Source organism: Heterodontus francisci, unplaced genomic scaffold, assembly GCF_036365525.1.
Source record: "Heterodontus francisci isolate sHetFra1 unplaced genomic scaffold, sHetFra1.hap1 HAP1_SCAFFOLD_398, whole genome shotgun sequence".
NCBI lineage: Eukaryota > Metazoa > Chordata > Chondrichthyes > Heterodontiformes > Heterodontidae > Heterodontus > Heterodontus francisci.
Window position 1 is genome coordinate 1,288,711 of NW_027140825.1, and position 68,790 is coordinate 1,357,500.

Genomic DNA, 68,790 nt, shown 5'->3' on the forward strand with positions numbered 1-68,790 from the left:
ATCACTGATGAGCCCATTTTCTTCCAGATGGGAATAGATCCTATCCCTCAGTATCTTCTCCAGCAGCTTCCCTACCACTGACGTCAGGCTCACCGGTCTATAATTACCTGGATTATCCCTGCTACCCTTCTTAAACAAGGGGACAACATTAGCAATTCTCCAGTCCTCCGGGACCTCACCCGTGTTTAACGATGCTGCAAAGATATCTGTTAAGGCCCCAACTATTTCCTCTCTGGCTTCCCACAGTAACCTGGGATAGATCCCATCCGGACCTGGGGACTTGTCCACCTTAATGCCTTTCAGAATACCCAACACTTCCTACCTCCTTATGCCGACTTGACCTAGAGTAATCAAACATTTGTCCCTAACCTCAACATCCCTCATGTCCCTCTCCTCGGTGAATACCGATGCAAAGTACTCGTTTCGAATCTCACCCATTTTCTCTGAGTCCAAGCATAACTTTCCTCCTTTGTCCTTGAGTGGGCCAATCCTTTCTCTAGTTACCCTCTTGCTCCTTATATATGAATAAAAGGCTTTGGGATTTTCCTTAACCCTGTTTGCTAAAGCTATTTCATGACCCCTTTCAGCCCTCTTAATTCCTCGTTTCAGATTGTGCCTACAATCCCGATATTCTTTCAAAGCTTCGGCTTTCTTCAGCCGCCTAGACCTTATGTGTGCTTCCTTTTTCCTCTTAGCTAGTCTCACAATTTCACCAAGATCCCACAATTTCATTTCACCCTCAAATTCAGGGCACTGCCCAAAACACCATCATTACTCCGGAATTGTACTGGCTTCAAGCTCAGGACTTTAATTCCAGGCCTTCAGATAATGCAAATATGCAGATAATCTGTTTTTAGTGCACAGCAAGATCCCAGCAATGTTGACACTTCAATATTCAGTGTACCAAGCTTTTGAGTGTGGATTTCTCTCTCTCTCGCCCTCTCTCTGTCTTTCTCCATCTTTCTCTGCCTTCCCTCCCTCACCCACACTCTGCCTGTCTCTCTCTCTCTCTGTTTAACCTGCCACCTCCAGCTGTTTCTCACTCTCTCTCTTTTTCTCTCCATCTGTTTCTGCCTCAGTGTTGGATGCAGGAATTGATTCAGGGAATGTATGCACAGCAGGATCCCACAATGTGATCATAGCCAAATATCCCATCACAGTCCTCAGAAAATGCTAAACTCCATCGTTAAACTAATGCCAAGTCTTTATACAGCTTCACGTTCAGCTCTTGCAATTATTGTAAAATTCTTCTAAAAACACAGATAAATCCACACTCAGACCCTCAGGAAGCTGAATTTGAAACTGTTGTCATGGAAGAAATGCTGCAGGCCACTAGATGCACAGCACGATCCCACAAGCAGCAATGTGATAATAGCCAGATTTCAGTCCCCAGAAAGAGCGAATCCCTCCTGAAACTGGGAACAAGCTGCTGATTCCGTCTCACTATTTCAAATCACGACAAATCGCATTGCTGTGTGTGGCATGTTTTTTTATTTGTTAAAGCTTTAAATGGAGAAGGCGAGTGTGAAACAGAGTCAGAGAAGAGAAAACATGGCGGGAGATAGAGACACAGGGAAAGAATGTGGAGACAGAGAGAAAGCTAACTTCAGAACTACAGTAAAATGAATTAAAATGGGCATCGTGCATCTTTTTTCTCTAAGTTCACGAAGCATTGCCCAAAACATCAGCAAACCTCACAGACAGGGCTGGATGGAACAAGTGCAAATGGGACCCTCAGGGTTTTTTTGTGTGCTGAAACCTTTTTCAGTGTCCAGTCCCTTCAACTTTTAATAAAATCTGTTGAACACAAATAAATGTAAGGTTTCTCCTACAAGCTGTTTTGTCCTCCTTCTTCCACTGTCACTTACCGTCACTCCCTATCTCTCTCTGTGTCTCTCACAGGACTGGGCAGACACAGGGGATTGTTACAGAGGTTCTGTTGGCCATTGTTAGTGTCATCAGTGTGGATTGTAAAATTTGTGTGTGTGTGTGTGTGTGTGTCTGTCAGTCTCTGTGTGTGTCTGTGTGTGTCTACATGTTTGTGTGTGTGAGAGAGAGAATCTCAGGGTCACCTCTCTGCATCTCTATCTCTCCTTCTCTCTCCGTTTCTCCTTCTCTCTCGATCTCTCCCTCTCTCAGTCTGCCCTTCTCATAGAAACATAGAAAATAGGAGCAGGAGCAGGCCATTCGGCCCCTCGGGTCTGCTCTGCCATTCAATAAAGATCATGACCAATGGGCTAATTCAGTACCCTGTTCCTACTTTCTCCCCATAGCCCTTGATCCCTTTGACACTAAGAAATATATCTCTTCCCTCCTTGAATATCTTTAATGACTTGGCCTCCACTGCCTTCTGCGGCAGAGAATTCCACAGGTTCACCACCCCCTTCCCCATCTCTCTCTCCCCCTCTATCTCCCTCTCCCCCTCTATCTCCCTCGCCCCCCTCTATCGCCCTCTCCCCTCTATCTCCCTCTCCCTCTTGATCTCCCTCTCCCCCTTGATCTCCCTCTCTCCCCTCAATCTCCCTCTCCCCCCTCGATTTCCCTCTCCCCCCTCGATCTCCCTCTCCCCCCTCGATCTCCCTCGGCCCATCCATCTCACTCTCCCCCTCTATCTCCCTCTCCCGCTCTCTCTGCCTCTCCCCCTCTATCTACCCCTCTATCTCCCTCTCCCCCTCTAACTCTTTCTCCCCACTCTCTCTCCCTCTCCCCCTCTTTCTCCCTCCCCCTCTCTCTCCCTCCCCCTCTCTCTCCCTCCCCCTCTCTCTCCAACTCCCCCCTCTCTCTCCCCTTTCTCTCTCTCTCCCCATTTCTCCCTCTCCCCCCTCTATCTACCCCACTATCTCCCTCTCCCCCTCTAGCTCTTTCTCCCCACTCTCTCTCCCTCTCCCCTCTTTCTCCCTCCCCCTCTCTCCCTCCCCCTCTCTCTCCCACTCCCCCCTCTCTCTCCCCTTTCTCTCTCTCTCCCCCTTTCTCTCTCTCTCCCCTTTCTCTCCCTCGCCCCCTCTCCCGCCCTCTCCCCCTCTCTCGCCCTCTCCCCCTCTCTCGCCCTCTCCCCCTCTCACCCCTTCTCACCCCTCTCTCACCCCCTCTCACTCCCTCTCACCCCCTCTCTCTCCCTCTCCCCTCTCTTTCATCCCCTCCCCCTCTCTCTCTCCCCTCTCTCTCTCCCCCTCTCTCTCTCCCCCCTCTCTCTCTCCCCCATCACTCTCTTCCCCCTCTATCTCTCTCTGCCCCCTCTATATCTCTCTTCCCCCTCTATCTCTCTCTCTTCCCCTACAACTCTTTCTCCCCATCTCTCTCTGTCGTTGTCTTTCGCTATCACTGTCTCTGTCTCTCTCTCTCACTGACGCTCCCTTTCTCTCTGTTTCTTTCTGTGTCTCTATCTCTCTCTTTCTGTCTTTCTCTCTCTCTCTGACTCTCTCTCTCTCTCTCTCTTTCATTCTCTGTTACTCTTTCGCTCTTTGCTTCTGTCCATGACTCTATTTGTGTCTCTCTCGCACCATCTCTGCCATTCTCTCTCTGTATCTCTCTCTCTCACTGTCTCTGTATCTTCCTCTCAGTATCTCTGTCTCCCTCTCTATTTCTACCGCTTCCTCTCAGTCTCTCTCTCTCTGTCCCTCCATCTGTCTTTCCCTCCCTGTCACTCCATCTCTCTCCTTCTCTCTCTGTCCCTCCATCTGTCTTTCCCTCCCTGTCACTCCCTTTCCTTCTGTTTCTGTCTCTCCCTCTCTCTCTGTCTCTCCCTCTCTCCCTCTCTTTCACTGCCTCTGTCCATAACTCTGTCTGTGTCTCTATGACACCATTTCTCCCTTTCTGTTTCCCCGTCTCTCTTTCTTTTCATCTCTCCCTTCCTCCCTCGCTCCCAATAGAGCAATGGTTTCAACCATATTTCCTTCTTTCTTTACCCCTCCCTCTCTGTCCCTCTCTCTCCTTCTATCTCTGCCTCTGCCTCTCTCTCTGTATCCCTCAGTCCCTCCATCTGTCTTTACCTCTCTGTCACTCCCATCTCTCCTTCTATCTCTGCCTCACTCTCTTTCTATCCCTCCATCTGCCCTTCCATTCCTGTCAATCCCCCTCACTCCTTCTCTCTCTGACTCTCTCTCTCTGTCCCTCCATCTGTCCTTCCCTCCCTGTCACTCCGTCTCTCTCCTTCTATCTCTGTCTCTCTCTCTGTCCCTCCATCTGTCTTTCCCTCCCTGACACTCCCTCTCTCTCCTTCTATCTCTGTCTCTCTCTGTCCCTCCATCTGTCTTTCCCTCCCTGACACTCCCTCTCTCTCTTTCTATCTCTGCCTCTCTCTGTCCCTCCATCTGTCTTTCACTCTCTGTCTCTCCCACTCTCTCCTTCTATCTATCGCTCTCTCTCTGTCCCTCCATCTGTCTTTCCCTCTCTGTCTCACCCCCTCTCTCCTTCTATCTCTCCCTCTCTCTCTGTCCCGCCATCTGTCCTTCCCTCCCTGACACTCCATTTCTCTCCTTCTATCTCTGTCTCTCACTCTATCCCTCCATCTGCCTTTCCCTCCCTGTCACTCCATCTCTCTCCTTGTCTCTCTATCTCGCACTCTATCCCTCCATCTGTCCTTCTCTCCCTGTCACTCCATCTCTCTCCTTCTATCTCTGTGTCTCTCTCTCTCTGTCCCTCCATCTATCTTTCCCTCTCCATCTCTCCCTCTCTCTCCTTCTCTCTCTGTCTCTCTCTCTGTCTCACCATCTGTCTTCCCATCCCCGTCACTCACTCTCTCTCCTATCTATATCTCTGTCTCTCTCTCTTTCCCTCCATCTGTCTTTCTCTCCCTGATACTCCCTCTCTCTCCTTCCCTCTCTGTCTTTCTTTATGTCGCTCCATTTGTCTTTCCCTGCCAGTCACTCCCTCTCTCTCATTCTATCTCATCTCTCTCACTGACGCTCCCTTTCTGTCTGTTTCTTTCTGTGTCTCTATCTCTCTCTTTCTGTCTGTCTCTCTCTCTCTCTGACTCTCTCTCTCTCTCTCTGTTACTCTCTCTCTCTCTGTGCTTCTGTCCATGACTCTATTTGTGTCTCTCTCACACCATCTCTGCCTTTCTCTCTCTCTATCTCACTCTCTCACTGTCTCTTTATCTTCCTCTCCATATCTCTGTCTCCCTTTCTATTTCTACCTCTTCCTCTCTGTTTCTCTCTGTCCCTCCATCTGTCTTTCGCTCCCTGTCACTCCATCTCTCTCCTTCTCTCTCTGCCCCTCCATCTGTCTTTCCCTCCCCGTCACTCCCTCTCTCTCCTTCTATCTCTGTCTCTCCCTCTTTCTCTCTCTCTGTCTCTCCCTCTCTCCCTCTCTTTCACTGCCTCTGTCCATAACTCTGTCTGTGTCTCTATGACACCATTTCTCCCTTTCTGTTTCCCCGTCTCTCTTTCTTTTCATCTCTCCCTTCCTCCCTCGCTCCCAATACAGCAATGGTTTCAACCATATTTCCTTCTTTCTTGATCCCTCCCTCTATGTCCCTCTCTCTCCTTCTATCTCTGTCTCTTCCTCTCTCTCTGTATCCCTCAGTCCCTCCATCTATCTTTACCTCTCTGTCACTCCCTCTCTCTCCTTCTATCTCTGCCTCTCTCTCTTTCTATCCCTCCATCTGCCCTTCCATTCCTGTCAATCTCCCTCACTCCTTCTCTCTCTGTCTCTCTCTCTCTGTCCCTCCATCTGTCCTTCCCTCCCTGTCACTCCGTCTCTCTCCTTCTATCTCTGTCTCTCTCTGTCCCTCCATCTGTCTTTCCCTCTCTGTCTCTCCCACTCTCTCCTTCTATCTATCGCTCTCTCTCTGTCCCTCCATCTGTATTTCCCTCTCTGTCTCACCCCCTCTCTCCTTCTATCTATCGCTCTCTCTCTGTCCCTCCATCTGTATTTCCCTCTCTGTCTCACCCCCTCTCTCATTCCATCTCTGCCTCTCACTCTCGGTCTCTCCATCTGTCTTTCCATCTCTGTCTCTCCATCTCTCTCCTTCTCTCTCTCTCTGTCTCTTCATCTGTCTCCCCCCCCACATCGTCACTCCCTCTTTCTCCTTCTAACTCTGTCTCTGCCTCGCTCTCTGTCTCTCTCTCTATCCCTCCATCTGTCCTTCCCTCCCTGTCACTCCATCTCTCTCCTTCTCTCTCTGTCTCTCTCTCTGTCCCTCCATCTGTCTTTCCCTCCCTGACACTCCCTCTCTCTCTCCTTCTATCTCTGTCTCTCTCTATCCCTCCATCTGTCTTTCCCTCTCTGTCTCTCCCTCTCTCTCCTTCTATCTCTCCCTCTCTCTCTGTCCCGCCATCTGTCTTTCCCTCCCTGACACTCCCTCTCTCTCCCTTTTTTCTCTGTCTCTCTCTCTCTGTCCCTGCATCTGTCTTTCCCTCCCTGACACTCCCTCTCTCTTCTTCTCTCTCTGTCTCTCTCTCTGTCCCTCCATCTGTCTTTCCCTCCCTGACACTCCCTCTCTCTCCTTCTATCTCTGTCTCTCTCTATCCCTCCATCTGTCTTTCCCTCTCTGTCTCTCCCTCTCTCTCCTTCTATCTCTCCCTCTCTCTCTGTCCCGCCATCTGTCTTTCCCTCCCTGACACTCCCTCTCTCTCCCTTTTTTCTCTGTCTCTCTCTCTGTCTGTCCATCTGTCTTTCCCTACCTGTGACTCCCTCACTGCTTGCATCTCTGCCTCTCTCTCTCTTTCTCTCCATCTGTCTTTCACTCTGTCTCTCCCACTCTCTCCTTCTCTCTCTGTCACTCCATCAGTCTCGCCGCTCCCGCCCCCACCATCACCCGATCTCTCTCCTTCTCTCTCTGCCTCTCTCTCTGTCCCTCCATCTGTCCTTCCCTCCCTGTCACTCCATCTCTCTCCTTCTCTCTCTGCCTCTCTCTCTGTCCCTCCATCTGTCTTTCCCTCCCTGACACTCCCTCTCTCTCCTTCTATCTCTGTCTCTCTCTATCCCTCCAACAGTCTTCCCCTCTCTGTGACTCCCTCTCTCTCCTTCCATGTGTCTTTCTCTCTCTCTCTGTCTCTCCACCTGCCTTTCCCTCCCTGACACTACCTCTCTCCCCTTCTATCTCTCTCTCTCTCTCTCTATCCCTCCATCAGTCCTTCCCTCCCTGTCACTCCATCTCTCTCCTTCTCGCTCTGTCTCCCACTCTGTCGCTCCATCTGCCTTTCCCTTCCTGACACACCACCTCTCTCCTTCTCTCTCTGTCTCTCACTCTGTCCCTCCATCTGTCTTTCCCACCCAGACACACCCTCTCTCTCATCTATCTCTGTCTCTCACTCCATCCCTCCATCTGTCCTTCCCTCCCTGTTACTCCATCTCTCTCCTTCTATCGCTGTCTCTCTCTCTCTCTGTCCCTCCATCTGTCCTTCCCTCCCTGTCACTCCATCTCTCTCCTTCTATCTATCTCTCTCTCTCTCTCTGTCCCTCCATCTGTCTTTCCCTTTCAGTCCCTCCCTCTCTCTCCTTCTATCTCTGTATCTCTCTCTCTCTGCCCCTCCATCTGTCCTTCCCTCCCTGTCACTCCATCTCTCTCCTTCTCTCCGTCTCTCTCACTCTGTCCCTACATCTGTCTTTCTCTCCCTGACACTCCCTCTCTCTCCTTCCATCTCTGCCTCTCACTCTCTGTCCCTCCAACAGTCTTTCCCTCTCTGTGACTCCCTCTCTCTCCTTCTCTCTCTGTCTTTCTATCTGTCGCTCCATCTATCTTTCCCTGCCTGTCACTCCCTCTCTCTCATTTCATCTCTGCCTCTCACTCTCTGTCCCTCCATCTGTCCTTCCCTCCCAGTCACTCCATCTCTCTCCTTCTCTCTCTGTCTCTCACTCTGTCCCTCCATCTGTCCTTTCCTTCCTGGCAATCCCTCTCTTTCCTTCTATCTCTGTCTCTGCCACTCTCTCTGTCTCTCTCTCTCTGTCCCTCCATCTGTCTTTCCCTCTCTGTCTCTCCGTCTCTCTATCCCACCATCTGTCCTTCCCTCCCTGTCACTCCCCCTCTCTCCTTCTCTCTCTGTCTCTCTCTCTCTGTCTCTCCATCTGTCTTCCCCTCCCCGTCACACCCTCTCTCTCCTTCTATCTCTATCTCTGTCTCTCTCTCTGTCCCTCCACTTCTCTTTCCCGCCCTGTCACTCCCACTGTCTGCTTCTATCTCTGTCTCTCTCTCTCAATCCCTCCATCTGCCCTTCCCTCCCTGTCACACCCTCTCTGTCCTTCTCTCTCTGTCTTTCTCTCTGTCTCTCCATCTGTCTTTCCCTGCCTGTAACTCCATCTCTCACCTTCCATCACTGCCTCTCACTCTCTGTCTCTCCATATCTCTCCTTCTATCTCTGTCTCTCTCTCTCTGTCCCTCCATCTGTCTTCTCCCCCCCTCCGTCACGCCATCTCTCTGCTTCTATCTCTGTCTCTCTCCCTCTGTCCCTCCATCTGTCCTTCCCTCATTGTCACTACATCTCTCTCCTTCTATCTCTCTCACTCCCTCTCTTACCCTCCATCTGTCTTTCCCTCTCTGTCCCTCCCTCTCTCTCCTTCTATCACTGTCTCTATCTCTCTGTCTCTCCATCTGCCCTTCCCTCTTTGACACTCCCTCTCTCTCCTTCTCTCTCTGTCTTTCTATCTGTCGCTCCATCTGTCCTTCCCTCCCAGTCACTCCATCTCTCTCCTTCTCTCCGTCTCTCTCTCTCTGTCTCTCCATCTGTCTTCCCCACCCCCTGTCACTCACTCTCACTCCTTTTATCTCTATCTCTGTCTCTCTCTCTGTCCCTCCATCTATATTACCCTCTCTGTCACTCCCACCCTCTCCTTCTATCTCTCTCCCTCACACTCTGTCCCTCCATCTGTCTTTCTCTCCCTGACACTCCCTCTCTCTCCTTCCATCTCTGCCTCTCACTCTCTGTCTCTCCATCTGTCTTTCCCTCTCTGTCTCTCCATCTCTCTCCTTCTCTCTCTCTCTGTCTCTTCATCTGTCTCCCCCCCCACCCCGTCACTCCCTCTTTCTCTTTCTAACTCTGTCTCTGCCTCGCTCTCTGTCTCTCTCTCTATCCCTCCATCTGTCCTTCCCTCCCTGTCACTCCATCTCTCTCCTTCTCTCTCTGCCTCTCACTCTATCCCTCCATCTGTCTTCCCCTCCGCGTCACACCCTCTCTCTCCTTCTATCTCTATCCCTGTCTATCTCTCTGTCCCTCCACTTCTCTTTCCCTCCCTGTCACACCCACTCTCTGCTTCTATCTCTGTCTCTCTCTCTCAATCCCTCCATCTATCCTTCCCTCCCTGTCACACCCTCTCACTCCTTCTCGCTCTGTCTCTCTCTCTGGCTCTCCATCTGTCTTTCCCTGCCTGTCACTCCCTCTCTCACCTTCCATCACGGCCTCTCACTCTCTGTCTCTCCAACTCTCTTTCCCTCTCTATCTCTGCATATCTTTCCTTCTATCTCTGTCTCTCTCCCTCTGTCCCTCCATCTGTCCTTCCCTCATTGTCACTCCATCTCTCTCCTTCTATCTCTCTCTCTTTCCCTCCATCTGTCTTTCCCTCTCTGTCCCTCCCTCTCTCTCCTTCTATCTCTGTCTCTCTCTCTATCCCTCCATCTGCCATTCCCTCCCTGAAACTCCCTCTCTTTCCTTGCCTCTCTGTCTCTCACTCTATCCCTCCATCGTCCTTCCCACACTGTCACTCCATCTCTCTCCTTCTATCGCTGTCTCTCTCTCTCTCTCTCTGTCCCTCCATCTGTCCTTCCTTCCCTGTCACTCCATCTCTCTCCTTCTATCTATCTATCTCTCTCTCTCTCTGTCCCTCCATCTGTCTTCCCTCTCAGTCCCACCCTCTCTCTCCTTCTATCTCTGTATCTCTCTCTCTGCCCCTCCATCTGTCCTTCCCTCCCTCTCACTCCATCTCTCTCCTTCTCTCCGTCTCTCTCACTCTGTCCCTACATCTGTCTTTCCCTCCCTGACACTCCCTCTCTCTCCTTCCATCTCTGCCTCTCACTCTCTGTCCCTCCATCTGTCCTTCCCTCCCCCTCACTCCATCTCTCTCCTTCTCTCCGTCTCTCTCTCTCTGTCTCTCCATCTGTCTTCCCCACCCCCTGTCACTCACTCTCACTCCTTTTATCTCTATCTCTGTCTCTCTCTCTGTCCCTCCATCTATATTACCCTCTCTGTCACTCCCACCCTCTTCTTCTATCTCTCTCCCTCACACTCTGTCCCTCCATCTGTCTTTCTCTCCCTGACACTCCCTCTCTCTCCTTCCATCTCTGCCTCTCACTCTCTGTCTCTCCATCTGTCTTTCCCTCTCTGTCTCTCCATCTCTCTCCTTCTCTCTCTCTCTGTCTCTTCATCTGTCTCCCCCCCACCCCGTCACCCCCTCTTTCTCTTTCTAACTCTGTCTCTGCCTCGCTCTCTGTCTCTCTCTCTATCCCTCCATCTGTCCTTCCCTCCCTGTCACATCATCTCTCTCCTTCTCTCTCTGCCTCTCACTCTATCCCTCCATCTGTCTTCCCCTCCGCGTCACACCCTCTCTCTCCTTCTATCTCTATCCCTGTCTATCTCTCTGTCCCTCCACTTCTCTTTCCCTCCCTGTCACACCCACTCTCTGCTTCTATCTCTGTCTCTCTCTCTCAATCCCTCCATCTATCCTTCCCTCCCTGTCACACCCTCTCTCTCCTTCTCGCTCTGTCTCTCTCTCTGGCTCTCCATCTGTCTTTCCCTGCCTGTCACTCCCTCTCTCACCTTCCATCACGGCCTCTCACTCTCTGTCTCTCCAACTCTCTTTCCCTCTCTATCTCTGCATATCTTTCCTTCTATCTCTGTCTCTCTCCCTCTGTCCCTCCATCTGTCCTTCCCTCATTGTCACTCCATCTCTCTCCTTCTATCTCTCTCTCTTTCCCTCCATCTGTCTTTCCCTCTCTGTCCCTCCCTCTCTCTCCTTCTATCTCTGTCTCTCTCTCTATCCCTCCATCTGCCATTCCCTCCCTGAAACTCCCTCTCTTTCCTTGCCTCTCTGTCTCTCACTCTATCCTTCCATCGTCCTTCCCACACTGTCACTCCATCTCTCTCCTTCTATCGCTGTCTCTCTCTCTCTCTCTCTGTCCCTCCATCTGTCCTTCCTTCCCTGTCACTCCATCTCTCTCCTTCTATCTATCTATCTCTCTCTCTCTCTGTCCCTCCATCTGTCTTCCCTCTCAGTCCCACCCTCTCTCTCCTTCTATCTCTGTATCTCTCTCTCTGCCCCTCCATCTGTCCTTCCCTCCCTCTCACTCCATCTCTCTCCTTCTCTCCGTCTCTCTCACTCTGTCCCTACATCTGTCTTTCTCTCCCTGACACTCCCTCTCTCTCCTTCCATCTCTGCCTCTCACTCTCTGTCCCTCCATCTGTCCTTCCCTCCCCCTCACTCCATCTCTCTCCTTCTCTCCGTCTCTCTCTCTCTGTCTCTCCATCTGTCTTTCCCACCCCCTGTCACTCACTCTCTCTCCTTTTATCTCTATCTCTGTCTCTCTCTCTGTCCCTCCATCTGTATTACCCTCTCTGTCACTCCCACCCTCTCCTTCTATCTCTCTCCCTCACACACTGGCCCTCCATCTGTCTTTCTCTCCCTGACACTCCCTCTCTGTACTTCTCTCTCTGTCTTTCTCTCTGTCTCTCCATCTGTATTTCCCTCTCTGTCTCTCCATCTCTCTCCTTCTCTCTCTCTCACTGTCTCACCATCTGTCTCCCCCCCCACCTCGTCACTCCCTCTTTCTCCTTCTAACTCTGTCTCTGTCTCTCTCTCTCTATCCCTCCATCTGTCCTTCCCTCCCTGTCACACCCTCTCTGTCCTTCTCTCTCTGTCTTTCTCTCTGTCTCTCCATCTGTCTTTCCCTGCCTGTCACTGCATCTCTCACCTTCCATCACGGCCTCTCACTCTCTGTCTCTCCATCTCTCTTTCCCTCTCTGTCTCTCCATATCTCTCCTTCTGTCTCTGTCTCTCTCTCTCTCTGTCCCTCCATCTGTCTTCTCCCCCCCCCCCTCCGTCACTCCATCTCTCTCCTTCTATCTCTGTCTCTCTCCCTCTGTCCCTCCATCTGTCCTTCCCTCATTGTCACTCCATCTCTCTCCTTCTATTTCTCTCACTCTCTCTCTTACCCTCCATCTGTCTTTCCCTCTCTGTCCCTCCCTCTCTCTCCTTCCATCACTGTCTCTATCTCTCTGTCTCTCCATCTGCCCTTCCCTCTTTGACACTCCCTCTCTCTCCTTGTCTCTCTGTCTCTCACTCTATCCCTCCATATGTCCTTCCCTCCCTGACACTCCCTCTCTCTCCTTCTCTCTCTGTCTTTCTATCTGTCGCTCCATCTATCTTTCCCTGCCAGTCACTCCATCTCTCTCCATCTCTCCGTCTCTCTCTCTCTGTCTCTCCATCTGTCTTTCCCACCCCCTGTCACTCACTCTCACTCCTTTTATCTCTATATCTGTCTCTCTCTCTGTCCCTCCATCTGTATTACCCTCTGTGTCACTCCCACCCTCTCCTTCTATCTCTCTCCCTCACATTCTGTCCCTCCATCTGTCTTTCTCTCCCTGACACTCCCTCTCTCTCCTTCTCTCTCTGTCTTCCTCTCTGTCTCTCCATCTGTCTTTCCCTGCCTGTCACGCCATCTCTCTCCTTCCATCTCTGCCTCTCATTCTCTGTCTCTCCATCTGTCTTTGCCTCCCTGTCTCTCCATCTCTCTCCTTCTCTCTCTCTCTGTCTCTTCATCTGTCTCCCTCCACCACCCCGTCACTCCCTCTGTCTCCTTCTAACTCTGTCTCTGTCTCGCTCTCTGTCTCTCTCTCTATCCCTCCATCTGTCCTTCCCTCCCTGTCACTCCATCTCTCTCCTTCTCTCTCTGTCTCTCACTCTGTCTCTCCATCTGTCCTTTCCTTCCTGGCAATCCCTCTCTTTCCTTCTATTTCTGTCTCTGCCACTCTCTCTGTCTCTCTCTCTGTCCCTCCATCTGTCTTTCCCTCTCTGTCTCTCCGTCTCTCTATCCCTCCATCTATCCTTCCCTCCCTGTCACTCCATCTCTCTCCTTCTCTCTCTGTCTCTCTCTCTGTCCCTCAATTTGTCTTTCCCTTCCTGATACTCGCTCGCTCTCCTTCTATCTTTGTCTCTGCCACTCTCTCTGTCTCTCTGTATGGCCCTCCATCTGTCATTCCCTTTCTGTCTTTCCGTCTCTCTCCTGCTATCTCTGTCTCTGCCTCTCTCTCTGTGTCTCTCTCTGTCCCTCCAGCTATCATTCCCTCTCTGTCACTCCCTCTCTCCTTCTCTTTGTCTGTCCCTCTCTCTCCTTCTCTCTCTCCTTCTCTCTCTCTCTTTACCCCCCTATCACTCCTTGCCCTATCTCTCTGTCGCTGAGACTCTCTATATCTCTCCCCCTCTATCTCTCTCTGTCCCTCGTTCTCTCTGTCTTTATTTCAGTTCCTTCAGGTATATGGATGTATTGGAGAGCTTGGGTTATTCTCCATCGGTCCTTCCGATCCACTCAATCTGGGCCCATCATCATTTTACACACCTCCATTAAATCTCCCCTCAGCCTCCTCTGTTTCAAAGAAAACAACACCAGCCTGTCCAATCTTTCCTCATAGCTAAAATTCTCCATTCCTGACAACATCCCTTGTAAATCTACTCTGTACCCTCGCTAGTGTGATCACATCCTTCCTGTAATGTGCTGACCCGAACTGTACACAGTTCTCTAGCTGTGGTCTAACTAGTGTTTTATGCAGTTCCAGCATAACCTCCCTGCCCTTATATTCTATACATCAGCCAAAATAAAGGAAATTACAATCGAAAATCCTGTGAGAAAAACAATCCATATCATTAAAAAATATATATCAGCAATTGCGGACGACACAAAGGTTGGTGGAGTTGCGGATAATAATGAGGATTGTCAAAGGATACAGCAGGACATAGATCGGTTGCAGACATGGGTGGAGAAATAGCAGATGGAGTTTAATCCGGACAAATGTGAGGTAATGTATTTTGGAAGGTCTAATGCAGGTGGGAGGTATACAGTAAATGGCAGAACCCTTTGGAGTATTGACAGGCAGAGAGATCTGGGCGTACAGGTCCACAGGTCACTGAAAGTGGCAACGCCGGTGGATAAGGTAGTCAAGAAGGCAGACGGCATGCTTGCCTTCATCAGTCAGGGCATAGAGTATAAAAATTGGCAAGTCATGTTGCAGCTGTATAGAACCTTAGTTAGGCCACACTGAGAATACTAAATGAAATTCTGGTCGCCACACTACCAGAAGGACTTGGAGGCTTTGGAGAAGGTACAGAGAAGGTTTACCAGGATGTTGCCTGGTCTGGAGGGCATTAGCTAGAGGACAGGTTGGAAAAACTCGGATTATTTTCACTGGAACGATGGAGGTGGAGGGGCGACATGATAGAGGTTTACAAAGTTATGAGCGGCATGGACAGAGTGGATAGTCAGAAGCTTTTTCCCAGGGTGGAAGAGTCAGTTACTAGGGGACATAGGTTTAAGGTGCGAGGGGCAAAGTTTAGAGGGGATGTGCGAGGCAAATTTTTTGCAGAGGGTGGTGAGTGCCTGGAACTTGCTGCCAGGGGAGGTGGTGGAAGCAGATACGATAGTGACATTTAAGAGAAATCTTGACAAATATATGAATAGGAAGGGAATAGAGGGATATGGGCCCCGGAAGTGCAGAAGATGTTAGTTTCGGCAGGCATCTAGTTCGGCGCAGGCTTGGAGGGCCGAATGGCCTGTTCCTGTGCTGTACTGTTCTTTGTTCTTTGTTCTTTATTTGTTCTTTGCAACACAAGTGTGATTTATTAAACTTTAACACAACAATGTTTGTTACTCAGTCGTGTAAAGTGCATTGCACTGTTACTGACCTTTACTCCAATCCCTCAATCCCACTTCATCTCGGGGAGATTGTTATAAGATTCACCCCATCCTTACAAACATAAATATTACCCACATCAAACCAGTGCAATTAGAAATTGTACACAGCTGCTGATAGGTAGTAACAAGACCGAAGGGAATGTTCAGTCTTCCATCTCTAACCCAGGCAAATATATGTCTTCATTTATACTGATATCTGTCTGTCTGTCTGAATGGAATCAGATAGAGGCCAGACCTCTCCAATAACAACATTGTTTGACCATTTCACTTTTTATGGCAGACAGAAAGTTTTCATCTACCTTGTCTCTATTATTCTGCAGTGATGTCCTGGAACTGAGATGATTGACCTCCAACAACCACAACCATCTTCCTTTGTGCTCAGTATAATTCCAACCAGCAGATTCCCACTGACTTCAGTTTTACTCGGTCTCCTCGCTGTCACACTCGGTCAAACGCGGCATTGATGTTAAGGTCAGTCTCTCTTTCCCGTAGCAGACAGGAGTGAATCGTTCCCTTTGACCCGTTGAGTCCTGAACATGCTCTGCTTCTTCACAGCCAGATAAAGGACTGTACACGGCCGATTAATGTAGCCCCTCAAACACTCCGAGTGCAGGTTCAGCTTAGGAACAGAGTACAGTTCCTTCTAAATTCTCTCTCTGTCTTCCTCTCTCCGTCTCTTCCTCCTGCTCTCTCTGACACTAGGAGTGAGACAGAGGGAGAGAGGGTTAGATATGCAGACAGAGAGCGGGCAGTAGAGAGGGACAGGGTTGGAGAGAGAGAGAGAGATTGTTGGGGTGGATTGAAAGGGAGAATGTAAGATATATGAATTTGATGTAATCCTTCACTGCTGTGTGCACAAACATATAGGAGATAGGTATGGAGATGGAAACATCAGGAGAGATCCAGAGGCAATAGCCTCTATTTTAAACATCCATCAAGCTATTCCTTTCTCTTTCACTTTCTCCATCACTTTCTCCATCAGCTATCACTTTCTCCATCAGCCTGCCATGGGGAACCTTATCAAACGCCTTACTGAAGTCCATGTATATGTCATCGACAGCCCTTCCCTCATCAATCAACTTTGTCACTTCCTCAAAGAATTCTATTAAGTTGGTAAGACATGACCTTCCCTGCACAAAACCATGTTGCCTATCACTGATGAGCCCATTTTCTTCCAAATGGGAATAGATCCTATCCCTCAGTATCTTCTCCAGCATCTTCCCTACCACTGACGTCAGGCTCACCGGTCTATAATTACCTGGATTATCCCTGCTACCCTTCTTAAACAAGGGGACAATATTAACAATTCTCCAGTCCTCCGGGACCTCACCCGTGTTTAAGGATGCTGCAAAGATATCTGTTAAGGCCCCAGCTATTTCCTCTCTCGCTTCCCTCAGTAACCTGGGATAGATCCCATCCGGACCTGGGGACTTGTCCACCTTAATGCCCTTTAGAATACCCAACACTTCCTCCCTCCTTATGCCGACTTGACCTAGAGTAATCAAACATCTGTTCCTAACCTCAACATCCGTCATGTCCCTCTCCTCGGTGAATACCGATGCAAAGTACTCGTTTAGAATCTCACCCATTTTCTCTGAGTCCAAGCATAACATTCCTCCTTTGTCCTTTAGTGGGCCAATCCTTTCTCTAGTTACCCTCTTTCTCCTTATATATGAATAAAAGGCTTTGGGATTTTCCTTAACCCTGTTTGCTAAAGATATTTCATGACCCCTTTTAGCCCTCTTAATTCCTCGTTTCAGATTGGTCCTACATTCCCGATATTCTTTCAAAGCTTCGTCTTTCATCAGCCGCCGAGACCTTATGTATGCTTCCTTTTTCCTCTTAGCTAGTCTCACAATTTCACCTGTCATCCATGGTTCCCTAATCTTGCCATTTCTGTCCCTCATTTTCACAGGAACATGTCTCTCCTGCACGCTAATCAACCTCTCTTTAAAAGCCTCCCACATATCACATGTGGATTTACCTTCAAACAGCTGCTCCCAATCTACATTTCCCAGCTCCTGCCGAATTTTGGTATAGTTGGCCTTCCCCCAATTTAGCACTCTTCCTTTAGGACCATTCTCGTCTTTGTCCATGAGTATTTTAAAGCTTACGGAATTGTGATCACTATTCCCAAAGTAGTCCCCTACTGAAACTTCAACAACCTGGCCGGGCTCATTCCCCAACACCAGGTCCAGTATGGCCCCTTCCCGAGTTGGACTATTTACATACTGCTCTAGAAAACCCTCCTGGATGCTCCTTACAAATTCTGCTCCATCTGGACCTCTAACACTAAGTGAATCCCAGTCAATGTTGGGAAAATTAAAATCTCCTATCACCACCACCCTGTTGCTCCTACATCTTTCCATAATCTGTTTACATATTTGTACCTCTATCTCACGCTCGCTGTTGGGAGGCCTGTAGTACAGCCCCAACATTGTTACCGCACCCTTCCTATTTCTGAGTTCTGTCCATATTGCCTCACTGCTCGAGTCCTCCATAGTGCCCTCCTTCAGCACAGCTGTGATATCCTCTTTGACCAGTAATGCAACTCCTCCACCCCTTTTACCTCCCTCTCTATCCCGCCTGAAGCATCGATATCCTGGGATATTTAGTTGCCAATCATGCCCTTCCCTCAACCAAGTCTCAGTAATAGCAATAACTTCATACTCCCAGGTACTAATCCAAGCCCTAAGTTCATCTGCCTTACCTACTACACTTCTTGCATTAAAACAAATGCACCTCAGACCACCAGTCCCTTTATATTCATCATCTGCTCCCTGCCTGCTCTTCCCCTTAGTCACACTGACTTCATTATCTAGTTCCTTACAGGCTTTTGTTACTACCTCCTTACTGTCAACTGACCTCAATTGGTTCCCATCCCCCTGCCACATTAGTTTAAACCCTCCCCAACAGCGTTAGCAAAAGCACCTCCAAGGACATTGGTTCCAGTCCGGCCCAGGTGTAGACCGTCCAATTTGTAATAGTCCCACCTCCCCCAGAACTGGTCCCAATGTCCCAAAAATCTGAACCCCTCCTTCCTGCACCATCTCTCAAGCCATGCATTCATCCTGACTATTCTTTCATTTTTACTCTGACGATCACGTGGCACTGGTAGTAATCCTGAGATTACTACCTCTGAGGTCCTACTTTTTAACTTGGCTCCTAACTCCCTAAACTCTGCTTGTAGGACCTCATCCCGTTTTTTACCTATATCATTAGTGCCTATGTGCACAATGACAACTGGCTGTTCACCCTCCCCCTTTAGAATGTTCTGCAGCCGATCTGAGACGTCCCTGACCCGTGCACCTGGGAGGCAACATACCATTCGGGAGCCTCGTTTTCGACCACAGAACCGCCTATCTACTCCCCTTACAATCGAATCCCCTACGACTATAGCCCTTCCACTCTTTTTCCCGCCCTTCTGAACAGCAGAGCCAGCCACGGTGCCATGGACCTGGCTACTGCTGCCTTCCCCTGGTGAGCCATCTCCCTCAACAGTATCCAAAACGGTATACTTGTTTTGGAGGGAGATGACCGCAGGGGACTCCTGAGCTGCCTTCCTGCTCTTTCTCTGCCTTTTGGTCACCCATTCCCTTTCTCCCTCAGCAATCCTAATCTGCGGTGTGACCAATTCACTAAACGTGCTATCCACGACCTCCTCAGCATCGCGCATGCTCCAAAGTGAGTCCATCCGCAGCTCGAGAGCCGTCATGCGGTCTAACAAGAGCTGCAGCTGGACACACTTCCTGCACGTGAAGGAGTCAGGGTCATCAGCCATGTCCCTGAGCTCCCACATTGAGCAAGAGGAGCATGATACGGGTCTGAGATCTCCTGCCATTTTTAATCTTAAGTTTAAACTTAGTTAAATGAAAAAGGAACGAAAAGTTTTTACCAATCACAATAAAACCAGAGAAATCGAAAAAGCCTTACCTTATAAACACCCCACCGAGTCCTTTTTTTTTGGTTAGAGGAGGAGGGCGGGTGGGAGACACTACAAGTGTGGTATCTCGGGTTCAGAAACCGCCCAAATATATAGTGTTTTACTTACCCAGCAGCCCCCTGGCCTCCGCGGAAAAACAAAAGGAAATTAAATTTACTTTCAAACTGACTTTCCCAGCTGCTCACTCGCTCACACTCTGCTCCCGAAAAAGCTGCTGCACTGAAAGGAAAGTTATTTTAAACCGCCCAAATATATAGTGTTTTACTTACCCAGCAGCCCCCGGCCTCCGCCGAAAAACAAAAGGATTTTAAATTTACTTTCAAACTGACTTTCCCAGCTGCTCACTCGCTCACACTCTGCTCCCGAAAAAGCTGCTACACTGAAAGGAAAGTTATTTTAAACCGCCCAAATATATAGTGTTTTACTTACCCAGCAGCCCCCTGGCCTCCGCCGAAAAACAAAAGGATTTTAAATTTACTTTCAAACTGACTTTCCCAGCTGCTCACTCGCTCACACTCTGCTCCCGAAAAAGCTGCTGCACTGAAAGGAAAGTTATTTTAAACCGCCCAATTATATAGTGTTTTACTTACCCAGCAGCCCCCTGGCCTCCGCCGAAAAACAAAAGGAAATTAAATTTACTTTCAAACTGACTTTCCCAGCTGCTCACTCGCTCACACTCTGCTCCCGAAAAAGCTGCTGCACTGAAAGGAAAGTTATTTTAAACCGCCCAAATATATAGTGTTTTACTTACCCAGCAGCCCCTGGCCTCCGCCGAAAAACAAAAGGATTTTAAATTTACTTTCAAACTGACTTTCCCAGCTGCTCACTCGCTCACACTCTGCTCCCGAAAAAGCTGCTGCACTGAAAGGAAAGTTATTTTAAACCGCCCAAATATATAGTGTTTTACTTACCCAGCAGCCCCCGGCCTCCGCCGAAAAACAAAAGGAAATTAAATTTACTTTCAAACTGACTTTCCCAGCTGCTCACTCGCTCACACTCTGCTCCCGAAAAAGCTGCTGCACTGAAAGGAAAGTTATTTTCAGTACTGAGGGAGTGCTGCACTGTTGGAAGGTCAGTACTGAGGGAATGTTACATTGTCGGAGCGTCAGTACTGAGGGAGCGCTGCACTTTCAGAGGGGCAGTACTGAGGGAGTGCTGCACTGTCAGAGGGTCTGTACTGAGTGAGTGCTGCACTGTCAGGATGCCCTCTTTCAGATGTCACATTAAACAGAGACTCCATCCTCTTACTCCCGTGGATATAAACGATCCCATTGGACTATTTTGAAGAACAGCAGGGGAGTTCTCCTTGGTGTCCTGGCCAATAATTATCCCTCCATCAACGTCATTAAAATAGATTACCTGGTCATTCTCACATTGCTGTTTGTGGGAGCTTGCTGTGCACAAATCAGCTGCCATGATTCTTACATTACAACAGTGACTACACTGCAGCAAAACAAGCATTTCATTGGCTGTGACGCACTTTGGCAGGTGGTCGTGAGGGACGATATAAAATAGCCTGTCAATAACTCCCTCTTTCTATTTGATATTGAAAGTCCAAGTGAATCGCTGTTTCACCTGGAAGGAGAGTTTGGGGTCCTGGACGGTTGCTGACATATTGAAGCACTTTATCGTGAGAATGATCTGTCTGGGACACTCAGTGTCCATTTATGTTCTAATATACACAGCCTATTGCTCAAAACTGACACATTACTGATATGGGAGGTATTTATCCTGTGAATATTTTCTGTCGGATACTCAGTGTCCATTAATCTGAGAGGATACAGAGCACATTGCCACAATATGACCCAGTACTGATGTCGTGCCAGTCAGATGAGTCTCACAGACTGAGGACAATGGACTGTTTAGATCAGAGGCACAGATAGGATCTCCCGAAAAGGCACCGGTACATATTCAGGTACATAGGCAAACAAGAGTGAAGACAGCCAGAGAGGGAGAGAGAGAGAGAGGGAGAGAGCAGTGAGAGTCGCTGTGTAACCAGGAAATGTGACATTGTGAAGCCTCTGCCCAGCTATCAATGGACCAGAGACTGACTGCTGGTCACACCCTAACATTGGGACAATGATGGGACTGCGATGGGCTCTGTATTTAAATTTCAAGTCAAACATTGCCAAGGGTGTATTTCTCGAAGCATTAATCTGTATATCTGAGGGAGTTATTGATAGGCTATTGTCAAATACTGACCCATTACTGATATGGCTGGGATTAATATCAGAACCATAGCTAGGGGCTGATGGATTCAAACATGGAATTCTGGGAAAGCTGGGCACAGCTTGTTCCAGGATTTCGGAGAGGAAAGGGAGGTTGGAGATGGGTCAGTATTTTGTAAGGACAGAGGAGTCAAGGGTTGCTTCTTTTGAAGGAGTCATCGAGTCATTTACGGCACTGAAGAAGGCCATTCGGAACATCGGGTCCATGCTGGCTCTCCACGGTGCTGTGCAATCAGTGCACTCCCCTGGCTCGATCCCTGTAGCCCTGTAAGTCTATTTCTCTCAGGTGGCTATCCGACTATCTCTTGAAGTCATTGATCATCTTCGCTTCCACCATCCTGTGGGCAGTGAGTTCCAGGTCATTAACACCCTTAGTGCAAATAAAATTCTTCCTTATATTCCCTGCATCTCTAACCCAAACCTTCAACCTCCTTATTGTACCATTAGTTAATGGGAACCAGTTTTCCTTGTCTGAGTTATCTGTACCCAATGCCTTTATTTATGAAGCCCAAGATCCCACATGCTTTCCTAACCAAGCTCTCACTATGTCCTGCCATTTTCAAAGATGTGTGCACATACACCCCCAGGTCCCTCTGTCCCTGCACACTCTTTACAACTGTGCCATTAAGTATATATTGTCTCTCCCTATTCCTTCTGCTAAAATGCATCACCTCACACTTGTCAGAATGAAATTCCATTGGTCACCTTTCTGCCCATTCTGCTCGTCTATCTATGACCTGATCCAGGCAGTTCATATCATCTTCACTGTTTGCTGCACCTCCAGGTTTGGTGTGGAGAGCAAATTTTGAGATTCTGCTCTGTATTTCAAGATCCAAGTCATTTATATGTTGCAGAAAAAGCAGTGGTCCCAGCACTGACCCATGGGGGAACACCAGTGACTACCATCCCTCAGTCAAAAAAGCAACCATTTACTACGATTCGCTGTTTCCTGTCCTGACGGCACTTTTTCACCCAAATGAACACTGACCCTCTCATCCATGAGCCTCAGTTGTGTTAACCAGCATTTTATGGGGTACCTTGTCAAACGCTTTCTTAAAATCCACATAAACAACATCCACCACATTCACTCCATCGACCTTCTCTGTTGCTTCATCAAAGAATTCAATTAGATTAGTCAATAATGTTCAGCCTTTTGAAAATCCATGCTGGCTACCCTTAATTAAACTCGAACCTCTCCAACCGTCTATTGATTTTTCTCTGATTATTGTTTCTAGAACCAAACCCATCACTGATGTTAAACTAAGTGGCCTGTAGTTGCTCGGACTGTCCTTACACCCTTTCTTCAATAAGGGTTTGCCACTCTGTCGTCTCTGGCACCTCCCCCATAACCAGGGAAGATTTGAAGATGACGGCAAGCCCTTCTTCTATCTCTACCCTCCACTTCCTTTCACAACCTGTGATGCAAGTTATCTGAACCAGGTGACTTATCCACCCAAAGCATAGCCAGCCCTTTTAGTACCAGCTCTCAATTGTTATCCTATCCATTGCCTCTACTCTCTCTGCTTCTATAGATAATTTTCAGCCTCCAGTTCCTTCGGGAACACTGATACAAAGTTCTCATTAAGTATATTAGCTTTGCCCTGTGCCTCAAAGCACATATTACTCTCTCCGTCCTTACTTGACCCCTCTTTACCTCTTACTACTCACTTACTATTTACGTGCTGGTAGAAGATCTTTGAGCCCCTTTTATGAATCTCCCTCTCCCCTTTCCACATTGAGGCTGAAATGGGCTTTGTTTGCAACAATTACATCATCCAGGTCTGATCAGATACTCGGAGCTTTTGTGAACGAATTCCCATCAACCTCAACAAGTTGTGCAATTTCCCCATTTGTCAGTGTTTTACCCCCTTCTGATGTTGTTCAATTTGTTAGTGTTTTTCCCCTGCTGAAGTTGTTGCTGTATTTGTTGTTTTTTTCACTGAAGTTGTTGTTGAACCTGTTGGTGTCTTTGCCCAGCTGAAGTTGCTGCTGCATTGCTTGATGTACTTCCCTAAAGTTGTTGGTGAAGTTGTAGGTGTTTCCCCTGCTGACGTTGTGAGAATAGTAGTTGTTTTTTTCCTCCCCGCTTCCCCTAATGTTGCTGGATTTGTTGGTGATTGCTTCCTGAAGTTGTTGTTGGATTTGTTGGTGTAATCTTCCTGTTGAAGTTGTTGTGATGTTTGTTTTTAATTCTCCTGAAGAAGTTGTTGAATTTGTTGGTGTCGTTCTGCTCCTGACGTTGTTGTATTTGTTGTTCTTTTCCCCCATCCTGAAGTAGTTGTTGAATTCCCCTGTTCCTCCTGAACATGTTACACTCACCACCCCTCATGACTCAGCTTACACTGTAACTGTATCCCTGAGTGAAATCTCTCTAATGTGCAGGTAATATCTGCTTCCAGCGTCTCCCTGGGACCCTGTTCCACAGAGCGACCTCCTGCTCATTGAAATAACCTTTCTGCAGGTTCGTTTCCAGGTCAAATAATTAAAACATTAAGTAACTATTACAACAAAGAGTATTGTCCCTTTTCCCTCAAGGGGGCTGGAATAGAAAGCGCTGGATGTTGTGTTACTGTTGTATGCAGCTCGGATTAGACCCCTTCTGGAGAAACCATGTTCAGTTCTGTGCATCAAAACTCAGGAAGGATGTCTCAGCCTTGGAGGTAATGACACCAGGTCTAAAAGGGTTAAATTAGCTTCACAGTTTGCATGGCCTAATGTTATATTCTCTTAAGTGTAGGAGATTAAAGGGTGATCTCATTGAAATATTTAGGATGATTAAAGGATTCGATGGTGTTAATGGACAGAAACAATTTCCTCTGCTGGGGGAGTCCAGGGCAAGGTGGGGTGGGGCTGTTCAGGAGTGATGTCAGGAAACGCTGGTTCACACAGCTGGTAGTGGAAATCTGGAATTTTCTCCCTCAAAAGCTCGACAGATGGGGGTGTGAGGGGGGTTAATCAGACATTACAAAGCAGAGCTTGCTAGATTGATGTTAGGTGAGGGTATTAAATGATATGGAACCCAGATGGGCAAATGGAAATAAGTTGTAGATGATCCATGATCTCCCTGAATGGCGGAACAAGCTTGAATGGGCCGAATGGCCCATTCCTGCTGCCAGGATTTCTCATTTTCCTCTGTCAGGATTTGAGTGAGCTGGATTATCCAGGGTGGAAGCACTGACCAGAAAAGAATGGAGCAGCACGAGGTTTGGGGAATGCTGGGCAGACCCACCATGCACAGTCACATCCCTTCTGATACCATCCCTCAGCAATCATTTAAGAGTGAGTGTTCCCTCCCAGAACAAAAACACTGGATTTCCATGATCAGATGGGAAAGTCATTCCAGCAAAATCAAAACCTTCTTGAGACGGTCATACTCAGCGTTCATAGATGTGTTGAGCAGACAGAGACTGCAATAAAACTTTAAAGACACAGTTTACAATCAGATTTACAATCACACCGGGTGGTCAGGGAGTCAAACACGTTAAAAACACGTTAAACACGGAAAAACACCAAAACATTCAGCAACAACCTCAACAGGAAAAACACCAACAAATTCAACAATAACTTCAGGAGAAAAACAACAACATCGAGAAAAAACACCAATAGATTCAACATCAAATTTAGCAGGAGACAAACAGGAAAAAATACAAAAACAACTGCACCAGAAAAATAACCCACGAACAAGCTCAGCAATAACTTTAACAGGAGAAAAATAAAGTACGAATAAAATCAACAACAACTTCAACAGGAGAAAAACACCAACAAAGTCAACAACAACTTTAGCAGGAGAAAAACACCAACAAATTCAACAACAACCTCAAGAGGAAAAGCACCAACAAATTCAACAACAAGAAAAACACCAACAAATTCAACAATAACTTCAGCAGGAGAAAACAACAACAAATTCAAAACAACAACCTCAACAGGGAAAACACCATCAAATTCAACAACAACTTCAACAGGAAAAACATCAACAAATTCAACAACAACTTCAGCAGGAGAAAAACACCAACAATTTCAATAACAACCTCAACAGGAAAAACACCAAAAAATTCAACAACAACCTCAACAGGAAAAAAAGCAACAAATGCAACAACAACTTCAACAGGAAAAACACCAACAAAGTCAACAACAACTTCAGCTGGAGAAAAAAACAACAAATTCAACAACAACCTCAGCAGGCTCTGCACGTTGTCTGTTCGTGGGATCTTGCCTTGTAGAAACTGGCTGCCACACTTCCTGCATTACAGCAGTGGCTGTACTTCGAAACAGTCGCAAAGAATATGGGAATAGCAAAACATATGAGATTAGCAAAACTGTGAGATCTTGGGCTTCATAAATAGCGGCAGAGCCTACAAAATATGGGAAGTTATGCTGAATCTTTATAAAGCTCTAGTTAGGCCACAACTGGACAATTGCATCCAGTTCTGGTCACCACACTTTAGGAAGGAGGTGAGTTTCCTTGAGAGGGTGCAGAGGAGATTTACCAGAATGGTTCCAGGGATGGGGGATTTTAGTTACAAGGTTAGGTTGGAAAACCTGGAGAAAATGAGATTGAGTGGAGACCTGATAGAGGTGTGCAAGATTGTGACAGGTTTAGATGAGGATCACAAAGAAAAGCTGCTCCTCACCCAGGAGTCAGTTCCCCAGCTCCACTGACTAGTCCCACAGTGTTGGTGTTCCTGCTCCTCGCTCCAGCTGCAGGGAATTTACAGCACAGAAACAGACCATTCGGCCAGACACGTCCATGTAGGCCTTTTTGGTCCACACGAACATCGTTCCACGCCCTCTTCATCTCGCCCCCAGCCGCATCTCCTTCTGTTCCTCTCTCCCTCATGTCCGATGCAGCTTCCCCATCCCCCCAAGCTTAAATACATCTTGCCTATTCCTCTCAGCCTGTGGTAATGAGTTCCACATTCTCCCCACTCTCTGGGTGAAGATGTTTCTCCCGAATTCCAAATTGGATTTATTGGTGACTGTCTTATATTGATGACCCCTCCCCCTTTTTCTGGTCTCACCTGCAAATGGAAAAAATCTTCTCCACAATAATGTGATCAAAACCCGTTTCATAATCTTAAAGAGCTCTATCAGGTCACTCCTCAGCCTTCTCTTTTCTGGAGAAAAGAGCCCCAGTCTATTCAGTCTTTTCCTGATCATTATAACCTCTCAGTTCTGATATCATCCTTGAACATCTTTCTGTGTCTTCTTCATGTCGAAGACATGTTCACACTGCAGTAGATAAACCCAACAGGATACAGAGCTGCAGGCTTTTATCTGAAACAGGTGTTTCTGTTGGTGTTTTTGTTGAACTGCTCCATCTCTCTGAGTCACTGTGCAGACTCCAGGCACAGAAATACAGCGCCGAGCGATTCTCCTGCAGGCTGGAGGACTCCAGGTTGAACTGGGAACCAGTCGGTCGTTTGGCAGTGAAACCCTCCACCGTCCCTTCTGAGTTCACACTTGGTGTAACTGCGGAGTAAAACATCAGCCGCAGCTCCTTCCCCAGGTCCTGTCTGTACCAGAACATGTAACCGCTACTCTGGCCCTCCACACGGCACTCCAGTCCCACTCCCTCCCCAGGAAATCTGGAGACGGCGGTGGGAGTCTGGCGGACCCTCGCTGAGATCGCGCCTGAAGGAAGAGACCGGGAGAGAAGAAGGTCAGTGAACAGGGACAATCTGGGATGTGAAGAATGAAGGAAGGAGAGAAAGATAGAGAGAAAGAAAATAAGAAAGAGAGCTGTTAACACAAACAATGGGGGTGTGGGGTGGAGGTGAGAAAGATCCCTTACTTTGAAATAAGACCATGAGACTCAGTAACAGATACATCTTCCACTGGAAGCTTATCCTGCAATTGGGAAATCAGTGGAAAGAAGAGAGTTGAGTCTTGTGAGAAGCCACATGAAGACTCAAGCAAGTGATTCAGGTTTGTCCAACACCTTCCTACCTTCCTACCACGCCCCGCTCTCTACCATTGGCTGCCAGTAGTTGCTGTTGCATTTGTTGGTATAGATCTGCTGCTGAAGTTGTTGTTGTATTTGTTGTTGTATTTGCTGGTGCTTTTCTCCGACTGAGGTTGTTGAATTTGTTAGTGCTTGAATCTTCTGCTGATCTGTTGTTGAATTTGTTGGTGTTTGAATCTCCTGCTGATATGTTGTTGAATTTGTTGGCGTTGTTTTCCTTTTGAGGTCGTTGTTGTGTTTGTTGGTGTTTTCCCTGCTGAGGTTTTTGTTGTACTTGTTTCCTTCCCTGCTTCAGTTGTTGTTCAATTTGGTTTTTCATGTTGTTGTATTTTTTGGAGTTTTTTCCCCCCTGCTGAGGTTATTTTCTCTTTTTTAATTCATTCATGAGATTTTGGTTGTGGTCAGCATTTATTGTCCATCCCTAATCGTCTAATTGAGAAGGTGGTGCTGAGCTGCCTTCTTGAACCACTGCAGTCATGTAGGGTCGGTAAACCCACAGTGCTGTTAGGAAGGGAGTTTCAGGATTTTGACCCAGTGACAGTGAAGAATTTTCACAATGACTGGAGTTCAGTGCGGTGAAGAACTTAACCCTATAACTCCCGTTTAGCAGAAGGGGGTGAAATAAAACTGTCTTGGCCCCGAAACAAGGCAGCAGGCTGACGGGTCTTATTGGGTCATCGTATCATGCAGGTCAAATCCAGGCCATTCAGCCCATCGATCCTGGCCTGGCAGCTCGAAAGAGCGACTTCCTCCCATCTTTCTTCATCTTACCCTATCAACAGATTCTTCTATTCCTTTCTCACTCATGTATTTATTCAGCTCCCCTTTAACTGCATCGTCTCTATTCGACCTCAACCCATTCCATTTGGTCTGTAATTCCACATTCTCTCCGCTCCCTGGGTTAAAGAACCTCCTCCTGAATTCCCAATTGGATTTATTAAGGACTACCTTACATTTATGATCCCTTATTTTCATCTTCCCTGTCCAATTGCTCCCACTCCCTGTTCTTTCTGAATAACCCTGCACTTGATCTTGCAGCTTGTCTGCCTCCTTCCTACCATTACAACAGTGACTGCACGTCAAAATGTATTTGACTGGTTGAGGCTTGAGTGAAGCAGAGAACTGTCGGGCCGAATGGCGCGGATCTTTGCATTAACTTCCATCTAGTTCTGTGCCACAAGCGCCAACACGAGTCGAGTAGGAGAATATAACTAATGACTGAAACAGGTTCAGTATCTGACAATGAAACGCCTGCAGAATCAGTGCTTGCAGTTGCACCTGGAGCCACTAGGTGCCAGTGTTACTCCACTGTAGCCGCTGCCCAGAACATGCTCAGACAGAGTGAGCTTTACCCACAGCAGCTCCACAGGTCAACTTGGCTGCTTCTGAAATGTTTCACTTCTCAACTATTTCACAGACACACAAAAAAAAAAACGCAGTTGGACTTCATCATGTTTGGTCTTTAATAGTGACCAGAGCACCCCGGATTCGCCTGAGGCCTCCTTAGCTCAGCCCATGAAATGACCTGTCAACATGTCAACATGTGGGAGCCAATGAACCATCAGGAATTTGCACCCCCTCCCTCCCCCCAATGGGAACATGAAACAGTGGGGAGGAGGAGACAGTAAATGTCACTCAGAACATTGAGATTTTCTGCAATAAACCAGCTCAGTGATTTCACACAATGAACACATGGATCTGTCTCCCTCCAGAGATGACTGTGTCTCACCTCTGCGTTGTGTTGCTGGTGTTAAGGGGTAAGGTGGACCTCGACTGGGAGATGTCAGTCATCTTCACTGCTCTTTCCCTGTGTGACCCCATTGGGAGTTTACCCCCTTACAAGGCACCGTCACTGTGATTATTAATTTAGCTGCTCTCTTTCTCTTTTTGTATCCCTTTCTCTATCTCTCTTTCTCTCTGTCTAACAATAAATGTTCCTCTATGTCTGTCCCTCCCAGTCTCCCTGTCTCTCTGTCTCTCTTACTCTCTCTCCCTGTCCTCTTAGCTCCTTCATGTCTGTTGCCGATGTCTAGAATGTTGCTGTTTTTCTCTCTCTGTCTGTGCTTCCCTCTCTCTCTCTCTCTCTGTCTCTGCTTCTCTCCTTTTCTCTCACTCTTTTTCACTCTATGTCTCTCTCTCTCTTTGCAGCTCCCCGTCTCCCACCTCTCCCTTCTTACGAAGAAACACGGGACATTTAGGGCACACAGCAGGTCATTCAGCCCATCGTGCCTCTCCCCTCTTCGTGGCCGATGTCAATTTAAACATTGTCCCTGGGTTTATCTCTCTCTCTCTCTCTCTCTGTTTTACAGATGTGGGGGCCGTGTTGATGCAACAGATTCCCGCTTCCATATCCTATTCCCCAGGCTCTCCAGTCAGTATCCAGTGTATTTACACAAAGGCAGATGCTGGCTCCGATATCCACTGGTACCCGTGGCATCCGGACCGTGAGCCCGAGAACCTTTTCTATTCCACCTCTGCCGGAACAGTCATTCCCTCCAGAGAGGTTGGCGGTTTCACCGCCAGGAGACCCAGCAACACCCATTTTTCCCTGGAGTCCACCAGCCTGTGGGTGAATCAATCAGCCGTGTATTACTGTGCCTGGAGTCTGCACAGTGACTCAGAAAGGTGCCAGATTTCAGCAAAAACTCTAAAGGGGGAGGAAAGCACTTGTGGGAGATGAACCCGTCTGTCTATCTCAGTGTCTTTCTGTCTCTCTGACTATCTGCAGGTTTCTGTGTCGCTTTGTGCGTCTCTGCATCCATCTATCTATCTATCTATCTATCTATCTATCTATCTATCTATCTATCTATCTATCTATCTATCTATCTATCTATCTAACTATCTATCTAACTATCTATCTATCTATCTATCTATCTATCTATCTATCTATCTATCTATTTATCTATCTATCTATCTGTCTATCTGTCTATCTGTCTATCTATCTCGCTGTCCATTTTTGGTTATTTGCACTATTTATCTATCTATTTACCTTGATTATATATATATTTGTCATCGATTTATCTCTCCGTCTCTCACCTCTCTAAATATGCATCCACCATACATCTGACGTTTATCATCTATCTAACACCATTATTTACACCATACCAGTTTAATTATTGATGCATCATGATTTGTATTTTACTGATAGTTTCACCTTCTTGCTCTCCTTCGACTCAGAGTACATCAATACATTATGAATTATTAAAAATGCTGCAGCAATGTGCTCAGATCCTTCTCGTTCAGGCAGCCTCTACCTGTAAAGAACAGATTCCGAGGTGGGGTAAATGGGTTTATGGTCCTGTTGAATGAGCTGTCGGTGGTATGTGACAAGAGTTACACATAGCTCCCTATTGTACATGTCCACGATGATTCATACAATGCAAAAGTGAGACACCTCCCCAGAGAGGTCTCTCACTGGAAGACCTGCCTCCTGACGGCGGTTTGAGCATCTGTTCAAAACAGTTAACCCACTTCTTCATGACACTGTCGCTTTTCAAAGTATCTAAGATTTCACCCCAATGTAAAACATAACCCTTGAATTGTCGTTTAGCACAGGGAAAAGAGCTACCCAATGCAACACCAATCAGACACAAGCAACGAGAGCCAGATACAGACGGGAAGCATTTCCTTATTCAAGCTCCTTCCGACCAGTGGGTGTTATTATTCTGTCATACCCAGAAGTGAGGGGTCAGAAGGAAACCCTGCTTCCAGTGCTGTCATTTCCACTCTCTGCTTTATCTTCAGCCGCCTGATATTGGTTCATGAACAGATTCAGCCCTCAGTCTGCAGGATGCAGTTAGTCAAACTCTTCCTAATCGTCTGTTCTCTTCTTCCATGTAGGTATTCATCGTTCATAAAGATACCTGTGCTAAAATACATGCTGTGTTTTCATTCACTACTAACTTCTATCAAACTAGATTGATAAAACATCATTGCAGTCGATTTTCTGTCATTTCTTAAACTACTTACTTTACTTTCACTGTCAATAATATTTACTTAATGAAATTTATGACTGAATAAAAATTACTTATATATTCGTGACGCTACTATACCTATCTTTAACCGATAAGTTTTCCCTAATTCTGGATTAATTTGTCTGTCTCATATCACTTGCTACATTATTTTACAATCTCTATATCTATCTGTGTATTATCTATATATCTACAAATATATCATTTAACGATATATTGTCTGCCTATATAGTTATCTAGTATTATCTACTTATCTATTTGGATAGTTATAGTTGGTTATCATATGTCACAATATGTTCTAAACTTTTTAAACTATTCTCCTTATTTCTCAAGGCAAAACTCTAGCAGAGGTGATACACCAGTGGCCAACTCTGGTGGTGGGGAAGAGAGGTGAACCAGCAGAATTAAACTGTTACCAGAATGACAGTAGTAAGAGCGTTATGCTGTGGTATCGGCAGTATGCCGGGCAGGGGCTCACCCTAATGGGTCATTTTATTAATGGAATCCCAGTCACATACGAAGGAAAATTTGAGGAGGAGGTGAAGATTTTAAGGCCCAAGGAGAGACGATGCAGCCTGAGGGTCCTCAAGGTTAAGGCTGCGGATGCGGCAGTGTATTACTGTGCAGCCAGTGAGCACAGCGCTGCAGACTGCCTTAGTGCCAGTGCAAAAACCAACAGGGTGAACAACACAACTGACTGACAGACAGGAGCAGTGACAATGGTTCCCTGCCACACCAGCCATTTTCCAAGCTGGTGATTCCCGGATTCCTGAACCTTCATCAAGGGCTGAATGACAGGGAATAGCAGAAGGTACGAGGAAGAGAGAGAAGGAAAGAAAGAGATGTGCCTCAGATCCCCTGCAAAATTTCAAAGTCCTCGTCTACACTGTTTAATTTCTGGCACTGTGTATGTTAAAACTAAATCACTGTCGCTGTCTCAGACTTGATTAAATAATAGGTTAATTAATGATCTAAATAAGACAGAAAGTTAACATCACCATTGTGAAGTGATCGATAGAGTATCAATCATCTACAAGGTACAAGTCAGGAGTGTGATGGAATACTCTCCACTTGCCTGGATGGGTGCAGCTCCAACTGCACTCAGGAAGCTCAACACCATCCAGGAAAAAGCAGCCCTCTTGATCAGCAACCCATCTACTACCTTCAACACTCACTCCCTTTATCACATGGCAGAAGTGTGTACCATCGACAAGATGCACTGCAGCAAAGCATCGAGTGTCCTTAGACAGCACCTTCCAAACCAACCAACTGTACCAACTAGAAGGACAAGGGCAGCAAATACATGGGGGCACCACCACCTGCAAGTTCCCCTCCAAGTCACACACCATCCTGACTTGGAACTATATCACCGTTTCTTCACTGACACTGGGTCAAAATCCGGGAACTCCCTTCCCAACAGCACTGTGGGTGTACCTACCCCCCATGGCTCAAGAAGGCAGCTCACCACCACCTTCTCAAGGGTAATCAGTGTTGTGAAATAATTGCTGGCCTTGTGAAAGAAACTCACGTCCCATGAAGGAATAAGAAAAAAAGTTATATCAGGTCTTTCACGACTTCAAGACGCCCCAAGACAGTTAACAGCCAATTAAGAACTGGAAAATGATAGTCAGATCCTCTGCTACTTCTTCTCTTGCTTTGATTTTTTTTTATTCATTCTGGGGACCTGGGTCCCTCTGAGAAGGCCAGTAGTTATTCAACATCGCTAATTGCCCTGGAGAAGGTGTGTGCTGCCTTGTAGATAACTGAAGAGTTTGCTAGGTCATTTCAGAGAGCAGTGTACTTAAAACACGGAAGCCAATTGGTGTACAGCACCATGCAATAGGCAGCAGAGACAGGCAGATAGATAGCTAGGAAGGCAGACAGGCAGACGATAGATAGATAGATAGATAGATAGATAGATAGATAGATAGATAGATAGACAGACAGATAGATAGACAGACAGACAGTCAGACAGATAGATAGAAAGACAGATGGGTAGACAGATTGATAGATAGACAGACAGATAGGCAGACAGATAGATAGACAAATAGTCAAATAGATTGTTAGATAGACAGACAGATATGCAGATAGGTAGATATGAAGACAGACAGACGGATTCATACAGATAGAGAGACAAATTGACACAGATAGACAGACAGACACACAGCCATGCAGATATATAGATAGAGAGAAAGATAGACAGATAGCTACAGAGATAGATAGATAGCTGTATAGATAAATAGACAGAGATCTTTTTCTCCCTTTCTCCATCTATCTCTATCACTGCCTCTCTTTTACTCTAACTGTTTTTCACCATATCATCCTCTCTGACTCTGTCTCGCACTATGTCTCTCTCTCATTCCTTGGCACTTTCACATACACTCTATCACTCCAATAGAATCGTAGAAAGTTTAAGGCACAGCAAGAGGCCAATTGGCCCATCGTGTCTGTGGCGGCTGAAAAACAATCCACCTATTCAAATCACACCTTCCAGCATTTGGTCCATAGCCCTGCAGATTACGGCACTTGAGGTGCATATCCAGACTCCTTTGAATGAGTTGAGAGTGTCTGCCTCAACTACCCTTTCAGGCAGCGAGTACCTGACCCCCACCACTTCTAAGGTTTTCCTTTTCTCCCCTCCAATTCTTCTAACAATCACATAAAATCTCTTCCCCCTCGTCACTGATCTCTCTGCCAAGATGAATAGACCTTTCACCTCCACTCTATCCAGGCCCCTTCAATATTTTTTACATTTCTAACAGACCTCCCCTCAGCTTTCTCTGTTCCAAGGAGAACAACCCCAGCCTATCCAATCTTTCCGCACAGCTGCATTTTCCAGTTCTGGCAACATCCTCGTAAATCCCCTCTGTACCCTCTCCAGTGCAATTACATTCTTTCTGCATTGAGGTGACCAGTACTGCACACAGTACTCAAGTTGTGGCCTAACCAATGATGTATACAGTTCCAGCATAACCTCCCTGTTCGTGTATTCCATACCTCAGCTAATAAAGGAACGGATTCCATATGCCTTCTTAACCAACTTATCGACCTGTCCTGCTACCTTCAGTAATCTGGAGACATTCACTCCAAGTTCCCTCACTTCCTCTACACTTCTCAGTATTTTCCCATTAATCGTATGTTCCTTTGCCTTGTTTGACCTCCCCAAATGCATCACCTCACACCTCTCCAAGTTGGATTCCATTTGCCACTCTTCTGCCCATCTGACAAGACCATCAATATCTTCCTGCAGCCTACAGCTATCCACCTCGCGATCTACCACACGGCTAATCCTTGTGTTGTCTGCATACATCTTGAAAATGCCCCCCTACATTTACATCCAAATCGTTAATACATACCACAAAAAGCAGGGAATCCAGTGCTGAGCCCTGTGGAACGCCACTGGGAACAGCCCTCCAGTCGCTAAAACACCCATCAACAATTACCCTTTGTTTCCTGCCACTAAGCCAATTTTGTATCCACCTTGCTGCATTTCCCTTGATCCCATGGGATTTTGTTTTTTTTGAACCAGTCTGCCATGTGCAGCCTTTTCAAAAGCCTTGCTAAAATCCATGTAGACCACGTCAACTGCACTACCCTCATCTATCTTCCTTGTTACTTCTTCAAAAAATTAGATCAAGTTGATAAAACAAGATCGTCCCTTAACAAATCTATGCTGTCTATCCTTGATTAACCCATGCCTTTCTAAGTGACAGTTTTTCCTGTCTCCCAGAATAGATTGCAATAATTTTCTCACTACTGAGGTCAGACTGACTGGCCTGTAATTAGTCAGTCTATCCTTCTCTCCCTTTTTAAACGGAGGCACAACATTAACAATTCTCCAATCCTCCGGCACCACACCTGTGAGGACTGCAAAAAGATGGTCAGACCCTCTGCTATTTCTTCTCTTGCTTCTTTTTGCAGCTTCGGATTCATTTCATCCGGCCCTGGTGATTTATCAACTTTCAAGGATGCTAATCCAAATAATGTTTCCTCCCTCAGCTTCGCTCCCTTAAACCCAGAGCAACCAGCAGAAAGTGTCTTAATTCCGCCGCAAACATGCCATTCAATTTCATCGACGTTTGCTATTTTCCTTCTGTCGCTGAGTATGTTTAAATTCTGTCACAATCACTGTTCTACATTTGATCAACTGATTAATGATCTCAACAAGACTGTGCGGCGGTGACTTGTGAAATCAGCAATCAATTATTGAATATAAGACAGTGAACTCATTAATCTGTTCCCCCTTTTTTGGCAACAAAAGTGTGAAGAATATACTGTTAACCATATAACATCTACACCCACTTTTGCTCATGTAGATTTCACTCTTCTGCTTTACATCTGTACAGATACTGGCAGGAAATTAGGACAAAGACTGAATTTGTATCGTTAATTCTGCGGGTAATAATCCTCTGCAGGAGAGGATGAAACACTGAGAAGGAGGATGAATTTCGGGAATTGACTTGAAGAAGCCCACAGCATGGGTTTCACTGGGAAAGTAACAAACACAGCTTGTTGCAGTTGCACCATGCTGCCACTGGTCGGCGCAGTGGCTCCACTATATTTCGCGCCACCACAGGCTTTGGCGCCGCTGATCAATGAGTCAATTCCTCTGCTTCCGCAATCTTTTCACTTTAAAGGCTAAATGCAGTTAGATTTCCACTTTACAGTGATGTTATATGAGCCGCCGCCACTGCCATCGAACTATCCACCTTCTCTTCCTCCACTACTGATTTTAATTTGCAAAAGGATGTTAATAATCCCCTGTTGTGCGCCATAAGCTCTGGAGTCACCCAAAGCAGCTATTGTTGCACCGCTCCTTGCTTTTTTCACCTACCCTCTCCAACACCTCGCTACCTTCAAAATTTCCCTCGATTCAGCATGAAAGCAAGCTCACAAAGGGAAGAGAGTGAAGATATTGGCAGCAGAGTAGAAAGTGGGGAGGAAGGAGGGAAATGGAGAGAAGAAACAAGTGGAAAGGGGCGGAAGGAAGCAAACAAAAGAATGGGGGACAACTTAAAGGTAGGGGCGGGGATCATTGCCTTGAGATAACTTCCTCTGATGACGATCCGCTCTGCCTACACCTCATCTCTCTCCCTCCCTTAAAACCCAGAGTAACCAGCAGAAAGTCTCTCAGATCCACAGCAAACATGTCTTTCAGTTTCATCGTCTTTGCTATTTCCCTTCTGGCGCTGAGTAGGTTAAAATTCTGTCCCAATCAATCTTCTACATTTGTTTAACTGAAAGGGATGATTAATAATCTCTACAAAAACTGAGCGGCGGTGACTTGTGAAATCAGTAATCGATTATTTCATATCAGACAGTGAACTCATTCATCTGTCCCCTAGTTCGGGAAGACAAGTGTTATTAATATGATGTTAACTCTTTAATGTTTGCACCCACTTGCAAACTTGTGGATTCCACGATTCTATTTTACAGTTGTAAAGATCCAGGTGCTTGCAGGAAATTAGGACACAGACCGAATTTCCGTCGTTAATTTGGTGCAACACCGACGTCCATCGTCTCAATTGTAACTCCATCGATACTAGTTCATTCACTCTAATTTCTCTTTCTAGGTGTTTGCCGGGGTGATGTGATACATCAATGGCCTCAGTCACTGGCTGTTAAACAACCAGGACCCGTGGAAATTAACTGTCTGCAGAAAGGAACAGTTCGCAACTACATGTACTGGTATCGTCAGTCCCCCGGCGGAGGATTCCTGTTAATCGGGTTTACCTATACAGCAGGTGAACCTCAGTATGAAGATGGATTTAAGAGCGGGTTTGTTATTACCAGGACTCTGAACAATAAGAAATCCACTCTGACGATCGAGAGTGTGAACGCCACGGACGAGGCGGTGTATTTCTGTGCAGCTGGTGATGGGACACAGCGGTTCAGAGTCATTGGCCGCCTTGACAAAAACCCTCACACGTCTCCCTTCAAACGGGTGCATTTAACCCAGCATTCCGTGAAGAGCAGCCCTGGCTGATCGGATGCGGATCTGCATCTGTTCAGTGCCCGTTCGAGTGGCAGAACGCCCATGTTCTAACTCCCCACAACCTCCAGACAGGCAACACACACTGTCTGTGCCCACACCTGAATAATGGTTCATAGAACGGCTCTTCAACACGTACCTCTGTCAGACCACACCTGGAGCACTGTGCACAATTCTCAGTTCTATATGCCTGTGTAGACGACATCTGAAGTGCTGGGGACAGTTCTTACATCCAAATACCTTACCTAGTGCGCATTTGGAGCCCTGTGTACAGTTCTGGTTTCCATCGACCTTGATTGGACCAAATCTGCAGTGCTGTGCAGAGTGCTGGTCTCCATATTACACAGAGAGATACGAGCAGAAGTACACAAACGATTTACAAGAATGATACCGGAGCACAAAAGGTTATAACTATGAGGAAAGATTGAAAAGTCTGGGATTCTTTTCCCCAGTCAAGAGAAGGCTGAGGGGTGACCTGATAGAGGTGCTCAAGATTATGAAAGAATATGACAGGGCAGAGAAGATGTCTGTATTTGTGAGGAAGGTAATGAATACATCATACTCACTAATAACTCCAAGAAATGAATTTACACAGAGTGGTAAGAATGTGGAATTCGCTAGCACACAGAAAAATGATGTGTATAACCAGATATATATAAATGGATGCTGGATAAAAACATTAGGGAGCAGGAAATAGCACGTCATACTGATAGGGCTGGTTGAAGACATTGTTCATGTTCTTTCATCGGATGTGGGAATAAAATGTGAGAATAAGCTAACCAGCAATATAAAAACAGATGGTCGGAGCTTTTACATAAAAAGCAAGAGAGTAGCTGAAGCTGACGTTGGTTCCTTCGAGGTAAAGGCAGGTGAAATCATCATGAGGAATGGGGAAATAGCAGGGGAATTGAACTAATATTTTGTGCTTGTCTTCACAGTTGAAGACACAAGTTCCATCCCAGAAATAGGCAGTTATCTGGGGCTTAAAAAGAGTGAGGAAATTAAGGATATTCATATCAATTGAGAAAAACTTTTGGAGAAACCTGAGGGATTAAAATCTGACAAGTCCCCTGGAACAGATGGATTATATACCAGAGTTCTAAAAGAGATAGCTGCAGAGAGAGTGTGGGCGCTGGTTATGATTTGCCAGAATTCCTTAGATTCAGGAATGGTCCCATCGGAATGAAAGTTAACAAATGTTCCACGGCTTTTCAAGAAAAGAGGCAGTGAGAAATCTCAGGATAAGGGATCAGTCATTCCGGACTGAGATGAGGAGAAATGACTTCACTCAAAGGTTTGTGAAACTTTGGATTTCTCTACCCCAGAGTGTTGTGGATGCTCCTTCACTGAATACATTTAAGGCTGGAATTTTTGATCCCTCAGGAAATGAAGGGATATGGGGAGCAGGCAGGAAAGTGGAATTGAAGCCCAAGATCAGCCATGATTGTATTGAATGACGGAGCAGGCTCGATGGGATATATTGTCTTCACCCGCTCCAATTTCTTGTGTTCTGTGGGTCTCAAGTCACATGTAGGCCAGACCAGGTAAGGACGGTGGATTTCCTTCCCTAAAAGAAATGAGTGAGCCAGCTGGGTGTCAGGGCCCCTTAACAGAGACAAGCTTTCAATTGCAGATTTTCTGATGAAATGATTGTATTTATTCATTAATTGAATTTAAATTCCACCATCTGACCTGGTAAGATTCTAACGCATGTCCCGTAGAGATTCACCCCGGCCTAATTCGATGTCACCAGCGTCAGCAGCCGAAGCAATGGATAAAAAATGGGAAGACGGAGCAATTACAAAGCATGTCTTCATAATGCCTATTTTATCAATTGCACTGTGCAAATCTCAGGTGCCTGTAGTTACACATTACAGCCACGAGATGGGGATGGAGCTCCACCGCAGTCTGAGTCCCACTTGCTTCTGAAAAGACTGAGCGAGCAAAGCAGCAGTGACTTGACCAATCTACCAAATAGTCAATTCCACTAACTCTGAAACAGATTAAAATCATAACCATTCCACCCAAAATAGACAACTGGATTTCCCCAAGTCTGCTCGTTCATAGTGACTGGTTTGAGCAAACACTTGTGATATACTAAAACAAATGATCTGAAGGAAGTAAAGAGGGGAAGCAAAGTTAGAAAACAGTGAAAGAAAAATGGAGAAGGAGGAATTTCATATAAAGAAACACATTCAGGGATGTGCACATCACTGACAATGTCAGTATTCATTATCTATGCCGAATTGCCCTTAACTGAATGACTTGCTCGCCCATTTCAGAGGCAGTTAACAGTGAACTACATTGCTATCAGGTGATGCATTTTGGCAGCAGGGAGACAGAGAGGAAATACAGACTTAATGACACAGGCCTGAAGAGTGTTCAAGGGCAGAGGGACCTGGGGGTTAATGTGCATAGATCTTTGAAGGTGGCAGGACATATTGAGAGAGAGGTTCACGAAGCTTATGGGATCTTGGGATTCATGAACAGAGGTATAAAGTACAAAAGCAGGGTGGTTATGCTCAACATATATGAGGTTCTGGTTAGGCCCCAACTTGAGTACTGAGCCCGGTTCTGGTCACCACACTTTCGGAAGGATGTAGGGTCCTTGAGAGGGTGCAGAGGAGATTTACCGGGATGGTTCCAGGGATGAGAGATTTTAGCTACATGGTTAGTTTGGTGAAGCTGGGGTTGTTCTCCTTGGAGCAAAGGAAATTGAGGGGAGATTTCACAGAAGTGTACAAAATGAAGAGAGGTTTAGATAAAGTAGACAAAGAAAAACTGTTCCCATTAGCTGATTGTACAAAGACTAGGGGACGAAGAGGATAGGAACAAAACAGAGAATAAAAGCTGAGAAAAACTGAAATCCGATAGGGAGTTGAGGAGAATTCTTTACCCAAAATACAGAATTCAATGCCAGCAGAAACTGCTAAGACAAAGGCAGGAACAGGAAGGGGCCATTCAGGCCCTCAATTCTGTACCACCATTCAATGAGACCATGGCTGATCTGTGATCTAACTCCATGTTCCCACCTTTGCCCCATATCCCTTAATATTTATTTTGGATCACAAAAACCTATCCATCTCCGATTTCAAATTAACAATTGATTCAGCATCAATTTCCGTGAGCAGAAGAGAGTTCAAACCTCTCCACCCATTGTGTGTAAAAGTGTTTCCTAATTTCACTCCTGAAAAGTCTGGCTCTAATTTTTAGTCTTGGCCTCTTAGTCCTAGATTCCCAAACCAGCGGTAATAGTTTCTCTCTATCTACTCCCAAAGACTAAATAAATACGACTTCAAACTGGAGACCTCCAGCCTGCGGGAGAATCACTCGGCCGTGTATTTCTGTGCCTGGAGTCTTCACAGTGATTCAGAGAGATGGAGCAGTTCAACAAAAACACCAAAGGCAGCAGGAAACATCTGTTTCAGAGAAAATTGCTCGGTACCTCGACCTACTGTTCCCTTATGCAGAGTGACAGTGTTTATTACAATAAAAAGAGTTGTGTTATGATTGTAGTGACACACTAGATTTACAGGTACTGCCGAGGGTGCAATGAAGGATTAATAAGGATGTCACGAGATTTCAGAATGAAATTATCAGGAATCAATGACAATAATCTGGGTATTGAAACATTAACACTGTGTTTACCTTCTCCACAGGCACAGCAGAGGGGGATCCAGGACCATGGACCGGACAATGGCTTTCAGAACGATTTAGTGAGAAAACTAAGAGAGCAGGAGATCATGTAGATCCAGCTTGATATACATCAACAGGACAAGGAAACCCACTACTTTAGAGAGAGAAAGAGTGTGTATGTGTGTGAAAGAGAGAGCGAGATCTAGTGAGAGAGAGGAAAAACGACAGGCAGAGTTAAAGAGACTGAGACAGAGAGAGATACAGCGATCGAGGCAAAGACAGTGAGACAGCAAGAGACACATAATGAGGGAGAGAGAGAGACACTGAGATAAAGAGCTTGTGACAGATAGGGAGATAGATCTAGAGAGAGACAGAGACAGGGAAATAACTGAAGAGATAACAAGATTAAGAGAGAGGGAGAGTCAGAGAGAAGGAGAGAATGGGAGACATAACCTTAGATACATGAGGAGAGAGAGAGTCAGAGAGAGAAAGTGAGCCAAGATAGACTGAGATAGAGAGGGAGAGAGAGTCTGAGAAAGGAAGAGAGTGGGAGACATAAACCTAGACACATGAGGAGAGAGAGAGAGAGAGACAGAGAGAGAGTGCAAGAGAGCGGAAGGTAAACTGAGATAGAGATAGATAGATAGAGAGAGAGAGAGAGAGAGAGAGAGAGAGAGAGAAGCAAATTGGCAGCCAATTCAATTCTGATTTGTTGAACTGGGTGAATGGGCGTCTCCAACATTGTATCACTTCCTAATGCTCTTCATGTTCCTCCCAATGATTTGTAAAGAGTGGATTTGGACCCTCACAAGAGTCTAAGCTCCTGATCTCACTCCTGTGTCTATTAAGAGAACAAGTTGAAGTGAAAGATGTATCTGTTACTGTGTCTGATAATCTTGTTTCATTGTAAGTGAATGTGAAATGCAAAAACTATCGGTAATAACTGTCCCCTCTTCTCCCTGTCTCCCTTTCATTCCCAGAAGTTCCCTGTTTACTGATCTCCTCCTCTCTCCATCTCTCTCCCAGATGTGAACTCACAGACTATCCTCCAGACTCCCGCTGCTGTCTCCAGATTTCCCGGGAAAGGAGTGGAACTGAGGTGCACAGTGGAGGGGAGCAGCAGTAACATCTACATGTACTGGTACAGACAAGAGCCAGGGAAGGAGCCGCTGTTGATGTTTTACTCCAATACTGCTAACTATGTGGATCCAGAGGGGACGGTGGACGGTTTTACCGCCAAGAAACTGAATAAGTACGAGTTCAAACTGGAGTCCTCCAACCTGCGGGAGAATCACTCAGCCATGTATTTCTGTGCCTGGAGTCTTCACAGTGACTCAGAGAGATGGAGAAGTTCAACAAAAACCCCAAAGGCAGCAGGAAACACCTGTGTCAGATAAAACCAGTCGGTGCTGCTTCCTGTTGGTTTTTTTTTTATCATTGGGAACATGTTTCTCACAAGAAGACAGTGCGGATTTAAATAGAAAGTGACAGGTTAGATATAGAAGCACAGGGGAATTGTGGAATAGACTTTGCAGAAATGATATCAGAACACAGAGGTTAAAGTTATCAAGATAGTTTGAACATCGGGGGATCTTTGCTCCAGAAAGGAGAAACTGAAGGGTAAGCATTCAACGGTCTTAGAGAGATTATTACAGATTTTAATATGTGAAATGAAGATCAGATAAACACAGATAGATAGATAGAGAGATAGATAGATAGATAGAGAGAGAGAGAGATACATCCGTTGTCGTTGGATGTCACGGTGTTTTCTTTCTCCAAAGGGACAGCAGAGTGCGCTGCAGGACCATGATAAACATCAGAGTCTGGAACACACTTTAACAGCGACCTGGGAACACAAGGAGTTCATTCATCACCTCGAAAACACTCCGCCCTTCAATGAGATCATGACTGATCAGTAACGTCCTGTCGCTCCCTCTCTCCATCCCTCTCTCTCCCTCTCTCCATCCCTCTCTCTCCATCCCTCTCTCTTCCTCTCTCTCCCTCTCTCCATCCCTCTCCCTCCAAACCTCTCCCTCTCTCTAGCCCTCACTACACGTAGGCAAACAACCCCACAATGTATAGGAACTAACTCAGCTCGGAACTCTTAACCATCTGAGCGCTGTTTCACACTGTTCAAAAGTGAGACCCCTCTCCAGATACCTTCATCTCCGGGACTGGGACATCTGCCTCCTGACGGCGAGATCAGAAGCTGCTGAAACCTGTTTACCAACTTTCATCTCAGACTCGAGTCGCATTTGATGTGTTCTTCAAAGAAACCAGCAGTTCAGACCAGTGAACAATTTAACCCTTTAACTCCCATTCAGCAAAGAGGTACGGTAGCAGAGTGGTTATTTTACTGGACTAGTAATCCAGAGGCCTGTACTAATGATCCCCGGACATGAGTTCAATTTTCACCAGGGGCAGAAATGGAATTTAAATTCAATTAAATAAATAAATAGAAATCTGTCATGGAAAGTATGAGTAATCCTGTACATGGAGTGTCGTAAAAACCCAACGGATTCATTGATGTCCTTCAAGGAAGGAAATCTGCCGTTCTAACCCGGTCTGGCCTATAAGTGACTGCAGACCCACAGCAATGAGGTTGACTATTAACTGCCCTCTGATATGGCCCAGCAGGTACTCCCAAAGATGGTTCACCATCACCTTCTCAGGGTCAATAAGGGATGGGCACACTCTCTGGGTATAGAGGCTTGTTTCCCTGAATTCTACTCTATCAAAGCCCTTTCTGAAATGTGAACACCTCTATTCAATCTCCCCCTATCCTCCTGTGTTGTATCATTCCACAACATTGTTATGCAAAGTAATGGGGTGGAGCAGAGTGTCGCAGTAAGTGACTGCCAATAACAATGACAACTGGATGCTGGGTATTTAATTGGATACGATATAGAAAACGCCTGCAAGTGTGTTGTTGAAAACTCCACACGTTCACACATCGAGTTAGTATCGAATGAAGAAATCATGTTGCATGAAGTTCTCTGTTTAATCTTGATGGCTGCATTCTTTCCACGTAAGTGAAAGTCAGAAACTGTGTAGAATAATGTATTGTAATGTCAGCGGTGATTCTGTCTGGAACACTCCTGTGTCTGAGTCTCACTCCACAACACTTGAGCTCAAAGTCAAAAGTAACACCCCAGGTGTCAGGGCTGAGGGAGTGCTGCACTGTCGCAGAGGCAGGACTGAGGGAGTGCTGCACTATCGCAGAGGCAGTACTGAGGGAGTGCTGCACTATCGCAGAGGCAGTATTGAGGGAGTGCTGCACTGTCGCAGAGGCAGTACTGAGGGAGTGCTGCACTATCGCAGAGGCAGTACTGAGGGAGTGCTGCACTGTCGCAGAGGCAGTACTGAGGGAGTAACTACATTGGTTGCAAAGCCTTTCTGATGTCTTGAGGTCCTGAACGGCGCTATATTAATGTCAGCCCTTTCTTTCTTGCAATGCAGCTCCTGCTCCAATCCATTATTGACTGAAATAATAATTTAATCGATGTTCCATCCCACAGGAATACTCGCCTCCTATGTGGAACAGTCGCCCTCTATCCTATCGATTGCAGCAGGAGATTCAACAACACTCAGATGCACGCTGACCAATACTGGCTGTACATTAATGTACTGGTACAGACAACAACCAGACAGGGCACTGGAATCTCTGTTCTATTCTGCGACAGAAGGGTCTGTTACAAATTACACGTCTGAGTCATTTAATGCAGTCAGATCCAGCAATGCACTGTTTACTTTGGCACTGAGAAACGCTGCTCCATCTCACACCGCTGTCTATTTCTGTGCTTGCAGTATCGCACAGTGTTTGAGAAAGCGGATTCGCAGCTGCAAGAACCTGCAGCGGATGAACGGGAGTTCAGTGCTCATCATCCACCGGCAGGGGGCAGCAGTAGATTGAATGTCAGTGTTCATCTTCCACCAGCAGGGGCAGCAGTAGATTGAATGTCTGTCCTCATTTTCCCCCGACAGGGGGCAACAGTAGATTGAATCGCTGTGCTCATCTTCCACCGGCAGGGGGCAGCAGTAGATTGAATCTCAGTGCTCATTTTCCACCAGCAGTTGGCAGCAGTGGATTTGAGCCTCCCTGATGGTTATGGACCCAGTAATAGAACACAGACCTTAGAACATTACAGCGCAGTCCAGGCGCTTCGGCCCTCGATGTTGCGGCGACCTGTGAAACCATCTGACCTAAACTATACCATTTTCATCCATATGTCTATCCAATGACCACTTAAATGCCCTTAAAGTTGGCGAGTCTACTACTGTTGCAGGCAGGGCGTTCCACGCCCCTACTACTCTCTGAGTAAAGAAACTACCTCTGACATCTGTCCTATATCTATCACCCCTCAACTTAAAGCTATGTTCCCTCGTGTTTGCCATCACCATCTGAGGAAAAAGACTCTCACTATCCAACCTATCTAATCCTCTGATTATCTTATATGTCTCTATTAAGTCACCTTTCCTCCTCCTTCTCTCCAACGAAAACAACCTCAAGTCCCTCAGCCTTTCCTCATAAGACCTTCCCTCCACACCAGACAACAACCTAGTAAATCTCCTCTGTACCCTTTCCAAAGCTTCCACATCCTTCCTATAATACGGTGACCAGAACTGCACGCAATACTCCAGGTGCGGCCGCACCAGAGTTTTGTACAGCTGCAGCATGACCTCGTGGCTCCGAAACTCGATCCCCCTACTAATAAAAACTAACACACCGTATGCCTTCTTAACAGCCCTATTAACCTGGGTGGCAACTTTCAGGGATTTATGTACCTGGACACCAAGATCTCTCTGCTCATCGACACTACCAAGAATCTTCCCATTAGCCCAGTACTCTGCATTCCTGTTACTCCTTCCAAAGTGAATCACCTCACACTTTTCCGCATTTAACTCCATTTTCCATCTCTCAGCCCAGCTCTGCAGCCTATCTATGTCCATCTGTAACCAACAACATCCTTCGGCAATATCCACAACTCCACCGACATTTGTGTCATCCACAAATTTACTAACCCACCCTTCTACACCCTCATCCAGGTCATTTATAAAAATGACAAACAGCAGTGGCCCCCAAACAGATCCTTGCGGTACACCACTAGTAACTAAACTCCAGGATGAACATTTACCATCAACCACCACCCTCTGTCTTCTTTCAGCGAGCCAATTTCTGATCCAAATCACTAAATCACCTTCAATCCCATACTTCCGTATTTTCTGCAATAGCCTACCGTGGGGAACCTTACCAAACGCCTTACTGAAATCCATATACACCACATCCACGGCTTTACCCTCATCCACCTGTTTGGTCACCATCTCAAAAAACTCAATAAGGTTTGTGAGGCACGACCTACCCTTCACAAAACCGTGCTGACTATCGCTGATGAACTTATTCTTTTCAAGATGATTATAAATCCTATCTCTTATAACCTTTTCCAACATTTTACCCACAACCGAAGTAAGGCTCACAGGTCTATAATTACCAGGGCTGTCTCTACTCCCCTTCCTGAACAAGGGGACAACATTTGCTATCCTCCAGTCTTCCGGCACTTTTCCTGTCAACAATGACGACATAAAGATCAAGGACAAAGGCTCTGCAATCTCCTCCCTGGCTTCCCAGAGAATTCTAGGATAAATCTCATCTGGCCCAGGGGACTTATCTATTTTCACACTTTCCAAAATTGCTAACACCTCCTCCTTGTGAACCTCAATCCCATCTAGCCTAGTAGTCTGTATCTCAGTATTCTCCTCGACAACATTTTCTTTCTCTACTGTAAATACTGATGCTAAATATTCATTTAACGCAACCCCTATCTCCTCTGATTCCACACACAACTTCCCACTACTATTCTTGATTGGCCCTAATCTAACTCTAGTCATTCTTTTATTCCTGATATACCTATAGAAAGCCTTAGGGTTTTCCTTGATCCTATCCGCCAATGACTTCTCGTGTCCTCTCCTCGCTCTTCCAAGCTCTCCCTTTCGATCCTTCCTGGCTAGCTTGTAACTCTCAAGCGCCCAAACTGAGCCTTCACGTCTCATCCTAACATAAGCCTTCTTCTTCCTCTTGACAAGCGCTTCAACTTCTTTAGTAAACCACGGCTCCCTCGCTCGACAACTTCCTCCCTGCCTGACAGGTACATACTTATCAAGGACACGCAGTAGCTGCTCCTTGAATAAGCTCCACATTTCGATTGTGCCCATCCCCTGCAGTTTCCTTCCCCATCCTACGCATCCTAAATCTTGCCTAATCGCATCATAATTTCCTTTCCCCCAGCTATAATTCTTGCCCTGCTGTATATGCCTGTCCCTGCCCATTGCTAAGGTAAACCTAACCGAATTGTGATCACTATCACCAAAGTGCTCACCTACATCTAAATCTAACACCTGGCCGGGTTCATTACCCAGTACCAAATCCAATGTGGCATCGCCCCTGGTTGGCCTGTCTACATACTGTGTCAGAAAACCCTCCTGCACACACTGGACAAAAACTGACCCATCTAAAGTACTCAAACTATGGTATTTCCAGTCAATATTTGGAAAGTTTAAGTCCCCCATAACAACTATCCTGTTACTCTCGCTGCTGTCGAGAATCATCTTTGCTATCCTCTCCTCTACATCTCTGGAACTATTCGGAGGTCTAGATTAGATTAGATTAGACATACAGCACTGAAACAGGCCCTTCGGCCCACCTAATCTGTGCCGACCATCAACCACCCATTTATACCAATCCTACACTAATCCCATATTCCTACCAAACATCCCCACCTGTCCCTATATTTCCCTACCACCTACCTATACTAGTGACAATTTATAATGGCCAATTTACCTACCAACCTGCAAGTCTTTTGGCTTGTGGGAGGAAACCGCAGCACCCGGAGAAAACCCACGCAGACACAGGGAGAACTTGCAAACTGCACATCGGCAGTACCCAGAATCAAACCCGGGTCCCTGGAGCTGTGAGGCTGCAGTGCTAACCACTGTGCCACTGTGGCGCCCCACAGGTCCATAGAAAACTCCCAACACGGTGACCTCTCCTCTCCTGTTTCTAACCTCGGCCCATACTACCTCAGTGGACGAGTCCTCAAACGTCCTTTCTGCCGCCGTAATACTCTCCTTGATTAACAATGCCACACCCCACCCCCACCCCCCTCTTTTACCATCTTCTCTGTTCTTACTGAAAGATCTAAATCCCGGAACCTGCAGCATCCATTCCTGTCCCTGCTCTACCCATGTCTCCGAAATGGCCACAACATCGAGATCCCAGGTACCAACCCATGCTGCAAGCTCACCCACCTTATTCCGGATGCTGCTGGCGTTGAAGTAGACACACTTTAAACCAAGTTCTTGCTTGCCAGTGCCCTCTTGCGTCCCTGTAACCTTATCCCCTACCTCACTACTTTCAACAGCCTGTACACTGGAACTACAATTTAGGTTCCCATCCCCCTGCTGAATAAGTTTAAACCCCCCCGAAGATCACTAGCAAATCTCCCCCCCCAGGATATTGGTACCCCTCTGGTTCAGGTGAAGACCATCCTGTTTGTAGAGGTCCCACCTACCCCAGAAAGAGCCCCAATTATCCAGGAAACCAAAACCCTCCCTCCTACACCATCCCTGCAGCCACGTGTTCAACTCCTCTCTCTCCCTATTCCTCGCTTCGCTAGCACGTGGCACGGGCAAGAACCCAGAGATAACAACTCTGTTTGTTCTCGCTCTAAGCTTCCACCCTAGCTCCCTGAATTTCTGCCTTAAATCCACATCTCTCTTCCTACCTATGTCGTTGGTGCCTATGTGGACCACGACTTGGGGCTGCTCCCCCTACCCCTTAAGGATCCCAAAAACACTATCCGAGACATCACAAACCCTGGCACCTGGGAGGCAACACATCAACCGTGAGTCTCTCTCGTTCCCACAGAACCTCCTCTCTGTTCCCCTAACTATGGAGTCCCTAATGTCTAATGCTCTGCTCCTCTTCCCCCTTCCCTTCTGAGCAACAGGGACAGACTCTGCACCAGCGACCTGTACCCCATTGCTTACCCCTGGTAAGTCGTCCCCCCCCCAACAGTATCCAAAACGGTATATCCAAAATGAGCACAGACCAAGCTGTAGAATAGATCAGCAGCCCAGTATGACCCAAATATTGTTCCACCTACATCCCTCGGGCCAGTGTTGCAGAAAACGTTTGCCAGGAGTCCCACCTGACTATTTGAGAATCAACATCTAGCTGTTGTTTTCTTAATTCGTTCATGTGATGTGGGCCTCGCTGGTTAGGCCAGCATTTATTGCCCATCTCTAATTGCCCTTGAACTGAGAGGCTTGCTGGGCCATTGCAGAGGGCATTTAATAGTCAAACACATTGTGTGGATCTGGAGTCACATGTAGGCCAGACCAGGTGAAGGCGGCAGATTTCCTTCCCTCATAGTCGTCAGAGAACTGGATGGATTTTTGAAACAATGGACACGATTAGACGAGCTTTCTTTCCAAAAAAAAATCCAGATTTATTAATGGCATTGAAATTTCATGATCTGTATTGGTGGGATTCACCCCACATCGCTAAAACACTAGCAGAGACTGTGGATTAGGAGTCTCGTTAAATTACCAACACACTAATACATCCCCGACAGGAGCAGATCATTTGGAATCCAGATGTCTGTAATTGGAAATCTACATGTGGCTAATTTGGGAATGCCGATGAGGTTCATTTGGAAATCTGGATATGAACAACTGGAGAGTTCTAATCAGTAAATTAGAAACTGAACAACAGACACCCTTGTTGGGGATATTAACAACACTTAATCCAGTCACTCAACCATCAAAAGCAACCACGTCCATTCTGATTGGTTGGGTGGTGGAAAGGGGCGTGTCCAACACTGCATCACTTCCTCATGCCCTTCATGTTTTCCTCAATGATTTGTAAAGAGCGGATTGGTTAGTCACAGAACTGATCCCCTCTGTTCCACTGCCTTTGCTGTTTGAGAGGGCAGTGTCAAGTGGGCGATGTATCTGTTCCTGGCTCTGATAATCCTGGTTCAACGTGAGTGCCAAATACAAGGATTATCCTTCAGAACCTTTCTCTCCTCTCCCTGTTTTTCTTTCATTCCCAGAAGTTCCCTGTTTACTGATCTCCTCCTCTCTCCATCTCTCTCCCAGATGTGAACTCAAAGAATATCCACCAGACTCCCGCCGCTGTCTCCAGATTTCCCGGGAAAGGAATGGAACTGAGGTGCACTGTGGAGGGGAGCAGCAGTACCCTCTACATGTACTGGTACAGACAAGAGCCGGGGAAGGAGCCGCTGCTGATGTTTTACTCCAATACTGCTAACTATGTGGATCCAGAGGGGACGGTGGACGGTTTTACTGCCGAGAGACCGACTGACTCCCAGTTCAACCTGGAGTCCTCCAGCCTGTAGGAAAATCACTCGGCCGTGTATTTCTGTGCCTGGAGTCTTCACAGTGACTCAGAGAGATGGAGCAGTTCAACAAAAACCCCAAAGGCAGCAGGAAACACCTGTTTCAGATAAAACCAGGTGGTGCTGCGTCTTGTTGGGTGTTGTTTTTTTTATTATTGGGAACATGTTTTTCACAAGAAGACAGGGCGAAATTTAATAGAAAGTCACTCTAGAATTTGCCTTTATAGCCACTCCAGGCGCTGCTCCACACACCACTGACCACCTCCAGGCGCTTACTCATTGTCTCTCGAGATAAGGAGGCCAAAGAAGACGAAGATATAGAAACACAGGGGAATTGTGAAATAGACTTTACAGGAATGATATCAAAACACAGAGGTTAAAGTTATCAAGATAATTTGAGCATCGGGGGATCTTTGCTCCACAAAGGTGAAGACTGAAGGGTCAACGTTCAGCGGTCTTTGAGAGGTTAATAAATATTTTAATATGTGAAATGAAGATCAGATAAAGCCAGACAGACTGGCAGATAGATAGCTAGATAGATAGATAGATACCTAGATAGATAGATAGATAGATAGATAGATAGATAGATAGATAGATAGATAGATAGATAGATAGATAGATAGATAGATGGATGGATGGATGGATGGATGGACAGATAGAAACAAACGGTGTGGTGTTATGTCACTGTGTTTTCTTTCTCCAAAGGGACAGCAGAGTGCGCTGTAGGACCATGATAAATATCAGAGTCTGGAACACACTTTGACAGTGACCTGGGAACACAACGAGAACATTCATCACCTCGGAAACACTCCGCCCTTCAATGAGATCACGACTGATCAATACATTCCCATCGCTCCCTCTCTGCATTCCACTCTCTCCCTCTCCATCCCTCTCTCCATCCCTCTTTCTCCCTTTATTTCCATCCCTCTCTCTCACTCTATCTACCAAGCTGGTGTAAAATGAGAGAATGCCGTTATACATTCCTGTCTTTTACAGGGGCAGTGACTGTCTCTCTATCTATCTCTCGATTTCTCTCCCTCTCTCTATATCTATCTGTCTACCTGACTGTCTCTCTATCTAGCTCGATATTTCTCTACCTATCTGACTTTCCCTCCATCTCTCTATTTCTCTACCTCTCTCTATATCAATCTGTCGACCTGACTGTCTCTCTCTCTATCTATCTCTCTACCTGGTTGTCGATCTCTTTGTCTCTCTATCTATCTATCTCTCTACCTGTTTAAATATCTCTCTGTCTCTGTATCCATCTAACTCTATCTTTAGGCGATTACAGTTCGTGTGAACTAATTAAATATACTGCAGTAATGTAACAAATGACTGTCTTTTCATAGATTTTCTATATATTAACCAGTAGAAGATGTCGTTCATCATCAATTATCTATCAAAATCCTCTATGATCTTCAATATCTGGATCACATCTACCATTAACCTTCTCTGCTCTAAGGAGAGAAACCCCCAGCTTCTCCAGTCTCTCCACAGTAACTGAAGTCCCTCATCCCTGGCACCAGTCTGGTTAACCTCCCTCTAACCTTCACTGCAAAGAGGCGAACAACTCCCAAATGTACAGGAACTCAATACATCTGGCGATTAAACATCGAGACAGAGAGGGTGAATCAGGGAGACATAGAGAGGAAACACTCAGCATAAATGAAGGGGTCAGAGGGAGACAGAGAGAGGAAGATGCACACACACGCGTGCGCACACACAGATACAGAGAGAAAAAGAGAGAGAAAGAATGGGAGACAAAGCTCGATACATGCAGAGAGAGAGTGAGCAACAAATAGTAAGAAAGAGAGAGGAAGATGCACACACGCGCATACACACACACAGATACAGATCCTGTTCCTCCCAATGATTTGTAAAGAGTGGGTTGGTTATTGACAGCACTCATCATTCCTGCTCTCTCCCCTTTGCTGATTCATTGAGATTTCATTGAAACAATATTTCTACTTCACATTTCTTTTGGTTATGTTTTTATTTATTTATCTATTTCTTTCTCTCTCCCCACTGGACTGAAGTTCCCTGTTTATTGATCTCGTCCTCTCCCTGTCTCTTTCCCAGATGTGAACTCACAGACTACCCGCCGCTGTCTCCAAATTTCCTGGTGAGCAGGTGAAGCTGAAATGCACCGTGGATGGTAGCAGTGACCCTTACATATACTGGTACAGACAATACCCGGGGAAGGAGCTGCAGCTGATGTTTTACTCCCTAACTGCACAAGGGGTGAACTCAAAGGGGACGGTGGAGGCTTTCACCACCGAAAGACCGACTGACTCCACGTTCGACCTGGAGTCCTCCAGCCGACGGGAGAATCATTCGGCCGTATATTCCTGTGCCTGGAGTAATCACAGTGACTCAGAGAGATGGAGCAATTCAACAAAAACCCGAAAGGCAGCAGGAAACACCTGTGGAGGGTAAAACCGTTCGGTGCCTCGACCTGCTGTTCCCTTTTGCAGAGTGAAAGTGTTTATTACAATAAAAAGAGCTGAGTTAATATTGTAGTGAGATTTTAGATTTACAGGTACTGGCGAGGGTGCAATGAACGATGAATAAGGATGTCACGAGATCTCAGAATGTAACTATCTGGAATCAATGACAATAATCTGGATTTTTTATGCACTGACCCTGTGTTTACCTTCTGCACAGGGACAGCAGAGGGGGTTCCAGGACCATGGAATGGACAATGGCTTTGAAAAGGATTTAGTGAGAAAACGGAAAGAGCGGGAGGTCTGCAGATCCAGCTTGATATACATGAACAGGACAAGGACACCCACTTTGTTAGAGAAGGGAAGATAGTGTATGTGTGTGACAGAGAGAGATCTAGTGAGAGAAAGCAAAAACGACAGACAGAGTTAAAGAGACTGAGACAGAGAGGGAGACAGAGATAGAGACAATAAGGGGATATTACAGGGATTGATCTGGAGAATGAAGGATTATTGTAGGGATTGATCTGGAGAATGAAGGATTATTATAGGGATTGATCTGGAGAATGAGGGATTATTATAGGGATTGATCTGGAGAATGAAGGATTATTATAGGGATTGATCTGGAGAATGAGGGATTATTATTGGGATTGATCTGGAGAATGAAGGATTATTATATGGATTGATCTGGAGAATGAGGGATTATTATTGGGATTGATCTGGAGAATTAAGGATTATTATAGGGATTGCTCTGGAGAATGAGGGATTATTATCGGGATTGATCTGGAGAATGAAGGATTATTATAGGGATTGATCTGGAGAATGAGGGATTATTATCGGGATTGATCTGGAGAATTAAGGATTATTATAGGGATTGATCTAGAGAATGAAGGATTATTATAGGGATTGATCTGGGAGATTGAGTGGGGTCAGTGAGTGGAGTCAGTGAGTGGAATCTATGAGTGGGGTCAGTGAGTGGTGTCACTCAGTTGAGTCAGTGAGTGAGGTCAGTGAGTGGGGTCAGTGAGTGGGGTCAGTGAGTGCGGTCAGTGACCGGGGTCAGTGAGCGGAGGCAGTGAGTGGAGTCTGTGAGTGGAGTCAGTGAGTGGGGTTAGTGAGCGGGGTTAGTGAGCGGGGTTAGTGGGGAGTCAGTGAGTGGGATCAGTAAGCGGGGTCAGTGAGTGGGGTTAGTGAGCAGGGTCAGTGGGGAGTCAGTGAGTGGGATCAGTAAGTGGAGTCAGTGAGTGGAGTCACTGAGTTGTGTCACTCACTGAAGTCAGTGAGTGAGGTCAGTGAGTGGGGTTAATGAGCAGGGACAGTGAGTGGAGGATGTTAGTGGAGTCCGTGAGTGGAGTCAGTGAGCAGAGGCAGTGAGTGGAGTCTAAGAGTGGGGTCAGTGAGTGGGGTCAGTGAGCGGGGACAGTGAGCGGGGACAGTCAATGGAGTCAGTGAGCGGGGTTAGTGAGTGGGGTTAGTGGGCGGGGTCAATGGGGAGTCAGTGAGTGGGATCAGTAAGTGGGGTCAGTGAGCGGGGTTAGTGAGCGGGGTCAGTGCGTGGGGTCAGTGAGTGGAGTCAGTGAGTGGAGTCACTGAGTGGTGTCACTCAGTGGAGTCAGTGAGTGAGGTCAGTGAGTGGAGTCAGTGGGCGGGGACAGTGAGTGGAGTCAGTGAGCGGGGTTAGTGAGCGGGGTTAGTGAGCGTAGTCAGTGAGTGGGGTCAGTGACAGGGGTTAGTGAGTGGGGTCAGTGCGTGTGGTCAGTGACTGGAGTCAGTGAGTGGAGTCACTCAGTGGAGTCAGTGAGTGAGGTCAGTAAGTGGGGTCAGTGAGTGTGGACAGTGAGTGGACTCAGTGAGTGGGGTCAGTGAGAGGAGTCAGTGAGTGGTGTCGGTGAGTGGAGTCAGTGAGCGGGGTCAGTCAGTGGGGTCAGTGAGTGGGGACAGTGAGTGGAGACAGTGAGTGGGGTCAGTCAGTGGTGTCAGTGACTGGGGTCAAAGAGAGGAGTCAGTGAGTGGTGTCAGTGGGTGGGGTCAGTGAGATGAGTCAGTGAGTGGGGTCACTGAGTGGGGTCACTGAGTGGGGTCACTGAGTGGGGTCCGTGAGTGGGGACAGTAAGTGGAGTCAGTGAGAGAGGACAGTGAGTGGAGTCAGTGAGTGGTGTCAGTGAGTGGGGTCAGTGTGTGGGGTCACTGAGTGGGGTCAGTGAGTGGAGTCAGTAAGTGGTGTCAGTGAGTGGGGTCAGTGAGTGGGGTCAGTGAGTGGGGTCAGTGAGGTGGGTCAATGATTGGGGTCTATATCGATCGATCTATCTATCTATCTATCTCTCAATCTATCTATCTCTCAATCTATCTATCTCTCAATCTATCTATCTCTCTATCTATCTATCTCTCTATCTCTCTATCTCTCTATCTATCTATCTATCTATCTATCTATCTATCTATCTATCTATCTATCTATCTATCTATCTATCTATCTATCTATCCACCTATTGCTCCATCTATCTTTCTATTGTTCCATTTGTCTATCCATCCATTGCTCTATCGATCCCTCCAGCTATCGATACATATCTCTATTTATCTCTATTTATCTATTTATCTATTTACTCTGTCATCTATATATATTTGTCATCGATCGATTTATCTGGCTCTTGTCTGTCTAAGTGTATATCCATCCCTCTGTTGTTTATCATATATCTAACGTCATTGTTTACATCTCGCAGTTCCATCAGTGATATATCATGGTTTGCTATTTTGTTGATATTGTTGTATCTTCTTGTTCTCCTTCGATTCAGATTATATCAATACAATATTAATGATTAAAATGCTCCATCCACGTGATAAGGCTCTTTTCGTGAGGTAGCCTCTACATTTTAAGAACAGATTACAAGGCAGGGTAAATGGGTTCATGATACAGTTGAAAGAATGGACGGAGGATTCTGACAAGGAGTTGCACAGAGCTCCCTATTCTACATGCCCCTGATGATTCATACAATGCAAATACGAGACAACTCCCCAGATAGGTCTCTCACTGGAACAGATTCCTAATTTGGCGGTTTTGAGCAACTGTTGACAATTATTAACCAACTTGTCTTTCAGACACTCGGTGTCTTTTGAAGAACTTTCAAAGCATCTGGGAGTTAGGCCCAGGCAAGAATTTAACCCTTCAATTCTCGTTTAGGAGACAGGGAAAATAAATCTTTCTCAGCCTAAAACAAATAAGCCCCTTGATGCATCTTAGATAGTTATAGAATCATACAGCACTGACCAAGGTCATTCGATCAATCGAGCCTGGTCTGGCTGTTCGAAACAGTTACCCAAAATAAACAACATCATCCCTTGGCCATGGGCTGCAAGAAGTACAGAATCTGTTACAAACTGCTGGATAGCACATGAACTAAAGTAACCTGAGCTCAGACACTGGCCTGTGCTGGTAAAAACCAGTTTGAACTAATTAATTTATGTGACAGACAAGGGAGAAATCACAGGAATAGAGCCTTATTTGGAAACGGTGTGATACCGGGGTCTTTGGGCCTGGGCCAATAAGGAGAAGATACGAACGAGGTGAGCAGGCCTAAACCAACAGGAAAGAGACAGCACAGTTTTGAAGAGATAAGAAAGAGAATAAGTATGGAGAATCTCAGGCATAGAACCAGCGAGAAACTCCAGAGACCAACCATTGTGGAAGTGGAAGACCCTGCGTGAGCAACGCGGTGATGACGTAAAAGAGAGAGAGATCAGAACGTCTGGCCAGCATCAGCTCTTCCCTTTCCGGGAATTATCGTTTGTTTTCTGTGACGAGGTCAGGGAAAGGTCAGAGGAACCTGGTGGGTGTGCTTATCAATTCTAGCTAGCTTTGTTATTAACTGTATAACCCAGTTGAGTTGCATGCTTTTGTCTAACCAAGTGTATAAGCCTTATTCTTCCATTGTACAACAACGTGAATAAAGTAACTTGATAGTTAAAGAAAGGACTGAGTTTCCTCCTCTTTGTACTAAGCCATTAACCGTAACTGGTGGATTAGGTGGAGGGTGGCTCTCCTGTAACCCCAATATCCCAAACACGTGACAGCCAGAATCAAGTGGGTGAAGGGAATAAAGGGGCCAAGGGGGAGTTGACTCCGCACCACGGTTTAAAATCCTGTTCCCATCTCTCTGCATCTCAGCCCATCAGCACCTCCTTCTATTCCTTACTCCCTCATGTCCTGATCTAATCTCCCCCTTAAATGCATCTCCACTATTGGCCTTAACTTACTCGCTGTGGTCGTGAAATTGAGCCCCCTGGTTCTAGACTTCTCAACCACAGAATCACAGAATTGTTACAGTGCAGAAGGAGGTCATTCGGCCCATCGTGCCCGCACTGTCTCTCTGGAAGAGAAATTCCCTCAGTCCCACTCCCCTGCCTTCTCCCCATAACCCTGCACATCCTTCCTTTCAATATAACTGTCTAATTCGCTCTTGAATGCTTCAATTGAACCTGCCTCCACCACGTTCTCAGGCAGTGCATTCTGGACCTTCACCACTCGCTGTGTGAAAAAGTTCTCCCTCATGTCACTTTTGCTTCCCTTACCAAATACTTTAAATCTGTGCCCTCTCGATCCTTTCACGAGTGGGAAAAGTTTCTCTCCATCTACTCTGTCCAGATCCCTCATGATTTTGAAAACCTCCATCAAATCACCTCTCAGCCTTCTCTTCTCCAAGTAAAACTGTCCCAACCCGTCCTTCCACTCTTAATGACTGAAACAAATATACACCTAGGCCCCTGTGCTCCTGCACCCCCTTTCGAGTTGTGCCCTTTATTCTCTATTGTTCATCCGACCAAAATGAATCACTTCACATTTCTCTGCATTGAACCTCATCTGCCACCTGTCTGCCCATTCCACCAACATGTCTATGTCCTTTTCAAATTCGACATTATCCTCCTCATCATTCACAATGCTTCCAAGTTTCGTATCATCGGCAAACTTTGAAATTGTGCCCTGTACACCGAGGTCTAGGTCATTAATATATATCAGGAAAAGCAAAGGTCCTAATACTGATCCCTGGGGAACTCCACTGCAAACCTTCCTCCAGCCCGAAAAACCATCCATTAACCATTGCTCTTTGTTTTCTGTCACTAAACCAATTTCGTCGCCATGTTGCTACCGTCCCTTTTATTCCACGAGTTACAAGTTTTCTCACATGTTTGCTGTGTGGCATTGTATCAAACGCCTTTTGAAAGTCCATGTATACCACATCCACAGCATTGCCCTCATCAACCCTCTCTGTTGCCTTCTCAAAAAAATTCTAGCAGGTTAGTTAAACATGATTTTCCCTTATGGAATCCATGCTGTCTTTCATTAATTAACTCGTCCATGTGACTATTGATTTTGTCCCGAATTATTTTTTATAGAAGTTTCCCCACCACCAAAGTTAAACTGACTGGCCTGTAGTTGCTGGGCTTATCTTTACCCCCTTTTTGAACAAGGGTGTAACGTTTGAAATTCTCCAGTTATCTGGCACCAGCCCTGAGTCTAAGGAAGACTGAAAAATTATGGCCAACGCGATTTCCACCCTCACTTCCCTCAGTATCCTTGAATACATCTCATCTGGTGCTGGTGCTTTATCTACTTTATGTTCAGACAGCCGATCGAACACTTTCACTTTACCCATTTTACACACTCTAGTGTCTGACTTACCTTCTCTTTCAACCAGAGGAAACTTCTTGCCTGCATCTACCCTGTCTATCCCTTTAAGGACTTTGTAGGTTTCAATGAGATCACCTTTCATTCTTTGAAACTCCAGAGCATTCAGGCCCAGTTTCCCCAATCTCTCTTCATAGGACAGTCCCGCCATCCCTGGAACAAGTCGGGTGAAACTTCTTAGCACTCGTTCCATGGGAATAATATCCTTCCGAAGGTCAAGGGACTAAAACTGCACACAGTACTCGAGGTGTGGTCTAACCAAGGTTCTCCACGATTGAAGCAAGACTTCATTACTCCTGTACTCAAATCCCCTTGCGATAAAGGCTAACATAACATTAACTTTCCCAATTGCTTGCTGATGCTATATGTGAAGTCTCTACCTTCCGAAGCTCCTGCCAGGGGATATCATTTCTCCCTAACTGCTCTATCGAACGGCTGTACCTCCAGGGTTAAAGCGTCCCATTTGCTTGCTCTGATCCAGGAAAACTGTCCCAGCTTCTCCAGTCTCTCCACATAACAACCGTCTCTCAACCATGGCACCATTCTGGTAAATGTCTCTTCAACAGCCCTGGTCTAAGGATAACGATGGCATAGTTGCAATGTCACTGCGATAATAAGCCAGAGGCCTAGGCTGATGCCCAGGTTACATGGGTTCAGGCACAGGCACACCCAGTGCAATTTAAACTTGCCAAGGACCCAGTAATGTGCATAGCCCTGCTGTAGAATAGGCAAGGAGCCCAGTGCCACACAGGTGGCATTGCACCTATTTGCCTCAGGCCACTGTTGCTTACAACGTTTGCCAGGAGACACACGGCATCGACATCTGGCTATTCGGAGATGAAGGTGTGGATAAACTGGAATCCAGATGTCTATAAATTGGAAATCTACACGTGGCTAATGTGGGAATGCCGATGAGGTTCGTTGGGGATCTGGATATGTTCAATTGGAGATTTCTCATCAGTAAATTAGAAACTGAACAACATACATCCTTGTTGGGGATATTAACAACACTTAATCCAGTCACTCAACCATAACAAGGAACCACGTCCATTCTGATTGGTTGGGTGTTGGAAGGGGGCGTGTCCAACACTGCATCACTTCCTCATGCTCTTCATATTTTCCTCAATGATTTGTAAAGAGCAGGTTTGGACCCTCACAAGGCTTACACTCCGGTTCTCGCTGCTTTGCTTATTTCTAAACAGCTTCAAGGGGAAGATGTATCAGTCATTGGCTCTGATAATCCTTTTGCACTGTGAGTGAGTCTGAAATACCAACGTTTTCTCTAATAACCTTCCTATACTCATTCCCTCTTCCTTTCATTTCCTAGAAATCCCCTGTTTACTGACCTCTTCCTCTTCCCCACTCTCTCCCAGGTGTGAACTCGCAGACTATCCTCCAGACTCCTGCCTCTGTCTCCAGAGTTGTGGGGGAGGAAGTGGAACTGAAGTGCACTTTGGAGGGGAGCAGTACCCTTAACATGTTCTGGTACAGACAATACCCGAGGAAGGAGCCTCAGGTTATGTTTTACTCCACGGGTACTAATCACAAAAATCCAGAGAAGGAGGTGGATGGTTTCACTGCCGAGAGACCGACTGGCACCCAGTTCAACCTGGAGTCCTCCAGCCTGCGGGAGAATCACTCGGCCGTGTATTTCTGTGCCTGGAGTCTTCACAGTGACTCAGAGAGATGGAGCAGTTCAACAAAAACCCCAAAGGCAGCAGGAAACACCTGTTGGACATACAATAGCGCGGTATTTCCACTTGAATTGATGCAGGGCTATCATATTTTTGACAATAAGAATAGACGGGTGAGAATAAAATTGAGAGCACAGGTGCAGAGGCGAAGAGTCTGGCCTCTTTCTGTGCTGATAAGCTTTCTATCTTTCTATGAAAGATTAAGAAGGGTGGCACCACACTGAGAGGTTTTCACTATCAGGAGAGAATATCAGAAAAACGATTGGGGTTTTATCCACTAACACGGTGTCTTCTTTCACTCAGATGATCAAACACACAACTCTCTTTGTTAGGAACAAAGGAAGAGGAGTAGGCCATTCAGCCCCTTTGTCCCGTTACATAGAAACAGGAGGAGATCATTCTGCAAATCTCGTAAATATGCTCTGCACCCTAATAAGGAGCCTCACATTCTCCCTTAAGTGTGGTGGCCAGAACTGGACGCAATACTCCAGCTGGAGCCTAACCAGAGCTTTATAAAGGTTCACTGCTTTTGGACTCAATACCTCCATTTATGAAGATCAGGATCCCATCTGCTTTACTAACCACTCTCTCAACATGCCCTGCCACCTTCAAAGATCGATGCACATGCAGCCTCAGGTCCACTGTTCCTTGCAAACTCTTTCGAAATCTGCCTTTTAGTCTATATTGCCTTTGTCTATCCCTTCAGCCAAAATGCATCACAGCGAATTTCTCCAAGAAGAGGGCCCTATAGGACCAGTAACACACAACTGCCTGGAAAACTGTTTATGAAGAATTCAGGAGGAGGTCTCTCAGTCTTTTGGAGCCTCTTACAAAGGAACATGAGGAGGCCAATTACTCCCCTGCCTCATTGCGCACAAACAGGAGGAGGTTATTGATCAATGTAGAGCTTGTTAGTAGGAATTGGAGAAGGGTACTTAGTCCCCCTTGAGCCGATTAATATGAACAGGAGTAAGCCATTCAGCCCCTTTGAGCCTGTTGCACAGGAGCAAGAGGAGGCCAATTCAGTTCCCCCCTCAGTCTGCACAGGTACAGGAGGAGGCCCATTCAGCCCCTCGAATCTGTTAAATAGGAAATGGGTGAGGCCATTCAGCCCCATCGAGCCTGTTACATCTGAAGAGCCATCCACATGTGACAGTTTCGCTCAGGCTCTTGTATCCAATTGGGAAATCCAGATGTGGAGATCCGCGTTTCTGATTGGCAAATACAAAAAGAGCAATTGCGAATTTAAACCATGCTAATTCCGATTGGTTGAATGAGAGAAGGGGGCGTGACCAAACGCCCCTCACCACCTTGCTTTCCTCAATGGTTTGTCAAGATGACTTGATGAATAGGGAAAGGTCCAGTGAAAGATGTATCTGTTACTGGGTCTGATGACCATCTCCCACCATAAGGAACTTTATGAAACATAATGCTGCTTAATAATTTTCTTTACTTTATAATTTCCTTCTCTCCTTGACGCTTTCATTCCTCCCTTCCATCCTTCTTCCTCGATAATCCAGAGTGTCCTGGCGTCATTTTCGACCCATCTCTTTCCCAGATGTGAACTCACAGATTGTCCTCCAGAGTCCCACCACTACCTGTGGGAGATAAAGTTGCGCTGTACAGAGACTTGATTTTTGTGCAGGGCGATGGTGTTTGTGACAATAAGAAGGGACCCGTGTGAATAAAAGTGAGAGAATAAATATAGAGGCACTGGTAAAGATGTCACTAATAGCCTGCTTATGTTCCCTAAAACCTTCTGTCTGTCTATGAATGATTAACGGGGATGTGACCCAAATTGAGAAGATGTAAATATCAGGAAGGAATGATCACTAAAAATATTTAGGTTTCATCTCCTGACACTATCTTCATTCTCCACAGGGACAGCAGAGAGCGCTCTAGGACCGTCAAACAGACAACAGCCTGCCCCCTGCTTATTCAGGACACAACCTAGGAACATAGGGAATAGGAGAAGGAGTAGGCCATTCGGCACATCGAACCGACTCATGGCTGATCACCTACCTCTGAGTCATTTCCCCCCCACTATCCCCATCTCCCTTGATGTCATTAGTATCTAGAAATCTATCGCTTTCTGTCTCGAACATGCTCAATGCAGTCAGCTTACAAAGACATCTTTGGTAGAGAATTCCAAAGATTCACAACTCTCTTAGTTAAAGAAATTCCTCCTCATCTCAGTCTTCAATGGCCTGCACCTTATTCGGAGACAGTGTATCCTGATTCCAGACTGAACACGCTATCGACATTTGTCGAGTCATGTCTTGTCAGAATTTTGTAAGTTTCAATGCGATCACCTCTTATTCTTTGGAACTCCAGAGAATACAGACCCAGTTTCTGTAATCGCTCTTCCTCAGACAAACCCACCCAGCCAGGGATTATTTTGGTGAATCTCTGCTGCATTCTCTCTTTGGCAAGTATATCCTTCCTTCGATAAGGAGAACAAAACTGTAAACAATACTAGAGGTGCTGTCGCATCAAGGTTCTATACAATTGCAACAAGACATTTTTACCCCTGTACTGAAATCCCATTGCAATGAAGGCCAGCATACCATTCGCCTTCGGAATTGCTTGCTGCACCTGCATATTAGCTGTTAGTGTTGTGAGTTCATAATGTTGTGTGTGATGCAAGATAAATGAGAAGCGTGGAGTCCAGTTGGTTGAAGATCACAAACAAGTCTATTTACAGCTGAACTATCATACACAGTACTGAACTAACTATTTACAGGACCTGCCTGTAGGTGTTCCAGTTACAGAGTGACACTGGCTACGAGTCACGTGACTACGTGCCGGAATTTAGCTCATTAGCATCCTAAGATCTTAAAGGGACATGAGAGAGAGATGGAGAGACGGACAGAGAAAGACAGAGGGAGAGAGAAAGATTAACACCAACGAATACAATAACAACTTGAGGAAAAAACACCAACAAATGCAGCAGCAACTTCAGCAGGCGACTAGCACCAAAAAATGCAACAACTTCAGCTGGAGACTACCAACAACAAATGCAGCAACAACTTCAGCAGGAGACTAAGAGCAACAAACGCAACAACAACTTATACTTGCAGCCAAACAGAGAGACAGGGGTGTGGCTTCCAATCAGGGAGGAAGGAGTTGTGAAAACCAAATCACTTACTTCAGTCTTCATGTAGCTCCTCACAGGACTCAAAGCTCTTGTTTCCACTGATTTACAGATTACAAACACAGCTTCCAGTAGAAGATGTATCTGTTACTGAATCTGATAGTATTATTTCAATGTAAGGGATCTTTTTCCCAAGTAACTTTTTGTGTTGACATTCAACATTTATCTTTTCGCAGTACCCGTTTCCCGCAATTAGGGGGAGCAGTTGCTGGAGGTGCAGCTCTCATTGCCAACCAACAGGGGGGAGCAGTAGATGGAGGTGCAGCTCTCATTGCCCACCAACAGGGGGCAGCAGTAGATGGAGGTTCAGCTCGCATTGCCCACCAAAAGGGGGTAGCAGTCGCTGGAGGTGCAGCTCTCTTTGTCTACCAACAGAGGGCAGCAGTAGACGGAGGCGCAGCTCTCTGCCCACCAAAAAGGGGGCAGCGGTCGATGGAGGTGCAGCTCTCAGTGCCCACCAACAGGGAGCAGCAGTAGATGGAGGTGCAGCTATCATTGCCCACCCACAGGGAGCAGCAGTAGATGGAGGTGCAGCTGTCATTGCCCACCAACAGGCGGCAGCAGTAGATGGGATTTCAGCAACAAGAACATGAAATGTTAGAAATCCTCAGTGCATCAGGCAGGATCTGCAGAGAGTAAAACAGAGCTATCGCTTCACATCAGAACCGGCAAACATGAGAAGCGTTTTGAGCAACTTAAATGGATGTTTGAGCGTGAAGAAATGCAAAAGAGACAGTCTGTGATAGGGTGGGGAGGGGAGGGACAGATAGAGAGATAGAGGGAGACAGGGAGAGATAGAGAGACAGAGAGAGAGAGAAAGGCAGAGAAAGAGATACATAGAGAGAGGAACATAGAGACAAAGACCCACAGAGACAGAGAGAGAGACAGATAGATGGAGATCGAGTAATATAGCGTTTGAAAAACAGAGACAGAGTGAGGCAGAGAGACATAGATGGAGTGACTGCGAGAGACTGAGAGAGGGAGAGAGAGACAGAGAGAGAGAGACTGAGAGAGAGAAAGGCAGAGAAAGTGACATATATAGAGAGAAACACAGAGACAGAGACCCACAGAGACAGAGAGAGAGACAGATAGACGGAGTTCGAGTAATATAGCGTTTGAAAAAGAGAGACAGAGTGAGGCAGAGAGACAGAGATGGAGTGAATGCGAGAGAATGAGAGAGAGAGAGAGACAGAGACAGAGAGAGAGAGACAGAGGGAGATGTAGAGAGAGAGACAGACAGACAGAGAGGGAGCGATGGAGAGAGAAAGTAGACAGAGATGGAAAGTAGACAGAGATAGAGTGAGATAGTATTAGGCACAGAAAGAGAGACAGAGTGAGGTAATGAGACAGATGGAGAGACAGAGAGAAAGAGAGAGACAGAGAGAAAGAGAGGCAGACAGAGACAGTGAGAGGCTGATAGCCAGAGTGAGAAAAAAGAAGAACGTCAGAGACAGGCAAAGAAAGAGGAGGAAAAGGAGGGAAAGAGTAAAGGGCGGAAGGAAAACAGAGAACAAGACAAAGAGGCAGAGAGTAAGAGGGACAGAGCGAGAGTGAACGGAAGAGAGAGAGAGAGACAAACAGAGAGACAGAGGGAGCGAGAGACAGAGAAGAGACAGTAGACAGAGACCGACTGAAATAGTGTTAGGCACAGAAAGAGAGACAGATGAGGTAGTGAGACAAATGGAGAGATAGAGACAAAGAGAGAAACAGAGAGAGAGGCAGACAGAGACAGTGAGAGAGTGAGAGGCAGAGAGAAGTTAGAATGTCAGAGAAAGGCAAAGATAGAGAGAGAGAAAGGAGAGAAAGAGTAAAGGAAGGAAGGGAAAGCGAGAACAAGACAAAGAGACAGAGAGAGACAGGGGCGAAGAGAGAGAAAAGAAAGAGAGAGGGGGCAGACAGAGAGACAGAGGGAGGGAGAGACAGAGACAGAGGTAGAGAGAGAGAGAGAGAGAGAGAGATACAGATAGACAGAGAGAGACAGTAGACAGAGACCGAGTGAAATAGTGTTAGGCACAGAAAGAGAGACAGATGAGGTAGTGCGACAGAAGGAGAGACAGAGAGAAAGAAAGAAACAGAGAGCGAGGCAGACAGAGACAGTGAAAGAGTGAGAGGCAGAGAGGAGAAGGAAGAACGTCAGAGACAGGCAGAGATAGAGAGAGAGAAAGGGAGAGAAAGAGTAAAGGGAAGGAGGAAAACAACAAGACAGAGAGTCAGAAAGAGAGATGGGGCAGAGAGAGAGAGAGTGGCAAAGAGTGAGAGGCAGACAGAGAGCGAGCGAGAGAGAGAGACAGAGAGAAAGAGATAGAGAGAGGCAGAGAGAGAGTGAGAGAGAGGCATAGGGAGAGAGAGAGAGAGAGACATAGAGAGAGACTGATAGACAGAGAGAGAGGCAGACAGAGAGACAAAGGGAGAGAGAGACAGAGAGACAGAGGGAGGGAGAGACAGCGAGAGAGAGACAGATAGACAGAGAGAGACAGAGATACGGAGAGAGAGAGAGGCAGGGAGGGGGCAGACAGAGACAGTGAGAGTCAAAGAGGCAGAGAGGGGAAAAAGAACGTCAGAGACAGGCAAAGATAGACAGAGAGAAAGGGAGAGAAAGAGTAAAGGGAGGAAGGATACAGAGAACAAGACAAAGAGGCAGAGAGATTCAGCGAGAGAGACCGAGAGAGACAGCAGACAGAGATCGAGTGAAATAGCGTGATGCCGAGAAAGAGAGACGGAGTGAGGTATTGAGACAAATGGAGAGATAGAGCGAAAGAGAGAGACAGAGAGAGAGGCAGACAGAGACAGTGAGAGAGTGAGAGGCAGAGAGAAGAAAGAAGAACGTCAGAGACAGGCAAAGATAGAGAGAGAGAGAAAGGGAGAGAAAGAGTAAAGGTAAACAGAGAACAAGAGAAAGAAGCAGAGGGAGAGACAGGGACAGAGAGAGAGAGAGAGACAGGCAAACAGAGAGACAGAGGGAGAGACAGACAGACAGCCAAACAGAGAGAGACAGACAGACAGACAGTCAGAGACAGATAGACAGAGATATAGTGTGATAGTTTTAGACACAGAAAGAGAGATAGAGTGAAATAGCGAGACAGAGATGGAGAGACTGGGAGAGACAGAAAGAGACAAAGAGAGGCAGAGAACGAGAGACAGTGAGAGATGTGATGCTGAGAGAGAAAAGGAAGAACATCAGAGACAGGCAAAGATAGAGAGAGAGAAGCAAAACAGAGATCAAGACAAAGAGATAGAGAGACACAGAGAGAGAGGGAGACAGAAAGAGAGACAAAGAGAGAGGAAGATAGATAGAGAGAGAGAGAGAGCAAGAGATAGAGATAGAGAGAGACAGAGAGACAGAGAGAGAGGGAGACAGAGATGCAAAGAGAGAGGGAGGGAGAGACAGAGAAAGAGGGAGACAGGGACAGAAAAGGGTTTCAGAGGGACGGGGAGAGATGGAGAGTGAGAGAAAGACAGACAGAGACAGGAATGGAGTCACAGAGAGAGAAAGACTTGTCAAGAGACTTATACAGGGAGAAGAAGATTACAATATGGAGGAGAGAAAGTGTTTATGGAAACAGGAGACCTCCAATGGGATAATAACTCGGAAAAGGGAAGGACACGTGATTAAAAGGGAAATTTGAAGTGAGAGATAAAGGGACAGAAAATGAGAGAGAGAGAGAGGGGGGGGAGAGGTTTTATTGAACTGCTTTGTAACATCGTGGGAGGTCAGTATAGTACCGTGTTACATTCCTGTGCTCACCCCGTGCAGGAACTCCACCGTCTGCTTGCCCTTCTCACAGTCTACCCGACTGCCTGCCCCAGTGCCCAGGATCTCCCCACCCCTGCAGCATGCGCCTGCACTGTCAGGACAGGCAGGAGCAGACTGAATCCTGAGTTGACCATCTCATGGGGCACATGCCCCCTGAAGAGACAGCAAACTGCCCAGGCAAGGCGAGAGGCTTGCTGGGGGAGGGGGGTTTCAATGGTGGGTTCACTCTCTGTGGTGAACGATCCATCTACCTTCGGAGGGAGGACCCGACTCGCCGTTCTGGGTACGTAATGCTCGAGTCCCGGTGCTGGAGGTTGAGTTGGGGAGCAAAAGGAGCCGGTACACACCATAATATCTCTGAGTTTACCGTGTCTGAGCAGATGGAATCTTATTATTGTGTTGGAAGAGGCCATTTGATCATTGTGCCTCTTTGGTGCAGAGAGGGGGAAATAAACAGAAAGGGAAAAGAACAGAAACAGGGAAATAAGCAGAGAAAAATGTGAGATAGAAAAAATGGCGAGAAAAAATGGAAGAAGAGAGAGAAAGATGCAGAAAGAGAGGGAAAGAAACAGAGAGAGAGGGAAAGAAACACCGAGAGAGTGATGATAGAGATAGATGGAAAGAAACAGAGAGAAAGAGAGAGGGAAGAGAGAGAGAGATAGAAACGGAGAGAAAAAATAAACAGAAACAGAGAGAGAGAGAGAGAGAGAGAGAGAGACTGCAGGCAGTAGAGAGGCAGACAGAAAGCCAGTGAGAGAAACACAGGGAGAGAATCACAAATTGAGAGACAAACACTCCGAGGGGGAATGAGAGACAGAGAGGGAGATAGTTTCAGAGAGAGAGAGAGTGATTTAGAGAGAGAGGGAGAGATTCAGAGAGAGAGGCAGAGAGAGAGAGAGAGAGTGGGAGCGATTCAGAGGGAGGGGGTGTGTTTCAGAGAGAGAGAGAGATTTAGAGACAGAGAGAGAGCAATTCAGAGAGAGAGGGAGAGATTCAGGGAGAGAGGGAGAGAACCCAAGAGAGAGAGAGGGAGAGATTCAGAGAGAGAGGCAGAGAGAGAGAGAGAGAGTGGGAGCGATTCAGAGGGAGGGGGTGTGTTTCAGAGAGAGAGAGAGAGTGATTTAGAGAGAGAGGGAGAGATTCAGAGAGAGAGGCAGAGAGAGAGAGAGAGAGTGGGGGCGATTCAGAGCGGGGGTGTGTGTTTCAGAGAGAGAGAGAGAGAGAGATTTAGAGAGAGAGAGAGCAATTCAGAGAGAGAGGGAGAGATTCAGGGAGAGAGGGAGAGAACCCAAGAGAGAGAGGGGGAGAGATTCAGAGAGAGAGGGAGAGATTCAGGGAGAGAGGGAGAGAACCCAAGAGAGAGAGGGGGAGAGATTCAGAGAGAGAGAGTGGGAGCGATTCAGAGAGAGAGGGAGAGATTCAGGGAGAGAGGGAGAGAATCAGAGAGGGAGAGATTTACTGAGATTGAGAGAGGAAAGGAGAGAGAGATTCAGGTAGAGGGAGAGAGAGAGAGAGATTCGGGCAGAGAGAGCAGTACAATTCTGGACCATTGACCATGGTGCCAGGGTTGGCTTCTTTCTACAGCTGTCTGATTGATCCCAGTTCCTTCCCACCCTATCGCTATCGACCTGTAATTCCTTCCCTTCAGCTGTTGACCCAATTCTCTTTGTAATACTATGAGTGAATCCCACCGCCCTTTCAGGCAATGCATTCCACATCACAACAGCTCACTGCTTTGTGTCACGGGAAACAGTTTTGCCTCATTTACTCTGTCAAAACCATGACCGATTGCAAACGTCTCTGCTAAATCTCCCCTGAACTTTCTCTTCAGGAGAACAATCCCAGCTCCTCCAGTCTCTCCACATTAACTGAAGTCTCTCATCCTTGGTGTCATCCTGTGTGAACTCACTTTATTTCTCTTTCGTTAAAGCTTTCCGCCACTAAGTTCCTCATCCTCTTTATTTCTTATCCTTTACTCTCTCTCTACATACCCTCTTCCTTTTCCCTGTTGTTTGTCTCTGCTTGCCCCCTCTCTACTTGTTACCTTGTTTCTGTTCGATCATCGACCTCTCCCTCGCTTTCCTACAAG

The 68,790-nt window shown here is 46.5% G+C and overlaps 2 gene segments (V, D, J or C); both read left to right on the forward strand.

The window, feature by feature from the left end:
* Positions 1-41,385: 41,385 nt before the first annotated feature.
* LOC137361225 (T cell receptor beta variable 30-like) lies at positions 41,386-42,824 on the forward strand. The segment is given in 3 exon segments: positions 41,386-41,471; positions 41,592-41,894; positions 42,706-42,824. Coding segments are annotated over 3 exon segments (459 nt in total).
* Positions 42,825-49,501: 6,677 nt separating this feature from the next.
* On the forward strand, positions 49,502-50,001 carry LOC137361219 (T cell receptor beta variable 30-like). The segment is given in 2 exon segments: positions 49,502-49,605; positions 49,722-50,001. Coding segments are annotated over 2 exon segments (297 nt in total).
* Positions 50,002-68,790: the final 18,789 nt, after the last annotated feature.